Source organism: Helobdella robusta (genome assembly GCF_000326865.2).
Source record: "Helobdella robusta unplaced genomic scaffold HELROscaffold_3, whole genome shotgun sequence".
NCBI lineage: Eukaryota > Metazoa > Annelida > Clitellata > Rhynchobdellida > Glossiphoniidae > Helobdella > Helobdella robusta.
This window is the reverse complement of record NW_008704501.1, coordinates 2323035-2395123: the sequence shown is the minus strand read 5'-3', so window position 1 is coordinate 2395123 and position 72089 is coordinate 2323035. Positions and strand designations below refer to the sequence as shown.

The 72089-nt window shown below is 33.1% G+C and overlaps 5 protein-coding genes across 5 annotated transcripts; 2 read left to right on the top strand and 3 right to left on the bottom strand.

Moving 5' to 3' along the window:
• Window positions 1-2515: 2515 nt before the first annotated feature.
• On the top strand, window positions 2516-3816 carry HELRODRAFT_161211 (hypothetical protein; the record flags this gene model as incomplete). Its single annotated transcript, XM_009021153.1, has 3 exons — window positions 2516-3282; window positions 3354-3435; window positions 3610-3816. The coding sequence occupies 3 exons, from the start codon at window positions 2516-2518 to the stop codon at window positions 3814-3816; spliced, it is 1056 nt and encodes a 351-aa protein (XP_009019401.1).
• Window positions 3817-8437: 4621 nt separating this feature from the next.
• Window positions 8438-13155, bottom strand: HELRODRAFT_94350 (hypothetical protein). The gene is made up of 5 exons (XM_009021152.1): window positions 11002-13155; window positions 10765-10869; window positions 10366-10492; window positions 9963-10200; window positions 8438-9423 (listed from the first exon to the last, which is right to left on the bottom strand). Exons 1-5 carry the CDS (start codon window positions 13078-13080, stop codon window positions 8886-8888), a joined length of 3087 nt encoding a protein of 1028 aa, XP_009019400.1. The 5' UTR covers window positions 13081-13155; the 3' UTR covers window positions 8438-8885.
• A 13977-nt stretch (window positions 13156-27132) lies between these two features.
• HELRODRAFT_65195 (hypothetical protein) lies at window positions 27133-27888 on the top strand (the record flags this gene model as incomplete). Its single annotated transcript, XM_009021151.1, has 1 exon — window positions 27133-27888. The coding sequence occupies one exon, from the start codon at window positions 27133-27135 to the stop codon at window positions 27886-27888; it is 756 nt and encodes a 251-aa protein (XP_009019399.1).
• Window positions 27889-33931: 6043 nt separating this feature from the next.
• On the bottom strand, window positions 33932-34216 carry HELRODRAFT_65462 (hypothetical protein; the record flags this gene model as incomplete). The annotated part of the gene is made up of 1 exon (XM_009021150.1): window positions 33932-34216. One exon carries the CDS (start codon window positions 34214-34216, stop codon window positions 33932-33934), a length of 285 nt encoding a protein of 94 aa, XP_009019398.1.
• A 19416-nt stretch (window positions 34217-53632) lies between these two features.
• On the bottom strand, window positions 53633-54336 carry HELRODRAFT_161207 (hypothetical protein; the record flags this gene model as incomplete). Its single annotated transcript, XM_009021149.1, has 2 exons — window positions 53633-53823; window positions 54153-54336. The coding sequence occupies 2 exons, from the start codon at window positions 54334-54336 to the stop codon at window positions 53633-53635; spliced, it is 375 nt and encodes a 124-aa protein (XP_009019397.1).
• Between the last annotated feature and the right edge of the window lie 17753 nt (window positions 54337-72089).

Below are 72089 nucleotides of genomic sequence, written 5' to 3'. Positions count from 1 at the left end.
CTGGTTAAAAATGGTAACAATGTTAGCATATTAACAGCTCAAAATGACAATCACTTCCAAAATATCGCCTAAAACCAATTATATAGAGTTATATACCCAGGTTTTGAAGCAGAAATAAATTTTGTAACATTGAAAAATTTTCATAAAACAACGCACGTAAGAATTGGATATTAAAATTTGCAGTCACCCAAGTGTAGTTCTATCTATTCATTATATACATGACCTTATTCACCAATCTTCCATAATATATGATCAGATTGCTTATCTAAAGGATTCGATTGGTTATTTGAATTTATCCTAGCAGAGTAATTGTTTCACTTACATGGTTTTTTCAAATAAAAATATCAGAGAATATAGAACATTGTAGGTAGTTTCTTGAGAGTGAAATACAAGAATGTAAAAGTAGCAGCATGAAGATCAACATGTGAGTTACAAATGGGGACGGGTCCGCGTTAATCTTTACATACGACTGCCAGCTAATGAACTTTTCACAGTTCAATGAAACATTTAAAAATGCAAACGTTTGATACTTCTTTTGTAATTAATTCTAACAAAATTTAATTTCATGTGGCCGGCCATAACATCACACAATTTTTTGAAAATTGTTTCGAATGTAAGAAAATGAAAGTAGCGATCGATCAACCCACCAAAGGCAAAACTTTGCAAATCAAACTTTAGACTTTAATTTACTTTTTTTTAGCTTCAAATTAATTACACGCAAAAATAATTTGTATTTATTTTTTATGAATCCATTAAATAGAGGCTAATAAATGAATTTCGTAACGCTTAGTACGATCGTTGGAAGAAGCACGCCAAAGCTTGGCAATTTGCAGCGCGCATATAACAGCAGATTCACTCACTAGCTCTCCATCACAAACATCTGAGAGCTCTCTTTAAAATACGACCGTGCAATGCTGTCTGTTTGCCTGGTGATTAGGACAAAACGCAATGTTGTTTGCTGTCTGCGTTATATTGAAAGTTCCTGTTTATTTTATATACGCACGTGCAGTGTGCGCTAATATCTCAAACGCGTTTGCTGGTATATTCTATGAATTACAATATAATATACCACATGATCCTCTCAGCTCTTTACTGCTTTTTAATTATTTGAAATAAAACAAATTCTAGCGTTGAAATTTGTACAAAAGTTTGATATTCGAATATAAAATGAAAATAATATCAATTTTGAATTAAAACTTGATCAATTTTAATTGTTTACTAATGTAAAATTTTTATAAAAACAGTATATACGCGTATGAGAATCAATAAAGTAGTTAGCTTTTTACTAAAAATTCTGACTTCTTTTTATGTAATCGTACAAATTATTATTTTGGGAGCAGTGAGGTTCACTGAATGTAGATGTTGTAGGTGAGGGTTTCATGACTTATGTGTCATTTGCACGGGCTGAATTTGCGAAATGGAGGAATATGGCGTGGAAAGAAACTGAAAGATGTCATCTCAACATTAGATATTGACCATGAAAACCATCCACGCAAATTCTAATTCCCTGTATTGAAACGAATAAAATATAGAAAATGTTACATTGTTTAAATTTATTTGAAAAAACTCAGGAAAACACAATCAATTTTCACTCAAATTTCAAATTCATTAACTCTTAGTGTTTAACTGTCTTGACAGAAAATAAACATTAACCATTCCTAGCTCGAGTGCTTAGTGGAGTTGTTAAGTTAAGGCGATGACTAAGATGCCTTCATTTGCGGTAAATCTTGTTTTGCATGTTGTAGGAGTCTAATGAGGATCTGCCGAACGTCTTCGTTTTACTGATTTTGTTGCTAATATTAAAAATTATTTTTAAACTGCAATTAGCTACCATAATCAAAGTTAAAATTCATAATTGAAATTATCTTTCTTTAAGTTTACAATTAATTTAAAATTAAATAAATTGTCAAGAGTAATATGTATTAACAATTGCCTCAAACAAAATTTCGCAAAGTTGCATTCAGTTGAGAAATGATTTTAAAAAAAGTATGTTCGCAGGCATAAAAATTTGGTTAGAATAATAAATTTCATATAAAACTTTTAACTTAAATATTGTAAACCAAAAAAGTAATGCAGTGATCAAACAAGGTGTATAATAGTCATTTGTGGTTGAAAATATGACACCACTTGAAGTTATATTTCGTGCCGAAGTATTCAACATTAAAATGAAAATGTATACACAACATGCGGAATAATTTTGAAGTGTTGACAGACGTGCGGCAGCCCAAAAATTTTAAATCAAATAGTGGCAAATAAATAACAAATTTTCAACGCGTTTCAGCATGTGGAAAAAACTTTTTAATTTAATGAATAATTTAGTATCAACGTTTCATGCAATCATAACACGCCATTTATAAAAAAAAAAGATTTTTTTCTCTCATGAAAAGTCACAAATTTGAATAAATATTTTATACATTAAATATTGCAGTTGCATTTGTTCAACCAGCACCAACAGCAGCAAGAACAACCACAGCAGCAGCAACAACAGCAGCTACAACAACCGCAGCCTCGACAAATGATTCACATTTTGCAACACCATCAACATCAACAACTGCCAGAAAAATACTTCCAAAATAATTCCAACCAACACTGTCTGTCAGTTGAACATTCGTCATCTTTTAAAAAAAATGATTCAAATGCGGACATCTCATCAGCTGATCTGGATCTTAACTGTAACTCTCAAACGCAAATACCAGGTAAATACAAATCTATTTTGAAGACAAAGAGTAATTTTAAGATGAAAAATCAAAATATGAACTCTTCCTTCACTGACGCTGGCTCTGATACAATCAATATAAATAACGACCCGGCAAGCCGCAGGAGCGCTCATCTAGGTAACAGTAACGCATTCAACAACGAAGAAAACAGATTCAACAATCAATCAAATTACTCCTCATCAGACAGCAAATCAATGAACGAAATACTTTTCACCCCAAAAATCAACTCGCCAAAAACACTTTCCTCATCACCATCAGCGTGTAACCAACAGGATTATGGAGGCAACACAGCTCATACAAACAAATTCGTCCAATGGTCCGGTCAACGCGCACAACAACTCACACAACACAAGTTTCGGACGCAGCAAATGCAGTTTTTGGATCAACGTAATAATTCGGCAAGACTATTTGCAAATGTTCATTTGTCATCGGAAGGCAATAAGCGGCAGTTAAATGAAGACGATGCTTCTCATCAGAACTACGAGCTACAACAGCACCAGCGACAGACATTTTCATCAGAGGTTTTCAAACAAGAGAATGAAAAACGCTGCAACAATCACATGCAGTCATTTTTTCAAATTCCAAATTCTTCTCTTGTGACTCCTTCATCACCACATGACTCATTTGTATCGGCAGCTGCTGCATCATCTCCATCATCGCTCTCCACAGCAAAAACATTGACGCCGTTGACAACGTCACAAAACTTGGCTCTGTCGAGGTCTTCGCACACACACACAGACATCTGCAACCAAACAGTGAACATCATAAAATTAGAAAGGCTTGAACATCTCGTTTAAGCATTTAAAATTAATATCATTTTCTCTACGAAACATTAAAAATTCACTCAAAACACAAAACGTACATCTCCTTAAATATTCGTGTTCATTTTCAGAAACCTCTCAGAAACCTCTCAGAAACCAGAAAAGTAGCCACTCTGCACGCAAAAACGAAAGCGCAGTCAAATGAAACGACTCTGCAAGTCACATACCTACATAGTCTGAATTACTTTGCGGCAAATAATATTACATCGGATCAAGAAGAAACATTTGTTCTGCTATCTTACGGAGAACACAAACAAGAAATAATGTTAGAGTGTTGATGATTTCAATGCTATTGTAATGTTGACCGGTTAGTTGTGCCTTATTAACGTTGAACCAATGCTCTGAATGATGAAATAACATCGTGAAAATCCTGATTAGTAAATAAACATGTAAAACGTCATTTATTATCATTCGACATTCAAAAACCCAACTTTAATGTTCAATTCAACAATTTTAAATGTTTTCCAAGCTTATTTTTTCAGCAATTATTTTATTTGTTGATGAAAAATAAATTTTGATTTTTATATTCAATCATGTTTAATTATTAACTATTTTTTTAAATATCATGATTACCATTACAGATATATATTTGTGACAAGATAAAAATTTCACAACTTGTTGTTACAGTAGCAAAATTTAGAGCAAAATTCCATAACGTACATCTTGGTCCTTTCATTACTAGTAACTGAAACTTGAAGATTTTGGGGAAAAAATTTTAATTTGGTTGGATGATCAAACTGGATTTTTTTTCTTCTGCGTATGCATGTAATTAAAATAGAATGAATTGATGTTGATTCGTAGAGCGAACGAGATTTATATCTCCGATGTCATTTAACAAAATGTTGTTCTCACCGAGTAGATATACTATGAGACTGATTTAATTTTTGTCATAATTGCTTGTTATATTTTCGTATTTTTCAATTCGTTACGATGTGTTTACAATTTAAATATTGAAATTCTACGTTCACCAAGTTAGCTTGTTAAATAAAAATTATTCGAAATTGTCTTGAATGTGTGCTAAGAAAGTCGTTTATGAATGAAAAAATTAAAATAATAAAGCCAGCTTTTATTATTATTGAAATAAATTAATTGTAATGTAACAATAATGAAAACTTCAAAATATTCACTAAAGTCCAAAAAAAGTCAGCTTATTTTAATGAGTTAGGATGTTGCCCACACTTGGAACAATCAACAGATCCCTGTAACTATATACGATTCGGAAAACCACTGCCCCCAAAATTAGCTTATTATTATGATTGTCAATTAGTTTTTTAGAAAATATAAGAAATAATTTTGTGAAAATTCATTAATTTCTGGTTTGTTTAGTTTAGAGCTCTGTGCACTCAGAAGAACAAATTTTGAAAAATGGGTTTGGTTTAACGATGGTATTTGCTTTGTATTTGATGGTGTTTCAAATAGTTGAGGTGTGCAAACATGTAAAATTAGCTTTTTAGCTTTTCGAAATTGTTAATAGAAATTTAAATTTTAGCTACGTCGTTAATCATTGCTGCTAATAACATTAAAACATGCCAAAATTATTATTATTAAAGTCTTTGACATCTTATCTGAATGTAATTCTATATCAAACTTATGTATTTTTGATATTTATATAACATATTTAAACAACACATCTATGCGTACATGTGTTCATTTTTTTTAATTTTATAAAGAATTTAAATAGAATTTATTTCTGAACTTATTTTCAACGTACATTGTTTATGATCAATATTTTTAAATTTCGTAAAGAGAAATTCTGATGAAATTTTTTTTAGTTAGCCACTGAAACAAAATTAAAATGTTAATGTGGGCGTGAAATTGACAAACGAGTGAAGACTCCATAAATTTAGATAGTGAATTTTTTTTGAAGAAAAAAAACTTCCCGCTCAAATTGGCTCGCAAGAATAAATAGTTGATTGCTTTCCGACAAAACAGTTCGTGTAATTTATTTTGATTCTCTCTTCTTAATTTATCGTTGCTTATTCGCACGCACCGCATCGCACCATTTCTCTGATTAGTTAAAAAAGATAACTCACTGCCCTTCATGTCGTTATTATAATTTTCACTCTAATATTCAATCACTGCCCTTCATCTTGTTATTATAATTTTCACTCTAATATTGTGCTGTATCTATTTTAGATGAATTCAAACCAAAAATCATTCAAAAGTGAATTTGAGTTCATCATATTACATGCATACGAATGAGTATTATTTTAGTTTTAAAATATTTGAAAAACTAGATACCAGATAATATTTTTAGAATAACAAATTGAAAATTCATTTTAATAGAAAGTCTTCATAAACTTGTGACTCCATGCTCCATTTGACGAAGCAACGCACATGCCACCGCGAAACGATGCAGCACAAGATTGATGTGAATGAGATGAATGTTTAAATAGTGGTCTGCACTTCAAACAAGTTAGCCCAGCGTTGCTTATGTGACGAACTGAACAGAATATGACATCTATGATTAAATGACGGTTGAACAATATTTTTTAAACGAGTAACTTTTTTTTATTACATTCAGTTACTTCATCAGCACAATATGCCTACAACTATAAAATTTATAGTTGTTGACATATTGTATTTACTCATATATTCTACAAAATACACAAACAATTTTTTGTTTCGAAATCAAATCTTCACGCTTGCACTTACCATTCATAGCTGGCTGATGATCACTGATGTGCGGCATTAACTTGACTTATATCCGCCCATCATGGCTAATGTACACAAAAATGATGAAAGATTCTCAATGCAATGTACTTTCAAATTTTTAAACGCCTTGTCAATATGTCACACTTTGTACATTTAATTGACATTTTTGAGTGTTTAAAATGTGTGAGAAGTTAAAATTTTATCATAGTCGTATAATCCTCAACGCATAGAACGAAGTCTTTTGAAGCGCACAGAAAATAATATTTTGAGATTAAAATGGCCAATAATGGTTAAACGTTCAAAAAATGCTTCCCCTATAAAATCTATCTTTATGAACAACACGAAGGTATTACAAATTATCTCCAAGTGAACAACATTAAAATTTTTTGATGAGCCTCGTGAATAATTTATTTGTTTTCTGATGTTTGACATTTTTGTTTATCTGTTGTGTGCAGTGTTGGGCTGAAGTTGTTCTGTAACTAAAATATGTTATAAACAGTTAGAAATGCTCTATAACTTTAAAAATTTAAAACATTTGTTAGCTAGTGTTATTCAATAAAACAAATTTCCATAAAAACTGCTTTCAGAACTGAGTCTTACAAAATTATATGCATCATCAGCAGCTTTTGGGTGCTTCCACGTCGAACTTCGTTCAAATTATTTCAATTTTTCTAAAACATTTTAAACAGCTTTTTTATATGAAAAATTAATAAAAAATTGAAAATTTTGAAATGAGAAAAACTAAGGTTGGTCACTTCTGTTGTAAAATAATAAATTTTGTGTTAACTTACCCTATGATAATAATTATATATATTATAATATTGTGAATATAAATATGTGAATAGATGTATGTGTAGACATTTATGTGAATAGAAATGATAATATTGCGATGCAAATGAAGTAAAAACTTGTAAAATTTAGAGTTTCATGCAAAAAAAAACTTGAAAAATGTGTTCACTTCAAACCAGATCAGTTACGATAAATGTCAAAGATTGTACTATTTACAAATATACTAGCGTGTTTGTTTCAACTTTTAAAAAATGATCTGGCATCTTCATGATTATTTCACTCATCTGCATTTGCATACATAAACATCATGACTTTTAATTGTTGTTTGAATCGAATTAATTCAGTTGGTCTGTTTACCAAACTAGGAATAAGTTTTTTTTATAAGTTACAAATTAGAAAAACCCATTTATATTTTTTAGTAAAGTAACAGATTGTAAAAATGCAAACACTTACGAATGATTAACGATGGCAAGTAATGAAATATTGATACTGCACTAATCTATAGCAGTTCAATTAACGTGTCGACAAGTTATTTTAAAAAAATAAAGTTCAAAGAAAAAATACCAAACAAGATTCAAAGTAGAAGCTTAATTTTTGTGTTCACTCATGCATTATTTTGTAGAGATCTAACAGGATTCTTCTTTCAGACGAACACGTTTTTTAGATTTTAAGAATTTTTCTTCCGTAGGCTACTATCGGGCAACATGGTAAGCAATTTTGAGGTCTTTTTTCGTGCCAAAATGATTAAAATTAATAAATAGTCAAAATTCGGTAACAATTAACCATTGGTAAAATATATTGACACTAATTATTTATTTTTTATTTATTTTTTTGTTAAATTCTCAATTATATAATTTAAAATTGCAAAAAAAAACCTGTGATTTTTTGTCTTATTCATAACACCATACTGAATCGCAACAACGACACAACCGCAGCAACCACAACAACCACATCAACAAAACCAACAAGCCACGTCTTCGTATTTCTGTTATTTTGTCAGCCGCTTAGATATCCTATCAGATGGACAACATCAATCAAACTATCTGCCTCTCTCACAACAGCAAACTTCCATGAACGCCAACATCTTTTAAGGCTAATATAAATTCAATAAAACTATTCCAACTTGTATATGCCATCAAAGTCATGAAACGTTGCTCACATCATTACTTTAAATTACCATAATCCTAAACACACCACCACATTCCAGTTGATCACCACCATTACACCATCACCATGATCATCACTACCATCATCACTCTAACGTCAACATCATTATCAGCACACTCCCACCAGGATGTGGCTGATGATCCTTCCTTTCATCACATCCTCTCAAATGGAAACCGTCAAGTTGTTCTTTCAAAGGAAATTATTTGTTGCGTTGGATCTTCTTTGCAATTTTCATTAACAAACATTTTTCCCAACTTGAAAATAAGTTTAAGGAAATAATAAAAGACGCACTGCTTGAGATATTTGATTTTTCGATAAGCTGTTTTTACAAATTTTATAAAAACGGGAAAAATGAATGTTTATATGATTAATTAAGTAGAGTACAATTGGAGAACAGATCAAGACAAGATGACAACAACACAAAACCATCAGTTACAAAAACGCCGTTTGACTCACGACCACAAAACCAATTATAAAATGCTTTGGAATAATAAAATATGTACAGGTCTCACAAATCTTCGATCCAACATTTATTTGAGCAGGCTTTTTAAAAACTTTGGTCAACATAAAAAATGTAGACAATTTTGTATAAAAAATAAAATTGTACTTTAAATAAATATAAATTAATATGTACAGAGAGAAAGAGCAAATAGTTCATATACACTATCACTCTGAAGGTGGCCTGATATAATAATTGTGCAGAAGTGGGTGTTATTAGTTTGGCTTGATGCGGTTGTTAATAGTTTGGCTTGTTCCATTTGTTCGACCGATGTAAGTCTTTAAAGAAGAGCTCATCAATCTCATTGCACAAATCTTCAGCGTCGATGACACTGTTGGTCGCCGGTTGTTTGTTGTTTTTGACTAGCATTTTGTTGTATGAGGCTGGCGAGGTCCTCGGCACATCGTCAGCGTCACGACAGGACTCGTCGCATCCCATGTCCACGTCGTCCACACCCAGGTTGCTCTTTAATATTTTTCGCTGACTTTCTGATGAGTCGCACATGAAATGATTGTTGCTGTCACTGTACAATAAGTTGTTGTTGTTATTATTGCTGATGTTATTGTTGAAGTTGTTGTTAATGTTAAAGTTGTTGTTGTTAAAGTTGCTGTTGGTGTTGTTAAAGTGGTTGTTGTTGTTAAAATTGTTGTTGTTAATGTTGTTATCAATGTTGATGTTCTGATGTTGTAAATCGTGGTAAACGGAACACGTCGGCAGATAACTGTTGGGGTTGATCATTGAATCTGCTTCCAGATTTGCAGGGTAAACATGACACCTAGCAAATGAAATGTTTTCAATGAGATTGTTGCATGAATATATGTTTAATAATAATCAAAGTTTTGAAACATTAAATCAAAACACTTCACTTCCAATAAATTGTTCGAATATTTTAAAATGAATCGCATTGCTAGATGAACAAGTTTCTTAACTTAATTTCTTAAAGTTAATTTGCAAATTTTTCATAATATTTTATAAATCTATTACATGAAAAATTTCATCTGCTATTTTGAGAGTTAATAAATTTTCAAATATAATGATTATTTAATTTATAAATTTTAAACGTATTTCAAATTTTTTAACCAAGAAAAAGAACCACAGTTTTCAATATGTTTGCGTTACATTTACCATTAACTGCCTATTGTAAGTTCACAATTGCTTATATTTTTCCATTAGTTTTTTCCTTAATCTGTCCATTTACAAAATTATTTCTATGTCGAAACATTAATTAAGCACGTCACTTCAAACATTAAAAAAAGTTTGGTGACATAATTTGGTTAGTTCGATAAAAAAAATAAGATAGTTTCAGTTGCTAACCCGTTGGCCGAGTTGTAGTTGTACTGGTTGGAGAGTAGCAGATCAGGTCCATAATCTCTCTGGAAGGTCGACATCTTCGGAAGGTTCGACTGTGTTGAGTAACTGTGCTGGCTGATGCTTTCCTGGGTCTGGATGTTTGGGTTGTTGCTGGCATTAAGCTTCTTACTGTTGTTGATAAGATGTTGTGCGTTACAGTTGGAGTCGTTGATCAGCTGTCGTTTTGAGCTTTTTGATGAATCTAGAATTGGACATTCAATTAATGGCATGAACATTTATTTGCTATTTATTTCTATATTTGTTTTGAATGAAATGTAAATATGTAAAAAAAATTTATTCAATTCATTTAAGTTCGATAGTTTGTCTTAAACGCCAATCTAATGATGAACCGATTTTAAGCACCAACCCACTAAATTTGATTTCAGACCAAACTCGCCTTCTTCGCTGGGTCCGTGACCACTGTCTGTGTTCGATCCATTCCCTGATTTCAAACTCTCTGCATCATCTTTGTTACGATTTGGACGCTGCTTTGTCTGGGCGAAAACATTGTTCAGTGATAGTCAAATATATTCGAGGTTGATCGTTTAAATATTAATGCTAACTGTTAAATTTTAATTTAAAAATTTATATGTGAATTATTTTTAACAACGTTCATCAAAGTAAATTTTCGATACAGTCAAAAATGTCATATTATTTTTATTTTTTACGCCTATATATTTAAGTTGATCAGGGCTTATAACAGAAGAATAATCATAACAATGAAAAATACAGCTATAAATTTTTTAAAATATAGTCAGCCACTTACCTGAGGACTCTTGCAAGTTTTTGATGAATGCTGTTTAACGGGGAAGGTGCTGTAAGCATTAGTTGATGGAGAGAACAGTGGACAAGCCTGGTATACATTGGAGGTCTGAAACGTTTTAAAATGTATTGTGATCAAATCGTTCAAGCGTTTGACATTTGAAAATTATCCAGATTACTTATTTGGCCTTATTTTAAACATGACTTGAAAATTTATTAAAAAGTTTGTAAAGTAACTGACATTTGACAAATTATCCCGATTGTTTTGCTGTTGTAAGTGTTTCAAAGCATCTTCCATCACAAAATTATACTTCCTTATTTCCTGATCGCTGCTGGTAGCTGGTTCAGGACTCTTAGATGTTTGCGCTTGTTGAAGTTTAATAGTTTCTAATCTGCAGTTGTATTTATTTGTAGTTTTCTGTCTGTCCTGTTTACATAAAATGACGATAGCAATTATCAGCGCGGTTACTATGACGCCAGATACCGAAGCAATCAGCATTATGATGGTTAAGTTGGTGTTTGCTGTCGGCTCTGAATACAAATTCTTCCATACAAAGGGTATCGATTTGTTGACGAGGATGTAAAGTTTTGAAAAAACCATTCTCGGTGGTACACCGCCATCTTGTGCCGTAATTTCCAGCACATATGTGGAACCATCTTTATCTTTGATGTCTTCCAAGAGCGTTAGTGTTCCAATTTCCTGCTCTAAAACAAAAGCGTTACTATTGTACGAATCATTTTTCAACACATACATCACTTTTCCATTTTTGCCAGTATCAAGATCTCTTGCTCTAACTCTGCCGATCACGTGTTCTCGGGGAGTTAGGCTTGAAATTTGGAAAGTGTTGTTAGTGGCGGACGGAAAATCGAATACAGGACTGTTGTCGTTTTCATCTGAAACGTGAATGGTAACGCTGGCTGAACTAGAAAGAGGCGGAACTCCTCTGTCACTTGCATATACAATTACATGATACGCTGAGACTTCCTCTCTGTCAAGTACTTTTAACGTAGTGATTCTACCTGACTTGTGGTCAATTTCGAAAATGTCAGACGTTAAATAATATGTTACATCGCCAAAGTGCCCACTGTCTAAATCCTGAGCAGCCACCGTTCCAACTTCTGTACCGACATCCTGGTTTTCTGCAACCGCGAATGAATAACTCGTATACGTGAAAATAGGATATTCGTCATTTAAATCTTGTAAAAAAATAGTTACACCAGCTGAACTAGAACGTGGAGGTGAGCCATTATCTTTGGCAACAACCCAAAATTTTACCGGATCTCTAAATTTTTCTTTGTCTAATGATATGACTGCTTTTAACACGCCTGTATTTTTATCTACTGAAAAAAAATTAGACATAGTCGGAGGTTCGACGAAGTAATTTATTCTTCCATTGTCGTTACTGTCGGCGTCAGTTGCATTGACTGTTAATATTGTAACGCCGACGACATTGTTTTCGTAAATTTCTCCTTTATAAGAATCTCTCAAAAACACTGGATCGTTGTCATTTTCATCGAGTATCTTAACGTTCAGAGATTTGAGGGTTGTTTGTGGCTCATCGCCAAGATCGATACAGTGCACTAACACTTTATAGAATGATTTTGTTTCTCGGTCTAATTTGCCATTTACTAATATCTGATAATCATTTTCAAACGTCAAATTCATTGAAAAAACGTCTTCATTTAGAAAACATTGAAAATTTCCATTCCGTTCAGAATCTTTATCATTGACCGATACTTGTGCCACGAATGTGCCTAATTTGCTGTTTTCCATCACTTCAGCCAAATCTTGCACATTTGATAATGTAGTTATTGCGATCTCTGGAGCATTGTCGTTAACATCAGTGACCGTTATAATGACTGGAACGGAGACGGCGACCGCACCGATACCTTTGTCTCTCGCGATTACTGATAGGTTGTATGTAGATTGTGTCTCATAATCTATGTCGTTTTTCACGATGATGTCTCCGCTGATTTCGTTGACACCAAAGAAGTGTCCGTATTGATTGGCGCTCAATATGGAAAGCGAGTAATCGATTTGTCCGTTGAAACCAGAATCTCCATCGTGAGCTTTCACCTTCCCAATGATTGTGTTGACGTGGATGTTTTCTTCGATTTGTATGTAGTAAGCTTTTTTCTCAAACACTGGTATGTTGTCGTTGACATCAGAAACGATTATCTCAATGTTTAATGATCCGCTTTTGACGGGAGTACCGCCATCTTCAGCTATTAACGTTAGTTGGTATTTATCTTTTGACTCGCGATCTAAGCCAGCGTTCAAAACTAGTTTAGGTTCGACGTACTTGCCATTAATTTTCATTGAATCGTCTAATGAAAATTCGTTGTAATCTGATATTAATCTGTAGTTTTTAACAGAAAAAGCCAAACTGTCCTTGTCCCTGGCCACGGGTAATTCAAACGTCGACCCAACCGTCGATGCTTCAGAAATTTCTAAAACAACATCAGTTTCTGCAAAGTATGGAGCGTTGTCGTTTATATCGATGATTATTATTTTAACTGGTATAATAAAGAAAATATCCTTGGCGCTAAAAGCTACCCTTAGTTTAATTTCACACTGGTCGTTGAGGTTCGATTGACAAACGTCCAGAGATTCTCGATCGATGACCTTCGTTGTGGTCATTATGCCCGTTGCCTGCTCGATGGCGACGATGTCTGACGTGCCGAGTATCCTGAAAGACAACGAAGACGAGTTGTATTCGAACGATTTGGCATGCCGGTAAACATCACCGACGAACGAACCGGCGTCAGTTTCTTCTTGGATCCAAAATTTTATTTCGTTCGTTTGGCAGAAACATGGAATAATTATATTCAGCGCTAGAACCAAATTGAACGGTAGATGGCGTGTGTATTTTTGCTTTTGAGTTTTCATTATGTAACGTAAGTCGATTCAGCGAATTTCATTTGTGGGACGAATAATTTCAAATCTGAAAAAATTAAGTTTAAATTTTTTATTAATACATTTTCAACTATCGTTGTATACTTGAAAAGTTTAAAAACAGAATAGAATTTTTAAAAAAAATTGATCAATATTTATAATTTGCGATTCATCATTGTCAAAGTTAAGATAATAATTTTCTCCTAGTTATAACAAACGACAGGATGAAAGAAAAATTCATTCATTCATTCGGTCATTCATTCAGTTATGGTAATTGTTTCTTATTAAGTCGTAATTAATACCGTATTGATAGTTGTATAAAATCTTAGAACTTTTTTAAAGCGTGAAGTTGATGTCAGTTAACTGGGAAATGACAACTTAAAGAATTACGTTAACGTCCGCTTATCCGTTTGCAAATCAAAATTACTTACAAAATAAAATATTAATAAATCTTTTCAGAAATGTAAATCTTTAACTTCAAGAATAATAAGCAAGAAATATTCGTAATTTTATAAAGTCAAAGTGACAATTCATATTTCATATTCAAAAGAATGATTTAATGTTCATAAATAGTTAATAACCTATACGAATTGCGTTGAAAATTTTGATAGACTCACTTCAATCTGCAAAATTAGCCATTCATTTTTGTTCATTTAATTATTTTATTACAATATGTATATAATAAGCTACTTAATTTTACAGATATTTATCTTGGATTGGACGTACAATAATATTATTTATTTGCTTTAAATATTTAACTTTCAAATTGAATTAAATTTAATTTAAAGCAATCACTGGTCATAAATAATTAAAATAAATAAATAATAGTTCAGTTAAAATTACAAAAGTCGCAATTGCGAACTGCTACGTTAAGCTACTGTAATCCACAAATTTCAAAATAAAATCCTTACATCGAGCCTGTAGTTAATAAATAATACTATCGTGAAATGTTTGAAAAGCCAAAGTGAGACTTATCCAGTGGTAAACATAACAACGAAGTAACAACGGCGAAACATCTGCTCTGCAAATAACTTTCATGCCTGCCTGCCTGTCTGTCTGTACTGTATGCCAGCATTTATATATGCAAAGCTCTTTCATACAATGTATTCATGTAAGAACACAATACATTTATATAAGGACCTACAACATACATTTTGTACTGGAACACACAATATACATACGTAAGAACATATAACACATTTATATATGAACATGAACATATATCTCATTTATATACAAACATACAACATAAACCACACATGAATATACATTACTGAACATATATTATTAATTTATACATCTATATATACGGTAATTTATGAAATCTAGTGTTCAATAGTTTTTTGTTATACTTCCCAATATTTCTAAACAAATTCTTTTCGTCATTATTTATTATATTAAAATTAAAATAATTACAGTTTTCAAATTTATTCTCGATTTTTACAATCAATATTTATTAGCACTTGTGGCGGTTTATATAAAGAATATATATGGCTAATGCCATATCTAGGTGCTAAAGATGATTGCAAAATCAAAATAGGTCCGATGCATTCGAGAATTAATGAAAAACTGTTTATTATTCTCAATTTAATATAATAAATAATGACGATTTGGTTATTTTTGGTTAGAAATATTGAGAAATTTTACAAAAAGCTATCCAACCCTATAAATTCAGTAGATTTCATAAATTGCTATGCACGTATACTTTTATATACACTATAATATTATACATTTATATAGTTTCAAACAACACACAAACAACTAAAACGTATCATATCTACAATTCATTCATACACAACACATATAAACACATTGATTACATTACCTATAATATGCATGCACAGGTTTTCGTATTTCAATATAGGAACAAATGTTTCAATAGTAATAATAGGTCTATGTTTATCTCATTTCTGTATACTACAAACACACATACATACGTGCATACACACAAACATACACATATTTTAACGTTGCTGTATGTGTTTGCGGATGTGTATGCACGTGCGTTTGTCTTACTGGTTGTATGTCCAGCGGAAATTGTACTATGAAAATAAAATGAATACCTGGAAATCTAAATAAAATATATAAATCATCGGATTGATTACATAAAACTTTAATTGAAAAAGTCACGAAATGAGCAAACAACAAAAACAACCTGTTCACACGTGCTATGACTCTTTGATCGTTACGCGATCAGACATGTTAAGAGTTATGTTGTCGTTGTTGTTGTTGTTGTTGCTGTTGCTGTTGTTGTTGTTACGGCTGTCATTGTTGCTAAGATGTTGCTGTTGCTATGTTGTTGTTGTTGTTGATGTTTCTATGGTGTTGTCGTTGCTGTTTCTATACTGTTGTTGGGCTTGATATGATACGAAACGTTTATAACAGCGAAAGTCGTTTTCTCATGTACCCGTAACTTTTCCTGTAGTATTAATCATCACGAGTTTAACATATGACTGTCAAATCAATCCTCTAAGATACAATCGTTGATCAACCAATCAATCCTCCAGCAAAGATGTACGTCTCACGTGAGGCTGACGCAAGCAAAACAATTAATACGACAGTATTTTGTGAACATGATGCTGAAAATTATCATTAGCATTGATGCCTGGTCGGCTTATTTACTTTATATACGGAAAAACCTGACGTGTTTCAAGTTAAAACACATTTAAAATAAATAAATGAACAAATATAAATATGTGTTTGTATATATACAAATGTATGTGTGTGTGTTTTGTGTTTGTTTGTGTGTGTTTTGTGTTTGTTTGTGTGTATGTATGTATGTATGTGTGTGTGTGTGTGGTGTGTGTGTGTGTGTGTGTGTGTGTGTGTGTGTGTGTGTGTGTGTGTGTGTGTGTGTGTGTGTGTGTGTGTGTGTGAGTCAATCCGAAAAAATATTCTATCATACAAAAAATGTACCATCAATTATTGATCTAACTAACTATCTATCCATCTATTTCTCTATCCATCAATTTTTCATTTATTGATCCATCCATTCATCCATCTTGTCAATCTCTTTTTCTATCTATCCATCCATCCATCCATCCATCTTCTCAATCTCTCTCTTTCCATCAATCCATCCATCCATCCATCCATTCATCCATCTTCTCAATCTCTCTCTCTCTTTTTCTCTCACTATATAAATACTTATATAATTAACAATTATTTATACACACAAACACATACATATCTATTTATGCGTAATTGTATATATACATATATATCTATATATTATGTGTGTGTACATATCTCTTACATACATATCTGTATAGATTTATACGTAATTGTATATTTAGATGAATATATATATATATATATATATACATATAGTTATATATAATGTGTGTGTATCGTGTGTATCGTCACATCGCGCATGTAACAATATTCATCTCATACGTAATTGCCGGCTTATCCTATACATTTATGCTGTCTCCCATAATGAATGTCATCTGCCAATCATTCTACTAACTCCGCCCCCGCTCATTGTTTGACGCACAAGATGGAGAATCCATTGTTTGCTTGCAACCATTTTTAAACCATTAGGAAAACATAAACCTGACGTCATCATTAGTATCATCATCATTATCATTATCATCATAATCATTATCAACATCGTCATCATCGCCATTGTTGTCAACTAACAAGCTGAGACGTAATTACTGTTTGACAGCATCAACGTCTCAATAATAACATCAACTCGGTCATTTGTCATCTATAGCATCAACATTATTACACTAACAACACTAACCACATCAATAACATCCAAACCATCAGTAACGATAGACTATAACGGCAAAATTGATATTGAAACCACCAGGTAACATTATTTTCATTTAAAACACTAACATAATCAATAACATTAACGCCAACAATAACATTAACGCCAACAATAACATTAATGCCAACAATAACATTATATAATGACACGGCTACATGCAGTGACTGGCTGTAAACTCAAATAATCAATAACACTAACTCTCATTCAATTGATTTCATATACGTCATCTCTGTAAGCCTATACTCAGTGTATGACTTCCTATATACACACACATCACAACAATACATCAGCGTGTTCATTAAATGAAATTAGCATCTGAACATTCATCAATCATAATTTACACTTAATTACATTTGTGTCTAATTACTTAATTCCGTGATTTAATAAAAAAAATATACTGACCGGCTTAGATCAAAAGATATAATAAGATTCATATAAATGCAGAAATTTTATAAGGTCACACAACAACAATTATTGTTATAAGCTAGGCATAAATAAATATTTCACAGAATCCACCCATTAAAAGACGATAAAAATTTTTTTTGATGTATATCTCTGTTCGTCAAAATAACTCTACATCCTTTTATTTTCTAACTCCAAATACCAAATATTAATAATGAAATAATTATAAAATCCTATTTAATAATATTAATAATAATAACATTAATAAAGTACTAATAATAAGAAGAAGAAGAAAAAATAAAATTAAAAGGTAGATGCGTAAGCATATTATATGGAAAAAATGTTTGCACTTTATATACTGTATAAATGTGACGTCTTAGAATTTTGTACCGAAAAATTATGGATAATTCCAACAATATGTTGGAAAAACACATATAAGTAATAAGACTATATTGGAAAACCCCATACAATGAATAACCATACATCGGAAAACCCCAATTATAAATAAAACAGTAGTTTCGAAACTCTCATATGATGATGATGATTGAATCAACTCATCTTTTAAGAAACATCGTTAAAAGTCACGAGCCATTAATTACATGATGAATGATATTTTACTGTAGGATTTTTTCTTTACGTATGTATGTAACGAGCAATTAATTTATATTGACAAAAAAAAACTTTTTGATCCTGCTTGTCTGTCTGTTTGCATGTATTCGTGTCTTTCTTTTTTTGTTCCAACTTTTATTCCTGTTCTGTGTGTGCGTGTTGTGTGTGTTGTGTGTGTTGTGTGTGTGTGTGTGTGTGTGTGTGGGGAGGGGGGTTTGTGTGTGTGTGGGGAGGGGGGTTTGTGTGCGTGTGTTGGGGAGGTTTTGTGTGTGTGTATGTGTGTGTGGCTTTTGTGTGTGTGTGTTTACTCAAATTTTAATAATATAATAATTACATGACGAACACGTAGCAAGGCATTGTAGTAAACTTCTCAAGTCGTAAGCACAATATTTGTTTATTTATTTATTGGCTATACAACAATATTTGCTAATTAACAAACATAATGTGAGGACATTTTTTAAATGTTACCAATTTCCGGGAAACTTTATACTTCGCGAAAAAATTACTTCTTATATTGAAAAAAGAAACAAAATTTTTGGATTCAAAAAAAAAATTTCATTGAATATCTCATTAGTATTCTATGGAATGAAATAGCTAATTGCCCTTGTGTGATCTCAGTTTGATTGAAACTATCATTTATTAATTATTTAATTGATTGAAGAGACTTCAACGATAAGTGGAGCCTCAATGATATAACAACAAGTCATTACAACAACAAACAAACGATCATACCAACCAACAAACAAACCGATAAAAATTTCATGCAACGAACAACAGACTTGAATATCATCGTATTCTGTTAACATTAAATTTTCCATCCATCGTCATTAATAATAATACAATATAAAACTAAACAAACATGGTTTAGACAACAACAACAAAAACCCCAACAACTCAAACAACAGTCTAAACGACCACATTTCGACATAACTTTAAATGAGAATCAATTCATTAGGAAACATATTAAGCCTCTGGGCACTGCAAATGATGTATGCTTGGATGTTTGGCGATAATGGTTTGAGCAAATTAACATCATCGTGGTCGTCGTCTTTTTGAATTTCTCAGATAAAAAAACGACTGATTGCATTCGTTAAAAAATGAAATGATACAAAATTTATTTTTTTTCTCAAAATTATAAATAATTATTATTCAAAATTATGGCTGTCCCCCATCATCATTATATTTCTCACTCATCATTGCATCCAACACTAATACCTCCATCACAGGTTAAGTTATTTACTCGCAATTGTTTTGTTATCATCATACCCATCATCATATTATTTGATGAAAGAGTATTTATTCCGCCATCAGATCAGCAGATAATCAGCAGACTGTTTCAGCATTGTAACTTTTGTTGCTATCACATAAGCTCTCCATTGCTATTGTCATTATTATTACAATCATTGGCACCTTTAATTTGAATTATCATCATCTTTTATAATCATTTACTTCTTCGTCTTCTTCATCATCATTTTAATAATCATCTACTTCTTCGTCATCAGCGAAACTTGTTAGTACAGCAGACCAACACACATGCAAACACTATCTTAAACATCTACAAGTATGGAAAAAAATTCATGAAGTTAAAATTTTGTCAACGATGAGGATGATAAATGGCAATGATTACGCCTATGGATGAAGGAGTTTGTAATGGTGATGATGTTATTGAAAAAAATGATTAAAAATTATGATGAAGATGGTGATAATGATCATATTGGTGATGGTGATGATGATGATGATAAAGATCAAATTGATGATGATGATGACGATGACGACGATGACGACGATGACGATGATGATGGTGATGATGATGATGATGATGATGATGACAATGATGATGGTGGTGATGATGATGATGATGATGATGACAATGATGATGGTGGTGATGATGATGATGATGATGATGATGGTGGTGATAACGATCAATTTGATGATGATGATGGTCACTGGTAGTTTTTTTAGGTTTCCTTTTATACACGACGAACAGGAAATGAGGGTGAGAGCAGTGATATTGCTGTTTGTATATATATAGTCACATACACACACACACACACATACACATACACATACACGCACACACACATACACACACACATACACGCACACATACACGCACACACGCGCACACTACATATATACAACAATCTATCGCAAACACTACATACACGGAATACATAATGAAACGATTAGGCATTTTTAGAACGTCAGAAAAATGAATTTATTCACGATTTTATAATTTGACACAATTAATATTAATTAAATTCATTTCATGAGACTGGTGAATTATAATTAATTAGACAATTTCATTAACTTGTCAAGAATAAACGTTGCATTCAAATGATTCATACGAGTTTTAAAAGCGAACCTAGGAGCAAATACATTTGCTATGGACGCAACCACAGCCACACAACATCACGTACATTAATTTGTGGATGCCCACATGCAAGCCTTTATTATTACATCGAGATAATCACATGCACACATGCACAACCTCACACAGGCACACATGTTAACCAATGTACACATTATTAAACACACACAAATACACACACACACACACACACACACATAAACAAACACAGTATCAAATAAACACACCGAAACAAACACATAAACTAATCCACAGAAACACAAACGTAAAAACAAACACTAATAAGCACACACACAGACACACAAAAGTATAAAAACACCTACAAACCCTTACACATGAACAAACAAAGACGCATAAACAAATATACAGATGAACAAACACAGACGCATAAACAAACAACCACACGCACACACATCAAACATAACCTGATACTCTGCCAGCCATGCAGAAAGAAGGATCGATTGTAGGAATGAAAATTTCAAATGACTTTTTAATGTTTGTTCAAGTGCCACAGTTCATTGTTCATCACATACTCACATTCTCTCTCTTGTTTGCTTGTTTCTTCCTTCTTTGTTCCTTCCTTCGTTCATTCGACGTTCTTTTTGTTTGTTCATCCGTTCGTTCGTTTGTTAGTTGGTTCGTTTGTTCATAGGTTTGTTAATTTGTTCAACATGATGTTTAGTTTTACTTAAGTAAAAGAATGCAATACAGTGACATGCATGAATGGAACGTGCATGGTTACATTCGTTTCGACAACACTTGTTGCATGTATTTATTTATTTTTTATAACTTTGTTTATAAACACAAGATTTAAATATTAATATTTGATAAATAAAAATATAACATTTAAATAAGTTCAATTCAATTAATTTTAAATATACCTCGACATCAAATTTATTTGTTGTAGAAACTCGCCTGAGCAGATTGTTCAAATTCAAATTAAAGTTCCTATGAATAAATTAATGATGCAAACGTGCAGACGTTAAACACATGCAAACAATGAACGAGTTGTGCAGGTTACCAGTGAGTGTTCTTAGAAATTCAGTCACAAAATTTTCCTCAATATTTGAACCAATTATAAAAATTAACATAGAAGCAATCCCATCACACTATGTTTCCAATCATCATTCATTAATTTCATTTTATAAATTTTCTGTTGAGTTATTTCTTCTAAAATAATTTTTCAACATTCCAACACAGAACAAAATTGCACGAACAAAATTTTTGATATTTCAATTCTTGGCGAAATGGATATTTAAGATGAGCAGTTTTGAATTTTAGCTGCAATTTTAACCCAACACCAGGCAACACAACACAGTGGGGATTTTTCTTTGTTTAATTTCAACAAATATTCATTTAAATCTAAAAAAATGACAAGATGAAATAAACATTTCTGTCCAATAAATGAATATTATCATACAGGCTTAAAATGCTCTGCCAGCAAAGCAGAAACTGATTGCGTAAAAGCGTCTATGATCAGCTCCACATAACATACATTGTTTGTTTTAATTAATGAAGCAAAGAAATACTTGTGACAATGCTACCTGATTCGGTGTGCGCATGAAATTACAAGAGATGATGATTACAACAAGAAAACATGTTTGAGATTGAGTCACCCAATTGAAAATATCACAATCAATGTATCACATTATATATCACATTGTATATCACAATCAATGTATCACATTATATATCATGATCAGATATCACAATGTATATCACAATCAAATATCACATGTTGTGATGCATGTGTCAAAAAATGATAAAGTCAGACGTTGATAAAGTTGACGAAACATGAGACGAATATTTCATTCTGTTCGGAATAAGCTTTCACATATAAAAAAGAAGCTCTATGACATCAGCAACTTTGAAATAGCATGAACTTGATATCACGTGGCTTCATGTTCGTGACGTAACATGCTGATCAAAGATGACGTCATGAAAGCAAACGTGGAACGTCAATGAATTCTTCGCTGGACGTGCTCTATCTCTGCTGCCCAACTATAAATGACGTCATCATATATTACGTTACATTACAATGGAATGCAAAGTTCCTCTGTATACGTATGTGTGTGTGTGTGTACGTGTGTGTGTTTGAGTGTACTACACGCCTTTGTACCTGTGTGTGTACGTGTGTGTGTTCATGTGTGTTTGAGTGTACTACACGCCTTTGTACGTGTGTGTGTGTTGTGTGTATGTGGGAGTCTGTATGACTAGCAAATGTTACGGATGTGTGTTGTTTTTGCGCGGTTAGAACCGACGGCATTTGTTCTCATTTTTTTGTTTTGTTGCTCAAGTACAAAAACTAAAAAGCAGTTTTTATTTCATGAGCCTGTTGTTTTGTGTTGAGCATGATATTTTGCAGCTTCAGTTGTTTTGTCCCAACAATGGATTGTCTGTTAATGCTTTTGTTGTGTTGAAATTGTATCGTTGTGTATTTGTGTTGTTGATTAATATTTATATTTTCATTTCAGTTAAAATTTGCATGCTACTGTAATTAAAGAATTTTGAAATAAGTTCACTTTTTTGTGATTAACTCAGAGAAGGAGTTTTAATTTATATTTTCAAACAGAACGTTTTGTTAATGTCTTATAAGTCTTATTTTTATTAAATAAAGGCTTACCAATCTTTGAATAAACGATTTGAGGAAATAGTTTCAAATTGTCCACAACAGACATTACTAATAAGCACCTCAAATAAAAAGCATAGACAAACTGTGCCAAATGAGCGTTAATATTAAACTGTACATTGTACAACACAGACGCTCCTAATGACTGCCAGCAAATAAATATTATTATTAATTACGCTGGCGGAAGTATATTAAATGGCTTGACCTTTCAGCGACGAGCCATCAACATTTGCATGCAACGCAGTACATCAGAGCACGAACCAAACATGCACGCACGCACGCACGCACGCAAGTAATCTTCCCCCGTAATCCACATACAAACTGACGCACATGCCGAAAACGTTCGCACATGCCGACCGTCTCACATACGTAATCACGTAAATGCATGTTTAAACAAACACACGCACATTCTAGCACGTTGACATACCGTTAACGAAACAACGACACACACACAAAACGACAACACACACACACAGACACAACGACACACATACAACGTCACACACACACACACTCATATTTATATAAAATCAAACACACACAAACAGATATTCCTAACAGTACACATGCAAACACCAGACCAACGTACCAAGTTTGTATAAATAGATTGTTAGCATAACGAAATTGAGTAAACATGTTGAAACCTCTTCATGCCATATTCATTCAGCAGAGCAGTCAGTACAACCGGCTCAACAGAGATCTTCGTCTACATTTAAATCATTCAAAAATACATGACGCCAATCAGAAGCCCAATAAATCCAGTTTTGTTTAAGCAGTTGCGGTAAAGAGTATTATCTTTCAAATGCAAAACTCGCTTTCAATAACCACTTTGAATTTGGAATAACAAAACTGCGAATCAATTTATGTTGTTGAATTTCTTTTGAAACTTTGTTGCTAGAGGTTTTCTTAAATACATTAGATGAGTTTGAACCGTGTTATAAAATTACAGCTTCTCTTCAACAATGTAGATGTTGGGTCGTTGCAAGCAAATATAAATGTTGTGTTGTCGCGATCGGCGCTGTGTTGTGTGTTGCACTGTGGGCAACAACGCCATGCAGTGCCGAAGAGATTAATAACTAATACCAATGAGAAATTAAAATCATAGGAGTTTGCCTTGAGAACTGTTCATAAAGAATATCACGTTTTTTTTTGCGGTTTTTGATTCTCACTCTTTTCCGTCACGAATTTTCAATCCACCCACATAGAATATTCCACAATTTTTGATCCTTCGTTTGAAAGGTAGCGACTTCACTGCTAGCGACTTGAAATGTTTCACGCATATTAATCATGTGACGAATGACAGATGAAAATCGAAGACGTTTAATTGCGTTGAATGCCGACGAGCGCGTTCATAACTTCATGAAAGGAATATTAAAATAAAATAAAGCATCGAAAAATAAAGCATCAAGGAAATATATTTTTTTGCTGATGCGTAATTTTTATTAACTTATTTATCATCAAACTTTCAGCAAAATTTCTACTCAGTAATGATGGAAATGAAAAAAGGCAAAACGGGATGTCACATCAGGTATTTTCCCACCCCACTCTTGTCACACTGTCACAAATTTGTGATCCCTACCTACCTTTTCAAAGAGTGCATCCATCACGAATAGCCTTCTAATTTTATTGTTTTTGAAATGTACAAACAAATTTTAATTGACTGATGATATTCGTTAAACTTTCATATTCTCTGACTGATTAAATTTATTGCTTGTTTAAATCGAACTACTTCAATTTATTTAACTTCTATAATTTAATAAACTTTGGCTAAAATTTAAAGATGTCCATTTTTACATCGAGAATAAAATTTTATTGTATTTTAATCAGCAAAAGTACCATGTTGATTTATGATGGAGGTAATAGTTAAAAATGCCAACTCATTTCAACCAAATCATTTCGAAATTCTCAATAAATTCTGAAAATGAAAAACATTTGAGATAACAAAAACGCATGAACGCTACAAGCAACCTTGCAAACCAAAGCAGAAAGGAGCCTCTGACAAAACAATCCTCGCTATGATACGGACAATGATTTTACAATTGGTAATGAGTGACGGAGAGAAAAATAAGAAGCCATGTAATATGAGTGAAAAGTAGAAGAATGCAGCATGTTGATTGCTCCTTAGAGATGGATGTCTGCTTCTCACCAGAACTAATAACCTGGATCTTCTTTCTACGCTTCACTCGCGACAGACACAACTTTAGCGTCTTGCTCATTCCATTTTTCCTTATTGTGGATATCAATTTTTTGTTTCATATTCTTGCCGAAGAAAACAAGAGCGCGTTTGCAAGAGACGTAAATGTTTCGGTTGATGGTGACGATGTGGTTGCTGTGGACTCATTAGACATTTAACAAACAGCAATATTGGAAAATTAAAAAAGTTATTTTTTTAGTAAAATTTGTAGGATGCGTCAAAATTTTTAACAAGGGTTGAAAGGGGAGTAGGTAAAGCAAAGAAAAAGAACACAATGTTTTATCTTTGTTCATTACATTCGTATATTTTGTTTGTATATAATGTATGCTTGTGCTAAATACATACATCATCATTCTTACTATTTTGCTTCAACTTTGTTTATATAAAAATGTATTGCGTATGTGTGTGTTTGTGTATGAATAAATGTATGTGTGTGTGTGTGTATGTGTGTGGCCCCCAAACGCGATGGTTTGCCGGTAATGATCTGGGGGCTGAACTCCCCAGTTCTACAAAATGCCACCAAAGGCTTGTAGCGTGCGCGCTCCGACCATCGAAATCCTACTCCTTCCTGCACGTGGCGGGGACTGCTACTAACTAACAGGAGAGGGCGAAGGCGAGTTACTGGCGCCTAAACCAGGTTCCGGGCGGATGGCGCTCGTAAGGAAATACCATCTAGGAGAAGGAAAACTCTGATTTCAAACCTCCGCAGCCTTGCGGCTATACCCACGCTTGGGAAAGGCCTGGGAGTGAACCCAATTAAAAATCTAGCCAGGATAGTTGGCTACGAGGATAAAACTGCACCGCAGTTTTATCCATGTAGCATGCCGCACAAACATGCTCCACTTAAACCAACCAGTGTGAAGGTGGTCTTGGTGGTCTGATGCTTGAATGGATGTGCAAACAAAGTCCTGCGGCGATTGGCGACGGGCACAGGTAGAGGGTACTACTGGCAGTGTCTAGTCACAACACAACACACAGGCGGCCTTGGTGTGATGGTCGTTTGTTGCTGATGGCTACAGCAATTTTCGTATCCTGCCAGGGTGACAAAGCAGCCCTATCCAGGGATGCACTGCTTTCTCCAACCGGAGAGGGGACTAAAAAATCTGTTCTAAAAAAAGCTAGCCAATATGTTGCCGACCTTGTCAGCCTACCGCGGCTGACTGGGTATCCTACTATGCGGTCAAAAGAAAAAAAAAATTTTAAATTTGGCTTCATGGAACGTCCGGACAATGTTGGATCTTGGGAGGTGTCATGAACGTCGATCTGCCATTGTTGCGCGTGAACTTGCGCGTTATGACATCGATGTTGCTGCGCTCAGCGAGACAAGAATCTCTGCAGCAGCACAGTTTGAGGAGAGAGGTGCTGGTTACACCTTCTTTTGCCAAGGTCATCCTGCAGGTGAGGTGCGTACTGGTGGAGTGGGCTTTGCCATTCGTAGCACACTCCTGAAATCTGTACATGAGGTACCTTATGGTATTTCACCACGCCTAATGAGGATGCAGCTCAACCTGGAGGGTGGTCACACTGCTACCTTGATCAGCTGCTATGCGCCAACGCTTGGAGCAACTTTTGAGGAGAAGATCTTGTTTTATGAGCAGCTCGGTGACGCTGTTCGTTCAACACCACACAACCATCAGTTGTTTGTCTTGGGTGATTTTAACGCCCGTGTAGGTAAAGACCACATCTTGTGGCCAAAAGTGCTTGGACGAAATGGGTTTGTTAGGGAAAATTCAAATGGAATTATGCTCCTCGAATTTTGTACAGAGCACAATCTTGTGGTGACAAATACAGTTTTCCAACAGGCTGACAGGAAGAAGACTAGCTGGAAACATCCACGTTTAGGACACTGGCATCTCATCAACTACATACTTATCAGACAATGCGATCTTTGTCTCGCTCGTCTAACTAAAGCGGTGCGAGCATCAACAATGTGGTCAGATCATCGCCTCATCAAGATGTCGGTGTTTCTTACTGTTAAACCAGTCAGAAGGCATCACAAAACTGTAAGGAAAGCCAAACTAGATGTGACTCGGATAACAGAACCGTCAGCTAGAAATTTGTTCCGCGAAGCATTGTGTGGTGAGTTTTCAACAAATGAGAGCACAGAATGGTCAGATTTCAAGCAGATTGTGGAGAAAGCTGCGGTTAATGTGCTTGGATATCAGCGTATTAAGCATAGGGACTGGTTCGACAATCAGGATACGAAGGCACGTGGGCTGCTGGACAACATGCACAGCACCCATCTTTCTTAGATAGATGACAGGGGCAACTGCGTCAAGAAAGCATGCTACACGCAAGCACGCAGTTTTTCACAGAGGAGGCTTCGTCAGATGAAGGAATCTTGGTGGTCTGCCAGAGCTGATGAATTGCAAGTAGCGGCCGGCCGCGGGGACATGAAATCATTTTACAGAAATCTGAAAACTGTGTTTGGTCCTCGCAGCTCCAGTAGCGTCCCGGTACTGTCTAAAGATGGTCAAACACTCATCAAGGATGGCCATGGAATCCTGGCTCGTTGGGCTGAACACTTCAACAGTGTGCTAAATCAAGAATCCCGGTTTGATGACTCAGTCCTTGCTGAGTTGCCTGACTGGAGCATTGCAGGTGATCTCGATGATCCCCCTAGCCTGTCTAAAGTAGAAAAAGCAATCACCCAAATGTCGAATGGAAAAGCTCCGGGTTTGGACAGGCTGCCGGCAGAACTCTTCAAATGTGGGATAGGAAATCGGTTTCTCGAGATTTTAAGGATGCCCTTATCATTCACATATTCAAACGGAAAGGGAATCGTTCATGCTGTGATGATCACAGAGGCATTTCTCTGCTATCGATTCCTGGAAAAATATTGGCCCGCGTGATCGTCAACCGCCTAACCAAGTACGTCAATGATGTTGGTATCCTTCCAGAGGGTCAGTGTGGCTTTCGGGCTGGTCGTGGTACTATGGATATGATTTTTACTGCCAGACAACTTCAAAAAAAATGTCGTGAGCAACAACGCGAACTTTTCTTCGTCTTCATAGATTTAAAGGCGTTCGATTCCGTCAACCGTTCAGCGTTATGGAAATGTATCAAAAAGACCGGTTGTCCTCCGATTTTAGTGTCGATTATTCGCTCCTTCCATGAAGGCATGAGGGCAACCGTAGTTGAAAATGGTGATCAATCCCCGGACTTTGAGGTGACGAATGGTACCATGCAGGGGTGTGTCATGGCTCCATTGCTGTTCAACATTTACTTCTCCCTAATGCTTCGAGTCGCCTTTCCACATTGTGTAGAGGGCATTCCAATCTGCTATCGCATGGATGGAGACGTTTTCAACATCAGACGCCTACAAGCAAAGTCAAAAACACAAACCACAATAGTCCGCGACCTGATCTTTGCGGATGACTGCGCTTTGGTTGCACATACACAAAGTGAAGTTCAGGCTCTGTTCAACTGTTTCCACACTACTGCAGAAAGGTTTGAACTTACGGTGAGCAGGAAGAAAACAGAGGTTCTGCACCAAAGCTATCCTATTTCGTCGGATTCTAAAGCCATCGTAACTATTGGTGGCTCGCAGTTGAACGCTGTGGATCGATTTTGCTACCTTGGTAGCTACCTCTCCTACATTACTGCAATCGATGATGAAATTACGGTTAGGATTGCCAAGGCTGGTGCTGCTTTTGGTGGTTTGAGTGGACGACTCTGGAAGGAACGGGGTATGTCGCTGGCTACTAAAATATCTGTCTATAAGGCAGTTGTGTTAACCACAATGTTGTATGGATGTGAGACATGGATTACTTATAGGCGCCATATACGTATTGGAAATGTGTGGTATCTTGGGTATCGAGGCATTTTTGTTACAGGCACAGTTTCGTTGGGCGGGACACGTTATCCGCATGCCGGACACAAGAATTCCCAAACAGGTGTTTTTCGGACAGCTGGCTTTTGGAGTTCGCCTTGCAAGCAGTCCAGTTCGCAGATTTTAAGATAATCTGAAGGAAAACCTAAAAAAAGTCGGACTGGATTCTAAAACCTTGGGTGTCGTTGCGCTCGAGCGTTCACAGTGGAAGACACGCTCACAAGCGGCAGTTTCCGCCTTTGAGGAGGCGCGCATTGCAGCTCTAGTTGGAAAAATAGGACGGCGTAAGCAGGTGGCCCGGAATGGTAACAGCACAGGGGTGTGGGTTTGCGGATCCTGTGGTCGTCGATGTTCATCAAGAATAGGCTTGTTCTCGCATCAAAGGACTCATCAATGACACAATTCGTCGAACGCGACGATGTATTCCATGTATGTGTGTGAGGGTGTGGTGTGTGTATTTAATTGGTACTACTGACTGAGTCAATCTTTATGTATTTTTTATGTTTTTACGCCGACCAATTATTTTTATTGTATTCAAACTATTCTTCTATAAACTTCAGATGTTCCTTTATATTACTGTCGGCTTCATTCTGTATACTTTGGTTTGTTTTGTTGTCATGTTCTAACTGTTTGTTCATGTTCGTTTGTTTATGTTTGTTTGTTCATGTTTGTTTGTTCATGTTTGTTTGTTCATGTTTGTTTTTTCATGTTTGTTTGTTCATGTTTGTTTGTTCATGTTTGTTTGTTCGTGTTTGTTTGTTCATGTTTGTTTGTTCATGTTTGTTTGTTTGTGTTTGTTTGTTCTTTAATTTATTCTTTCAATCATTAGATATCTCTGTTCATACTACTAATTCTTTTGTTTCAATCGGCAATGAAAACAAGATCTCTTTATTTATCGCTGTATAAATTCGTTCTCTTGGAACAAAAACACAACTGCATGTTAACAGCCTTTGTGTTCATTTGTTTCCCAATGATGTGCATGTATGTGTGTACTCTATACTGTGTGTGTATATATATGTGGTGTAAGTATTTAGTTTGTTTGTGTGTGTGTGTGTATGCATGTATTAATTGTGTGTTTAAGTATGTAGTTTGTATGTGTGAGTAGTATATATGTGTGTGTAAGTATTTTGTTTGTTTGTGTGTGTGTGTGTGTGAGTGTGTTGATTATGTAATGTTTGTTATATTGTATCAATATAATGTAAATATATATATTTAGGTCGGGTGGATATTTGGGCGTATTATCAAACATTTAGACATAATGTAATGTAATGTAATGTATTGTAATGTAATGTAATGTAAGTAAGTATGTAAGTACGCAATGTAAGTAGTTTCTTGCGTTCATGTATACACACATTCAAGCATGTTTATAACATGAAAAGGGAATGTTTGAAATGTTAATAGGCACGCGCACCGTGAAGACTTTGTAAAAAAAACTTGTGAATGATGAAGAAGGACACGTGTGTTAAGCATGTTTCTCATTTGAAACTCTGATACGAAGCCTTGTGATGTTACATGAAAAAAAAAAACAGATCAGCGGTTGAAAATGTTTCTGACATGATGTTTCAGAAATTAAATTTATAATCCTGCTGAAGAGAAGTTTGCGCATTTTCAAATGGACGTGTCTCTGTGAGGGTGTGTGTTTTTACAGTTTATTCAAAATATTCAAGCTGACAATTTTCCGTGTTCAACTACATTAAGAAATTGTAATTAATTAAAATGTCGTTAAGTTTTAATGAGAAGTTCTTGCGAAAAGTAAACAAATGAAATGTTACGAAGGCGATGTTGATCTGTGATTGGTCATCTCTATAAACAAACCAATGAATATGTAATTGGTCATGATCATCTAAAGAAATAATACAAAATGAAACGGCTGCTATGAGTTTAAAAACTTGGAAAACATTAGAGCGTCACAGAACATCGGCACAACATCGATTCGTTATCTGGCCGTCAGCACCACAAGTAGCCATCAAGACCCTCCCAACATTAAACAGCTGGGTAGGAATTGATGTCATGACTTAATGCCTATCAACTCCACACGACACTGATTAAATGGCGGGTATGACTCAGCTGCAAAACAATGCATCGTAATTCAGCAGTGTTTGATGTTTGATTTCCAAATCAGTAAACAATTCTGTGATAAACTTTTTTGTGAAAATGTTTTCTTCGGTAACCATAACTATTGAAACCCTGGTATGTAGAACAACTTATAAAAAGACAAAATGTAAAAATAAGTTAATTATTGATTTCGTTTATTAAAATAAATAAGTCGATTTCAGGTAACATTATGTTATTCATTTTTATAAAATTTCATAGACCAATTATAGAATAATTTAATCTAACGTAGCTCTAACTACTAAAAATTTTGTAATCAGCGACACATTCAGCTGACATTGGGCCTACGGTACAGTCGTATTTAAATGAAGTATGTTTTGTTAAATTTCATTAAAACGTTCATTTGTCAAACTTTTTTTGGTACATTTTTTTGGTACGCAATAATAAAAACGCCATTTGAAGGCATTTCAGATGAAACAAAAGCAAGTGTTGCATCATTTTGTTGCCAATTTCAGCTGGAAATTTTTAAAGATGGCAAGATGTTTATAAACTCCAGCAAAATTTATAAAATCTAATCTCTAAACTTATATTTAGTTTTATATTATAGCATGGGTTATGTCAAAACAGCACATCACTTATAGACAAACCAACAACACGCACAAACACACATAAACACATACACACACACACACAAAGAAGAAAACCAACGATTGAAAAATAGAAAAGACAGTAGATCAGGAGAGAGATATATATATATATATATAGAGAGAGAGAGATATAGAGAGGAAAAGGAACGAAGGCATGGACTGATGAAAAGAGCAATTGAGTTGGATTATCTGGGATGAATTTAATTTCATCAGCTGGTTCATCCTGAATGCCATTCGCATGCATGCACATCTCTACAACATCACCACACAACCATGATGGGACCGCTACTACTTATTATGTACTTCTTACTTAACGACTGTCACTCTAATACTTCTTTACTGAGTCATTCAAAGGCATTCAAACTCTTTTTTCTTATTTTATTTGATTGCCGACCGTAGAAAATATAACAATTTTTTCCTGAGTTCTCAATAGAAAAAAAATTATTTAAAAAAATGCTGCACTATATTGCATCTGAAATAGTACATCATCAAATAGTTTCACTGTTTTAAATCTGCAAAATTGACCAGCACGATTCTACAAAAGTTTCAGTAACCAGCGGTTATCAGCGTCAACAATCACAAACAACTTGCCTGAGAGAGTAAAACATGCTTTTGACAACAACAGACCAGGCTTCAAAAACAAGAATTGCTATCATAAGATTTGACACTACTCATCAATATCTGGCCATTGAGTGGCCCAAAAGATCTCACGTGACTCCAATACAGAAGTGCCATTGGTGGATTAGCACGTGTCCTGCAGTTGAATTAATTTTATTTTTTAGCAAATGTCTTGAATAATTGGACGATTAATAACTGGTAGGAGGCTTGGTGGGTATGCTCTGAAATTGTTGTTGGTGATTTGTTTAGGAGTTGATGTTTTGTTTTTGAATTGGTGTGATGTTTAGTTTATACGGTTTATGTTTTGCTCAAAAGGTTGTTTGTTCACAAAAATGAGTTTAGTTTATAAAATTCATGTGAATGTTCAAAAAGTTGATTATTTTGTTTCATTGAAATTAAAAATTTGAAAAGTGTTGTTCTGTATGATTTTATAAGCCATTACATCAAGTTACAACAAATTTTTTAGTGTGAATGTGAGATGTTGGGCTTAGTAATTTTGTTTGTTGTGAACAAACAGTACGTGAAACAACACATGGAAGCAGTTGATAATAATGGGTTGTAATTGGGTTGGGAGGGCTTCGGCGGTCAGTGGCTGATCAAACTAAAGTCGTCGTTGCGAGAAGTCTGGAGTAATGTTATGGAGGAACATGACGTCATGTTGTGTGTTTGTCGATGCCAGTTGGATGTCGCGTTCACCATTTCATGTTTATGTTTATTTCGACAATTGCTCATCCAATGTTGGATATTAAACTGAGACGAATTGCTGACGATCTCGCCTGATGATGATTGTTTTCATCAAGTTGGCGTGTAAATTAGTATGGTACAGTTGTATGCTAGAATTTGTCATCATTTTTAGATTTAGAATTAGATTTATATTTTACGTTTTTAGCTGATTATGTTAAAGGTTGATCAGTGGCGGACTAAGCCTAAAGTGGGCCCTAGGCAACATTGGAATTCCGGGCCTATCTTTCAGTAATGACAAATACTTTACGTTCGATAGTTTGGTTTTAATGAATATGGTATGTAAATCAGTTACCAAAATTTTAAAAAAATGTACACAAATTAAAGAAACATCATTTATTAAAAAAAACAAACATAAACGTAATTTATTAAAACAGTAATATAAATACACCAAGACTGATATATCTATATAATTGCCATTTTTCTCACCTTCAGTTCTGCAAACTCGTCAAATAGTTTGTCATAGTTAATAGAATTATTCAACGACTCTTTTTCTATATAAAGTAATGATAAGCTATTTAATTTTTGCTGGCCCAACGTGGATCTTAAAAAATTTTTTATTCTAACCATTACTGAAAATGATCTTTCACCACTTGCATTGCTTACCTGAAGGGTTAAATAAATTCTCAGAATTACATTTAAATTAGGAAATGTTGCAATAATATTATTTTCCTGAATAAATGACCACATGGATACAGGCGAAGGCGAAATAATATTTTCTTTACTTATAAAATTCTTAAATTGAACTACTTCGTTTTTCAGTTCTTCTAGGTTTAAATCTTGTTCATAACATTTTAATTCCTGTAATGAAGAGTCATTGATATCACTGTCATAGAAAATTGTTTTAAATTTATTATTAATAGTTTTGTATGCTTCACATCTTTTCTTAATGTTGCTAATTAAAGAATCGCATACAACAAAAAAAAATATTCACTTTAAAAAGTTCTTTGCCACTGAGTCTTTTTTCAAGTTCTGGAGTTTCATCATGAAATAATTTTCGTATTTTCTGTCGCTTTTTATCATTAATATATGCAATATCTTTAACTTTTTCTGCTTCTTTTTCTAAATGATCAAAATCGCATCTTTTCTTAATGTTGCTAATTAAAGAATCGCATACAACAAAAAAAAATATTCACTTTAAAAAGTTCTTTGCCACTGAGTCTTTTTTCAAGTTCTGGAGTTTCATCATGAAATAATTTTCGTATTTTCTGTCGCTTTTTATCATTAATATATGCAATATCTTTAACTTTTTCTGCTTCTTTTTCTAAATGATCAAAATCGTCTCTAACAGTTTGTATGAAATCTATTAGCGAATCATAAATTAGAACTGCTGTATTTAAGGATTCGTCTTTTTGCTGAAGAGTCTTGTTTGAAGCATCTATTCTTTCTAAAAATTTTTCCCATATAGTAAGTAGTCAAATGTATCAAGTTTTTTGTATAAATCGGCAGCTTCTGATCTTGTTAATGGTTTCTCATCATTGTTTGAGGAAAAATGGCGTAAACAATGTTTAATTTCGTCATAATTTTCCTTCAAGGCTTTTACAGCATCGGAACGAGCTGACCATCTGGTGTCACAAACAGGTTTAATATTCAAGTGCTTGCTCTTACAAAATTTTTTTAATTCATTCCACCTATGTGTAGAACTTGAAAAAAATACGTACAATTCTTGAACGATATTGAAAAAAGTGGTTATTTCCATGCAACTTTCGGCAGCAGCATTTCCAATTAAATTTAATGAATGATTTGAGCATGGTATGAAATGAGTAGAAAAAATATGTTATTTTATTCTGGATTGGAGTCCCTTATATTTACCTGACATATTAAATGCGTTATCATAACTTTGTCCTCGACAGTTAGTGATGTCTAAATCAATGCTATTTAAAAATTCTAAAATAACTTTTTCCAAGTTATCACCAGTATGAGAAAATATAGGTAGAAATCCCAAAAATCTTTCTTTTATACAACTTGGAAGAACGTACCGAATAATAACTGTAAGCTGATCTACATGAGATACATCAGGGGTTGAATCAATAATTAGAGAATAAAATTTAGCTTCCTTTATTTCGTTCAGTATCGTGAGTTGCAAATCTTTCGATATAATCAAAATAAATTCATCACATATGGTAGATGACAAATAACTTATAGTTCCGGTGCCGCAATTTGCATATCTTTTCATGTGTTCACGCAAAAATGGATCAAACTCGGATAAATATTTTAAAGCACCTATATAATTACCATTATTTTCACTAAAAAGAACTTCATTTTTACCACGAAATGCTAAAGAGTATGAAAAAATAAATTTGATTGTTGCTACCACACGTTTAAGTACCTCCCTCCAGTATTTTTTTTCATTCATAATTTGTTTTTCCAATTCAGTATCAATACGCCCAGTAATTTTAGATCTTTTTATATAAATTAAAATTGAGTTAATGTGGTCGCTGGAGTTTTCATGCTCTGACAATTTTTTATGGATATTTTTCCAATCATTCGTTCCTTTTGCCATTAGTGTTGTTTGCTTGGAAAATAATTTACAGACGTAACAGTACAATAAGTTGTTGGTTTGAGTATAAGCCAGCCAATCTCTTTTAACTTTTTCTTCACTATTAATTGTTCTGAAGAAGGAAGCGATAGTTAATTTTCTTGTGAATTGTTTTGACCCTTCGTTGCATCGAATGGAAGATGATTCTGAAGATCCATTTATCGATTTTGGTGGATTTTTGACATAATACTCTAGCATGGCGTCTGTTAGGTTTTCTGGCCATAAAGCAATGTCGTTTACAAAACTCTCAGTTTCATCATTACTTTCAGATGATTTAATATATATATCTTCTTTTGCTTCATCTTCACAATCGGAATTACTCAGTTTTTCCCGCTGATATTTCTGCTGAATAGATTCAAATTTGTGTGATGCTTCTGGAGTTTGAGCAGATAAAATTTGTGAAAATGATGATGATTGTTGTGATTTTTCGTCCTTCACAATTTAAAATTTGTTTAACGATCCTTTCATTTGTTCTGCAACTTTATCTCGATCTGCTTTTTGTTTTCTTTTTTCACTTCCACTTAAATGCTTATAGGAACTTATTATAAATTAAAGACCACGAACTAAAAATAAAAAAATCAATTAACATTATTTTTACTCAATTATAATAAAATCACAATTTGTAGTATTACTGATTTATAAAGCCCTTCTTGTCAGTAATCTTCAGATATCAGTATCAATTGAATAATAAAAACTCACATTTTAAATTAACGAATTCCAGAAATTATTAACTATCAATCCAAAACTAAGCAACTCAAAATCTATTGACAAAGCAATTTTATAAATGACCGATATTCAACTTTGACGATTTTTCAAAATGGCAGAAAACGGGCTTTTTTCAAATTTATAACACGAGATTAATTCAATGTTCATTATTTTTTCCAGCAACATGAACCAATGAGCATTTAATTATAAAAATTGAAAAGTGAACAATTTAATACTTTTATAAAAACTCCCATTTTTTTGTAGGAATTCCAGAAAATGAATCCAAAAAATATTTTGCAAAGCAATTTTAAAAATATTCGATATTCATTTTTGCCGATTTTTCAAAATGGTTTCATTGCGCTTTCTTGTTAAATTTAGAATTTGAGATTTGTTCAATGTTAATGTTTAGCATTTCTATTGAAACCAAAAAAAACATAAAAATATAATTATAAAAATTAAAAAAAAGTTAAAATCAAATTTCCGGGCCCCAAAAAATTACGGGCCCTGGCAATTGCCTTGTCAGCCTAGGCCTTAGTTATCAGGCATATAGTCATATAGTCAGCCTAGGCCTTAGTCGCCCCTGAGGTTGATGGAGTTGATGGAGTTGATGATGTGTGTGTTTTTAACGCGCCCATGTCGATTGGTTCTCTACACGCGGAATGTTTCATGATTGAATTTTTTTTTTTTTTCTTTGATAATTTTAACGGCACTGCAGCTTTCAAGATGGTGCTATAATGTGCCAGTAATTTTAATATTTTTTCTTAATTTTTATTTTATTTTTTTTTCATTATTATGTAGTTATTATTATTACATCTTGATTAAAATTAATGACATATTGGCGGCCGGATTGTCCTTCAGGCTGTAAACGATTTTTTAAAAATAAATGAAAATTGTTTGCAATAATATTAACACTAGAATTACTAATCACTATACACTTTAAAAACAAAATTTATGAAATTAAACAAAAATAATTTCATAAAGTAAATACTTTAAAAAATTTAATGTATAAATTGAATTGAATTGAATTGAATTGAATTAATTTTCTATAAAACAACAAATTCTAAGCAAGAATAGAAAAATTTTATAATAAAGAATAGAAATACGCGATTTAAAAAATAATTTTAAACCGAAATAAAACTAAAATGAAAAGCTGCAGCCGAAGAAGAAAATGCTGTAACTGTTCATTATAGTGATGAATGTGCTCGTAGAACGTGCGCTCCTTCATTTGGCGATCATGAAACGATCGTACATTGTTATTTATTCATCCGGTAAGAGCAGACCGCTAATGCATGCATGTAGGGCGGATTTAGCTTTTCATACGTTATGAAGTGCTATCGAGATGGAAAGCTCGCAAATCAATTTTCGTTTCAATTTGCAGATTTTTGAATTCACCAACACTTCTAATTTTTAGTAGAAATGATCTTCTGCAATTTATTTAAAATGTAAAAGTTCGTAGGCTTATTTGTAATGACAAAATTACAACCTACTGCAAAACGTCTGAGAACAAATTCAAACGAAATTATCTCCAATTCTTCAACAATTAAAGCGTGTGTAAGCCATTGAAGGAAGACAAATAGCTTTTGCCATCAAAAAACGCTGCAATAAAGGAGCGTTATTGTTTATCCGATAATGATGCATTATTCTACCGTTCGACAATAAAGTAATGTCCATAAGTCATTAACTCTACAATTACGCACCCATCAATGCTATCTACATTTTTTTTATTGCCGCAATTATCGTACAATGATGACTAATTATCCTTTGAAAGAATTTGCCACAGATGGCTTACGTAGCTTTTATTATATTGAATACAATTTTCGAAGTTGGTTTTTCTATTTTTTAAAAGTTCATTTATTTTACGGGTAAATAAACTTGTTTCTAAAGTTTCTGAATGCTCTGAATTTTTTAAAAGGATTGCCATGTTTAAGATGGGCAACGTGAAATGTAGCCAGTATAAATTTTACCTGTACTTTCAAGTACTTCATGTAGAACGGACGAATGTTCATATTGTTCATTTTGTTTGTTAACAATAGTCGCAATAATAACAAACAATTTCATTGTTAATTTGACAACAGCTGAAAAGATTTTACAATATGTTTTGTAATGTTGTTTTAAAAAATTAAGATAAATTGCTACAGACGATGAAAAAATATTTGTTGTTTCTGTTTGTTGTAAATATCCATAAAAATAATGGAAAATTATAAAAAGAAGTAGGTTAATAAAAACATTTTGTGTATTTCATTTTGTTTCGAGATGCAATTTCAATGATGACATTTTAATAAATATGACGTTAGTTGTTGAGCAGCTCGTTCAAAGACCAGCAGACGAACATGACAAATTCTTGAAAAGCTACTCAGCAAAGTGGGGTGGGTACGTTTGATAAAATGCCGCCTCTGCACTCCAGTTGGAAGTTCACTAACTACTTCTTATTCAACTACTTATCAGAGTATTAAGATTTGCAAATGACGGCAGGCGTTATTGTTCGTTCAGAATTTACGAGGTATTTGTTTGTTTCCGACTGATTGAGTTCAATATTTTTGTTATTTCTTGTTCAAATTTTTAACTACCTAATTTTTATTATAAAGTTTAGAAGGTTTTCATGCTGGTAAATTTTTCAAAAATCTTTTGCTTGTTGGCAAAAATCTTTGTTCATCATATTTTTCACATTCGAAGATAATGTGGGATAAACGTAATTTTGTTTGTTGGACTGCATGAAGAAGATTGTTCTTTAAGAATTATTTCGTTACATGTTGAATAGCATAGTGAAGTAAAGGCATTGGTGGAAGGAAGTTGTTATCGTCAGTAATTGTTTTAACAGATCTTTGATTAGATTTATTATTTCGCAAATGTTTACGATGAAACGCTTTTAAAAATGTTCAAACAATAAACAAAAGTATTTTTATTTTTATATTGCAAAATATTTTTTTCAGTTTATTAAAAATATTTTCACAGATCTTATTATACCGCAAATATAATTATATTTAGAAAAATAATAATTCAATAGATTTTTTAATTTATTTTTTACGTTATTTTCTTCGTTGTTTCAATCACAATAAAAACATCAAGCGATGCTAATTAAATATGACTAACACGAGCCTGGCCCTTGCGTCGAAATGTTTAGTGAGCGATGGATTGGACATCAAGTTAATTGGAATGCTTCCTGGTTTGATCTACCTCCCTATAAAATCTCCCATAAAATGGCAATCATAACAATCGTTATTTCTCTTATCATTTAGTTTTCTGCATCGTACGGAGCAAGTAGAGATCTTTGCAAATTTTTTGAAGAGCTGAAAGGTTTCAAATGTTTGACAAGAGATTTTTTTCTTTTGTCCAGTATTTTATTCAGTCATCAGTTAAAAGTAATGTCTTATTTTAAATTTCTATTTTTATAGTCAAATAACTTAATGAAACATTGATTCTGGAATGATGATTACAGGGTCCGTTTTCAGTTATCAGGCATATTCATCTTCAAACTTTCAATTAGAAACATCTCAAGTGCAGTTCGCAGCTTAAGGTTAATGGGCACTGAACGACATTCTTATCGAAGTTTCTTAAGTAATTGAAATAATAAATAAACGTGGTAAACTCTTCATTATTTTCAACCCCAGTAAATACACCAACTAGCGTTGTCTTTGTTATCATCATCGTCGTCGTCGTCATCATCATCATCATCTCTGTCATCGTCATAATTATTGTCATTATAACACCATAATCATGACTTATTTTTCATGATATGATATCACGTAATCATTATTTTTATAAAATATTGCTATAATATTTTTTTCAAGTCAAAAAATAATATGAAACATGAACCGGCTTGCAGTGAAACGCCGCTGTTTGAATTTGCTATAAACTTCACAATCAGGGACTGGTTTTAAGAGTAGAATTGGTGAAAATTGAAAAATTGTTTGGTTACTAAAAAAGTCAAAAAAAAATTTTTTTTGCAAAATTATAGCTCCTCCCACTGCACGCTATGTTACACATCCACCTGCATTCAATCACATTAGCACAAATGAATAAGATGACCTGATGAATTGCATGCCTTATATGTTTTCAGAGCACTTCTTTTTTGAGATTGGTTAAAAATGTAAAGATGAAAAGAAAAGTGGGAGGTTGTCTTAAAAAAACGCATGAAGTGTGGAAATTTTTTTATTAATATGAGAGACTTTATAGCTGTAACTGAAGTCCGGCCTGGATTTACGTATGGGCTAAATGGGCTATAGCCCAGCACGGCAGATTAGAGGAGGCGGCAAATTTTGGGAATAAGTTAAAAAATATTCTGAAACAAAATTAAAAAAATGAACAAAATTATATAATTACTAGGAAAATGGGCTTAGCCGGGGGAAGGTTGGGCCAAATCCTCCTACTATTAGCAACTTTAATATTTGGTTACAAAAATGAGACATATTCATGAATGAAATTAATGAGCTTTGGCGTGATTGACGTTCCTGACAGCAATGATAACAGTAACATCTGGCTTACTGACGGCCAAAAATTAACACTAATAAAAAAAACTACACAATGGTAATTTTCAAGCTAATAAAATTTTGGAAAGCTAATTCTGCTTCAAAAAATCATCTTCTCAATTTGCTTTAGAGTCCACCCAGATTTGTGTTATAAAAATTTTAAACCAAATATATACACTCCACTTCAAATTTTAGACAACTCTACCAGAGTCAAAATGTATTTTTTATTTTTTATTATAGGCCTATATAAAGTCTATCATTAATTTTTATTTTCCAATAGCATTTCAGAACGGTAGCAATATTATTACTTACATTAAACTGGAATTGTTTGTTTATCATTAGACACGAGTTAAAAGACGAGAAATTAGACTACATTTCTTGAAGCATGATTGGTTGCGTGAAAAGGGCACGAGGCCCGAGGCCTACAGCGAGACCCACACGAGACAGAGGGCAAAGGAAACCTCTTGTAAACAGCAGCAAACTAATTCGTCAGTTTGAAATAAAGGGAAGGTGTAAGAGGACAGCTTTGAAGATGAACCTTGACATAAATGAAACGTTATGCAAGCGTTAAAACCAAATTTTAAAAAATCTCTATGAACATTTGCATCAATTTGAACAAGAAATAATTTCAACTGCTTCCACAGCAATACAACTTTGCTCATTTTTGCAACGTAATTGACAAAATGATGCTACAAGTAAATCAATTTTTTTCAAAATTAAATCCCCCCCTACAAAAACTTCTGGCTGTTCTACTGGCAAAAATATTTAGAAAATTTTCAGAGATATTTTAAATAAAAATATTACGTCGATTTTATAAATGAGTAAAATTATTATATACAACTTATTTGCTGTGATTTTGCTTCAATTGCTGTTAATGAAATTTAAAATTGTTATTTGAAATTTGAAAAATATAAATAAGAGAAGTTTGTTTGTTGACTTAACGACAATTCAGCTCAATTTTGCCTGTATCTACTAGAATTTTGCTGTTCTATCTTTTTCAATCAGATTATTTTGAACAAATCAGTTTCTTTTCAGTATTTTAATAAATTTAATAAATAAAAGAAGTAGCGTAACAATTAAAAATGTTTATATTGCGTAGAAACTCGCTCGTGTATCAAAAGAAACGTGAGAGGAAAGATTGAATTGTTTACGTTATGCTGTGCTGTGCTGTGCTGTGCTGTGTATAAAGCCACATTTCATTTTGTAGATCTTTCTCCAGAACATTGGTCTGCTCAGCTTTGTTCAACCCTTTGTAGATTTGTTTTCATTCTGATCGTGATTTAATTTTTTAAATTGATTATGTTTTATAAATGTGATTTTCTATATGTTAAATGTTTGAATGAACTTCAAAAAAATGACCCACTGAGCCACTAAGTTCCAAACAACGAAAAAGCCATCGTCTGAGCATCTTCTGGAAATAAACACAGAATTGATTCAAAGCAAATTTAAACCAATTTATAGATAAAATTAAAATAAAATATTGACTTATATTATTTTTATGTGATTCAAGTGTTTTTATATGAAATGTTGAACAATGCATTTTAATTTTGAACCTTTTAATCAAGTTTAACAATTAAGTTATTGCCATGCCATGTAAGTTATATATTGAAAATTTGGTCCGTTTCAATTTTTGCACAGCTTAACATGTTTCACATTTAATTGCTCTTACATGTTCAAATGTATTGTAACTGAACAATCAGAGGGTGTAACATTTTCACGTTTGATACAGCAGAAATGAGCATGAGTCGAAAACATGAGAAGATAAATTGGCATATGAAAAGACCCGCATATGTGCAAACGCTTATTAAGTAAATTGTGCACATGGGCCCACATCTCATATGAACATTCATTCATTCATTTGTCTACGCGCACAGAGGTATTCGAATTTATCACTCTAATTATATTTATGTAAGTTATTCTTTTTCAAATTTATAGCTATAAAATCAATTGATTTGAGCCAATTTTTATTAAATTCTATAAAACATGTTACAATTGGTCAAACGTTTGAATTCCTAAGGTTATAATGTTAGCATGTTCGTTCAGCAGCCTAAACATGGTTCAGATTTTAAGAAACGGTGGTTTATGCGTTCTCCAAGTTGAACTTTTGCAATGGAGTCAGCCTATGAATAATGCAGGCAGACAAAAATATGAACGATCGGGCAGCTGCGTGCGTGTTTTGTCGGGTGTCTGTGAGTTTTATGTGTTTTTGGTGTGTGTGTGCGTGCGTGCGTATGTGTGTGTGCATGTATGTGTGTGTGCGTGTATGGTGTGTGGGATAATGTTTAATTGTAAAATAACGTGTGCTGAATAAAAAGATACGCTAAATAAAGGATGAATGAAAAGAGAATTTTTTCAAGTTAGTTGAATTTTCATAAAAGTATCAACAGCAGTTCGAAACAAAGATTGTTGTATATGGTATGCATGTTTTAGATTAGAAGTTTATTGGTGGAGTTGAAAGACCTGCATCACATCAAATGGTGGTAACGAACAACCATTAGCATACAATTTTACACCAAAAAACTCACGTAAACTGATAACAACTAGCAACAACAATAAAACAACAACATCGATATATGATAATATAAAACAACAGACAAAATCACAACATCTGCAACGACAAACATTTAAAATGATACAAAACATAGTAAGCAGCGTGCAACAACAAAGCTAACGTTGGAGTACGTACAACAAAACATACACAACTGCGTGTTTACAGCCATCAAATGAAATGTGAAAATACACACTCATCCGCTTTGGATCATAATTGGATTATCAAAACATACCACTTAAACTAATTATAAGAACGTTCACATTAAATATAGATAATAGAAAATAGAAGAGAGAAAGAGAGAGAGAGAGAGAGAGAGAGAGAGAGAGAGAGAGAGAGAGAGAGGGAGAGAGCAGTTGTTTGATGTGACAGCATTGTGTGGCAAGCGACGACGACGATGAAAGTTGAATTAGCTTATTAGTAGGCCTGCAAGACTGATTATTACGCTCGTTACGAACACGTGACAAAACGGATTAGCAGATTGAAGATTCGGATTATCAATTTGGTAACTTATCAAACACAAGAACACACGCGCGCTGCTGAGAATTAATGCACTCAATGGACAAGCTTCATGACATGTTGTTGTTGTTGAAGCTGCTGCTGCTGATGCTGCTACTACTACTACTTACCACTACTACTACTACTACTACTACTACTACTACTACTACTACTACTACTACTACTACTACTACTACTACTGATATTATTATCGCTACTTCTACCACCAATAGCTGCACTAGTGCAGCTGTTACAACTAATGCTATCAATACCATTGATTCAAATTGGTTTTGGAAATTGAATTAATAGCAGAAAGCAACATTACAGCAACAATAAACATCTAATTAATTACTGCTTCTCTGTGCAGTTTCCATATTCGCTAGCAACGTTTTGCAATTTTTGACATTACAGTTTGATGATCGAGACTACGTTTTAAATGTTTTTATTTTTTTGTCTAGATTGAGTTTTTCAGTAGGAATTGATAGCATCATCGACAGCAGTAGCAGTTGCAGCAACAACATTTCAACCGTTGCTTGAGACACAACAGACCGCAGAGACCAGCAGACATGATAAAGCATGGAACATGGAACATGGAAGAGCAGTTACATAGCGCACGATCAACAACAGCAGATGTCACCGCGTTATTAATCTTTTGTGATCAATTAAATTGATTGATGGATGGAAACCTGGCGGGATGGATGGATGAGTTAATGAAACACGTGACTCGAAATGTGAAGTAACGAGTGACTGAACACTTGGAGCATAAATATATAAAGATATTTCATTAACACAATTAAACTGCAAAAGTTAATTTGCCCCAGCAAATAATTATTTCTGTTATCATAACTTTTCAATGCCGGTTATTCCGAAAGCGTTAAGTGAGAGTGAAAAATGTAAAAATTTATGGGCTGTCTTCCTATGCAATTTAAGATACCAAGAAATGCGTCAATCAGTTATATCTATATTACTCGAAGATTGGATCTCCTGTCCATCCGTGATATTCTTGTTGTTTGTTGTTAGTGTTGATTTATATTTATATTGTTTATTTATACGGAGGCTCCTTTCTCTTATCATACAAATGGTTTCAATTTTTCATTTTCAGCGTGTTTGCATGTGATTTACAATAAGTGAAATTATTTTATATTTTTCATGCAATTTTGAACACGTTTTTAAAACTTTCAAACCTGTCAACAAAAAATTAAGCCGTTCTTATCATATTTCATTTAGAAATAATCAAAACTTTACTTAGTTGTTGCTGTTAATTTTATCATGCCAGATCAAATATTTCCTTCTCACAACAAATGACCAAAGTCTCAAAATTAAAAAATTAATCTTTTGACCTTCTATGCGTTCACCGGTACGAACAAACATATAACATACGAGCAAACGAGCAAACATGCACGCAAACGAGCAAACCTTCACGCAAACAAGCAAACATTTTGTGTGTACAGCTGTTGGACGTCTGAGATATTCAAGTTGACTTTAAACTGATTTCAATCATTGTTCGTATTTTCAAAAATTAAAGTGAGATACGCTTAAATACGCATATAATAGGGATTTTTATTCAAGGCCTGTAAACGTCTCAGGTGAAACAGAATGTAAACAAGAAAATGCACGAAATCCATTAAACAAAACAAACATTAAATGATACGACGGACATGACAAAACAAAAAAGACGAATGTCACGTGTCATGTAAGCAACAATCGCCACAACTGGCAATACAATCTCAAATGAAAACCAAATAAAGGATAATATAGATAGGAAATTAGTATGGAATGGACAAGTTCACGTCCAAGTTGCAAGTGTTTGATACGCATGTGCGTGCAATCGTCCGGAAGAATTCTCTCCACCTCCACTTTTTTGTTCGTCTGGTCTGGTAGTTTAAACTGCTTGAACACGAAATAATGATCATCACTGTATTGCCACGATGCTTATCTGCTTGTTACCTATTCATTAGCTCCTCTTCTCTGTATGTTTTACAAAAATAACGTATCGTTTTACAACTTAGGCATTAAAATTTCAACAATTTCAATTTGTAAAACTCATAAAAAAATGTTTTGCTTGTTAAACTAGAATGCTTTTTTTGAAATTTTGTAACACCTGAATATTCTATTTTGATATCGACAGAATATTGTTGTACAAATGTGACTCAAACATTCAACAATCAAATTAAAATATTTTAATTGACGATTTTATAAAAATGGTTAAACATTGTTCAACAGAATTGCGAAAAAATTTGCCTTATAAACAGTGAAGTTAAAAACAAGAACTAGGAGGAACTTGGAAGTGGAGATTCAAATAATGGTAGCCGGCGGTCCTGATTCTAATTAATTGAAATAGATTCAAATCGAAATCTTACCGGTGACCCGGATTTTGTCCAAATTGAATTTTGATTCGAAACCGATACATTTTATTTAATTTAAAACTTATTTTTAAAATTATTTTTGAAAAACATACATAACTTTTTCTAGTGAAGTAAATTTTAATTTTTTTATTTTCATTAATTATTAACCCCTCCGCCTTCAAATAAAGACCTACCGTTCAGCTTGTATTCAATAATGCTGAAACTGCTTCCATAGTTCATATACCATCTGATGATGTGTAACTTCGTTGGCGGCGGGTTGGATGCTTCAAAAAGCTGACTCACGTGCGTAAAAATGTCTCACACGCAGAAAATGTTCGTTCAAGAATTTAAAAAAATGATATGAACAAAACGTGAACATGTGTATATGTATGTGTGTGATGTGTGTCTGTGAAACGTTTCAAGTAGAAATTTATCAATCTGCAACATTTGTAACATAACTAAAAACAGAAATATATAGCGCTTATGAGCCTTATACATGGCAAAGATGAACCAAACAGTGAATAATATGGGGATCTGTTGTTTCACCTTCTTTATAACACATGCATGACAACACCACCTAACGTCTGATCATCCTTTAAAACGGTATATCATATGAATTATAACAATTAGCCAACTATAGAAACAATCATTGTCGTCATCGTCACCATCATTCATCATTCCCATCATCATCACCACCACCATCATCACCATCATCGCCATCATCATTCCCATCCTCAATCGTTATCACCATTACTATCATCATCACCCCCACCACCACTATCATCACTATCATCCCCACCATCATCATCATCACCATCATCATTCATTGTTTGACAGACGGCACTCACCATCACCATCACCCACAACCATTCAATTAACATCATCCAACAAACGTTTAGCCACATTTCGCTTGTTACCGTATTCGGAACGACATAGATGGGGGCTGGTAAGCATGAAATGGTGTGCGACGTGGAAATGATGTCAGATGGAGCATTTGTGTTCGTTCATTCAATCGTCCTACCAACCCTAACTTCCAGCTATAATATTTTTTTTTGTTTAGGTTGAAACGTCAATAAAAAAAAGTTATGGTTATGACATTATTAAGTTGCAATTAAAAGTCTTATTATATACGCAGAAAAAAACATTCATTAAAATAAAATAATTTATTTTTAACAAAGAGCTAACGTAGGTGAGGCAGTTGCACGTCTGCCTATGCAGAATAATTTCATTTGTACATTTTTGTTATAAAATAAAATAAAATGAAATAGAAATAATGTATTTATTTGCCTAAGCGGAAATTAGAATTTTTTAAACATCGGAAGCCAACAAAATCCGCACTGATGAACTTGACCAACGCACCGAAGCCCATTCACACAAACCGCATGCTCCTAGTTCGAATAATAGCATTAAATGTTATTTTTAGAATGTTAATAGAATTATTATTTCATTTACTTCTATAACTTAAAACATTTAAAAGTGAGTTAAATAACATTTTCAGTGTTTGAATGCAAAAAATAATCAGTTTTTTCTTTAAAAAAACAAATAGATTTGCGTGCGAACACTTGCGAACCAACCTAAAGTATGAGATTTGAAGTTGCTCTCTTGTTTTCAAACCCGTTCAGTTCACCGCAAGAAAGACAATCTTTACTAACTCATCTATTTAAAAAATTTGTTGTAATTAATGTGTTGAAAACATTTCAACAAAACTCGACTGGTAACATCGGCTTGAAAATAATTTAAAATATGTCTCAACACAAAATATCAATGATAAACTGTTCGTTCTGAACGCTTGTCGAAACCATATTCCACAAAAACGAATTTTTTAAAATCTTCTGGGAACATATTTCAAAATTAATTCACACCTGCCCATTCAATTTCTTAATTCGATTTTTTTTGCCATTTTTGCTGACAAATCCCGTCAACTCGTGTCAATCTTTCCTCTAATCATCTTCGTACATTTTAAAAATGTTTTCATGAGGCAATTCATTCAGCCAAACATTCAAATGGAATCAAAAAATATTTTTTACCAGTTTATAAATGTAAATAAGAAATCAACCAAACGCAACACGACACAGTACAACTGCCACCACCATGCCACAGCGTCAGAATCGCCATCGTCGTCGTTGTCGTAGCGTCACTTTAATGGTCCATGTTTTAATATTCGAAGCATGCAGTGATGAGTGAGTGATGTAATTAAAAACACACGCACCGCTGAACCTCACCTAACTTACCTGACGCTAATTCAACACCTGACATCTTTCCTACACTTCTATTTCTACGTCCGTTTCAGTTGGCGTGTCTCTGAAAATTTGTAGATGTATGTATGTATTTGTTTAATTATTTATATACATGTGCGTCTATAAAGCTTAAACGCCTGCATGTGTGTGTGTGTGTGTGTGTGTGCGCGTGTGTGTGTGTGTGTGTGTGTGCGCGTGTGTGTGTGTATTGGTATAAGCGAGGTAAATTAATATATCTGTATGCCTCTCTTTCTCTAGCTTGGGTGTGCGTCTGATGTTGGTTTGTTTGTTTTGCTTGCTGGAGTGCAAATGGTGAAATTTGTGGTGTGCTAACCTGAATAAATTTACATGTTATTTCTATGTTAAAATGTTAACCGAGTTTGGAATTCAATTTAAGGAAAATTTAAATTTGCGAATTTGTCGTTTCAATTGTTGTTTGCTTACCTGACACATTGTTTATCTTAAGTATAAAAATGTACTTTGGAAATGTCTGAAAGTTCAGAAGGAACCCTGTCTGTAAAGTACATAATGTAGGTATTAATGTTAATACAGATTATTTTTGTTCTGCTAATGTGTGCAAGCATTTCAGTCTGTTTGCCGAAATGAAGGTGTCAACGGTGTTTTTATTCTCCACAACACGTGCATGAAAATTTGTTGAAACAACAAGTTTTTTTATTTCAATAATAAATGGGATGCAAACAAAATATTTGATTAGTTGTCATATAGACGCCATGTATACAATACATATAATATATATATATATATATATATATAATACACATAATATATATATATATATATATAATATATGCAGTACCTCTATCTATCTATGAAAAATTCTTATATATCTAATCAACATTCATCCATCTACGCAACACGCATCCTACCTAGCAACATTCATGCACCATGCAACATCCAATTTATCTATCAGATATTTGATTCTAATTAAGCTCATCATGTCAATTGTAAATGTAACATTCATTGTCAAGAGATTCTATTTTCATTGCAATTCTCTCCATCGTGTTTTCTCCATTTTCTACGTTCATTGTATCCTGGAGCTTATTTATTAGTTCTTAGTATCAAAAAAAACTTATTAATATTTTTCAATAGGGATCTTCTGAATGGATTTCACTTTTAATTAACCATAGTGAAAGGATGACAGCACGGGTGAACAACAGACGTAAAATGTGAACGATGCAAGATGTACAACGTTCCATACATTTATTTATTTCTATATAACAAAACATAAAAATAAAATCTATTTGTTGTTTGTGACCAGACTGTGTTGGATAATACGCACGTGTTATTCATTTGAACGAATCAAATGGATGTGATATATGCTACATTACATGTGATACACACAGTCACACACAACCAAAATCATCCGCATATCACATGCATGGTTGTCATTGTAATATTGGTTTTTGATAAAAAAATAAACTAAGTCAAAACGTGTTTATTATTTTATGCATATGATCAGTAGGTTCTTTTTTAATTCAACAAGATTTAATGTTAGGCTAAATGGTAAACGCATAGATAGGAATGCACGCGTTGCAAGAATGTTCTTCACATTCGGATGGTTGGACACGCGTGTATTGTACATGTACATTTTTAAGTATTGCACATCTCCATATTTTTTGTGTGCACTTCGGATTTTGTGGCACATTGTTCTCTGAATGCAAACAAACACATTAACATAAACGTCAGGAGCGTTCTGAGCTTTCAAGCAAATGTTTGAACGCAAGATGCATGCCGACCATCTGACACACTGTCTTGTCTCCTACAGCTGTTTAAAAATATCCGCTAAAAACATTTCATAAACATTTTCATATTTCATATAAACTTTTTTCACAAAAAACTTTTCAAGTTATTTAAAAAACACGCATTCACGCTTCAATCTTTAGAAGCATTTTTTCATTTCCTTGCGACAACCTCCTGATAAAATCACGTTTTAGGTGAGGAGAAAACGACGAAAGCACATCCGCACACGTGCACAAGTTGCTGCTTCCAGAGATTTCGTACAGGTGATTGCAACATGGAGGCGAAGGTGTAAGCATTTTAATGATCATATTCTACCCTAGGCTATCCGTTTAAGGATGCACGTGTGTATTTCTGCCTATAAGAATGCGTGTGTGTACGTGCGTGTGTGTGTGTGTATTAAAGTGTGTATGTAGTTGTGTGTTTGTTGTGTTTATATTTCACGTGAGGCAACAAATTAATAAGTATGAGAAAGTGGATGGGTGAATAAATGAATATCAAGTTCGATTCGATCATCAATGCGTGATAGGTATGCTACGTATTATATACCCATCCTGTTGATGAAGGTGCTTCAAAATTAAACTTTAAAAATTTCTCAAACACTCCCCAGTTGTGTCTACTTCAAAAAATGAAGTTACGACAAGCCACTATAAGCCACAACGAGCCACCACGAGTAGCCACAGACCTCCAGCTACCAACCACAAACAGATGTTTAAGCACGATTAAAATTTTATTTGTTAAGTTTCAAAACTAAGTTACAAAGCAGACAAGACTTAAATTTTTTTATACCTGGAATAGTTTTAATTGATAAAATATTATTATAACGCTGGCAAAATGCAGTGAAAATGATAACTGTAAAATTGTATCCACTCCAAGCATTACTTGATTGCGCTTCAAGAAATGTTATCACAATGTTGGCAAATTTAAAATTTTTATGTAATACAAAATTATTTTACCAATAATTCAATAAACGCACCACACACACACACACACACCACCACACACACACACACATGCAGGGGGCGAACAACCTATCTGAGGCGATTGAATATGAAGATGTTGGTGGCCGACATATTGTCCTGGGACCATTTGAAGGACTATCGAGATGGTACTTTTGTTTTTACGCACATATGTTACTTGCCCTCGTGTCATCATTTCTATACAACAACATAGAAATAACATTAAAAACATCGTAACATTTGATTTGATTTTTAAATTAGTGACAGACAGTATGCTGTACTGAGAATTTTTTCGTACTTTAAGAAAAATTATTAAAAATATCACTTGGTGTGAATTCTTTTAACATAACATTTTTTGAAATAGTTGTTTACATTTGCAGTTTGACTTAAATTGAAGTTTTTTATATCTTTGCATTCATGTCCGTATTCACTGGCTATCATCAGTATACATTCTTATCAAATAACACTCGTATCATACTATCTTTTTAATTGTGGTTTCCGTTCATGCGTTCGTTCAAGTAATTGAATGCTTGTCGTTGAAACATCATTCATCCATCCATTCATTCATTCATTTATTCGTCTGCCGATCTCTCCATCTGGCCGCACAGCCATCTTGCAGTCTATTTGCTTACTCGTTGAGCCATGCACTCAAATTCCTCCCAACTGCCTCCATCATTCATCCACAACATTCAATTCAACACCTACGTTCAATTCGTCAGCAGAAACTCCACTTCTGTGAATTAAAGCACAGTGAACATGTTCTGAAAATAAAACTTATCAAGCTCAGATTCAGACATGCCTACTTAGGCGCAGCAAACAAACACAAGCATGCCGATGCAAAACAATTCATTGACACACACATATATATAAATGTTAGCAGTCTCACAAAAATGCAAATACGTTGTATTAATATCCTCACTAGACCAACATAATACAAACCATCATTGCGCCTATAAATTGCGCAACACGTTCCAGAGCACCTTGCAGTCTCATAAAACAAACATCAAATGCATTTTTAAGCTTGTCCTTCTTCGAATAAACTGTTCACTCGTTCATTCATTTTAATGTTCGTTCAAACTTCAACGTTCGTATTAGAATCAGGTTTTAAATTTAAAACCATTCAAACTGAATCTCAATCAAACAACTATTGAGACCATCGTAGCTCTAACAAACAAACCTCTCAAACAGAGACCACCAAAGATCCAACAACAACTAACCTAGCAACGACATCAACACATCTACCATCGCCACCCACAACAACCAATAAAAAGCTAGGAACACGACACGATACGACACAGCGTTCAATTGCTACACAGCAGACGGACCGCAAGAAGTTGGATGGCATAAATTAAACATCGTGTATATTTTATGGCCACGCTGCTGTAAATTTTCATTCATATCGTTGCATGCACGCAGATTGTCGCGGCTGCATTACACATGCACCCTCGTGAATTTGAATCAGGCCTTGTACCCACCATCTTCAACGTTAAATAGCCATATATGAATAAATAAGTTGTCACATATAACGCCATACACACGTAGTGTTGTGAATTTGTTCTTCTTCCCAGATTTAAATATATTTTCAATTCGATCAAGAACATTTTCATTCAACTGACGTTTAATAACATGATTAGTGGAAGGTAATGTTCTATTTACTGCTGTATCTGCTACACTGTATTAATTTAAGTTCACATGTTCATGCTAAAAACAACAACCGATACAACTGAACAGAAAAATCATGCTGATACCTCCAGGTACAAACGTTGAAACAACATCAGCCCAATTAAATGGCGCAATGCATGCACATTGCACACTGTCACTTCAGACGTTTGATCGAGAAATGCAAATATTTATCGTATATAGTATAATTTATAATATATAGTTGTATTACCGTAAATAACACACAAACTCATGAAAGCAAACAAAGACGCATTCATACAAGCATTTATGGGGTCTCGTGGCCGAGTGGTTAGCGTGTCTGTCTACCACTTCCACGACCCGGGTTCGAATTCTGCAGTTTCTACAAGTTCATCCGGGTAGCCGACTCCCGGTCAACCCAGTCGTCCATCCTTTCGGGGTTGGTTAATGGGTAGACGACGTAAGTTGTCGCATGCTGGCCGGCGAGATGGCTCAGTGGTTCGAATGCGCAGTGAGTCAAACATCTCAATGGCTATCATATACTCAGCGTATATGATGCACATAAATCCATGTGTACGTCGTGTGAACAGGATAAACAAACAGCCTTTGTGGCAAAAAATGGCTGCTTCATATCATTGGTTGAAGATATGAAGAACATAATAAAGATATATAGATGATATATCAGTAACATTGTAAGTGGTTTTGCGTATGTCAGAGCTGCAATAATAAAGACTAATAAAAAAAAAAAAAAAAAATTAAATGTGCACACAAAAGTTTAGTCTTGCCTGTTAAACACATCACCGCGAAGTAAAAAAGCCAGCGCTCTGGCACACAAATCAACATTACATACTTACCCGCGCACGATGTATCGAACAAATTGGTTTAACGGCGCGGACGCTGACGCAGAAGGCAGATACATGGCTGACCCTTGACCTCGCTCGACCACCATCACCTCCGTTTCAATTTCTGACGACGTGAATGAGATTCTAGCGAGACAATTGCTTTGATCGTCTTGTGCCATCGACGCTGCTTGTTTCCGAATGTTCCTATACTCTCCAGATGTATATTTCAAAAAATTTTGCATTTCTGTCAGTTTTGTATTGCACAATTTGGACATTTTGTATTAATTTCATAAAAATAGTTTTAGTCGAGTTAAAAAAAATGACCAAATTGATTTAAAATTAGCAAATTTGAAAAACCTCTAACCAAAAAAAAAACATTGATTCATTGAACTAACAAATTTAAATTTAAAAATAAAAATTGTCTCAACAAACACTATAAAGAGTAAACACACACATATTTATATCACAACAAATTTTGTGGTATGCTTGAAATATTAATTTTTTCCTCATTTTAAATTAAACTTCTTACTGAAACACTTTTTTAGAAAAAAGTGATTTGAGAAATATAATTGCCTGTTAGGTCCAGGTGCAGGCATATCAATCAGACGGAGACAAAAGTTCAATGGCAAGAGCAAAATCTTATCCTTCAATTCTTTCGAAAAGATTTCACAACAATTTTTTCCGATGCCATTTTTTTCCTCGTTGTTATTGTCATCATCATCTCATCAACATTGTCAACACACACACATACACGCACTCACACACACACACGCAAACACCCACACACACTTGTATATAAATATATATATATATAAATGTAACTTCTAAGCCTTATCGGATATCTCATGATAATTATTGGTAAGAATTTTATGAGTAACATTGTCTGCTAACATTCATCGAGTACCAAACATGCACATTTTATTGGATTAAATGCGTTGTAACCGAAGCCACTTGTACAATTTAAAAACTTCGTCCATCTCACCATTTTTCAGTTTGTTTTAAAATTAGAACAAAAAGATATTTCTTGGATATATCACAATCACTGAATTACCGATGCAGTATCAATAGTTATCTAACTTCTATCCGATATCCAATATTAATACGTACTGCCTCTGTGTTTATCAATATAAAATTTAGGAATTCTTTTAATTTTTAAAATTCTCAACTTTATCGGTTACGTTGAAGAAGTTATGGCAGGTAGTTAATTATAAATTTCAAATAAATCATCCTGACAAGCCTTCAGGAAAACATTTTTCAAAATAATCTTGCAAGGCTGTTCATTAAATTTTTTTTTCTAAGGTTATTTAAACTTGTTGAATGATGTTCAAAATTTGATATTTAATGACAAACTTGTGGAACCTGACCACCACTTCCAACCAACACATCCATTGGACAGCATCAAATAATCCGAGGTGATGTTAGCGCATTGTTGTAGAAGTTCAAAATGAACATCTGCCATGAAATCTCTTTCATGAAATCTTTAACAAATGTTTCAATTTGTTCGTTTTGTGATGGATATTCATCATAATTTGTTCTAATTTTGATTAAATGTTGAAAAGTATTTTCAGGCATTGGTTAATACACCTACATACATACATACAGATAAGTAACACACGTGCATACCTTTGTTACATGTGTACGTATAAAAATGTATATTCACATACACTTAATTATATGTTTACTAACAACACATGTGCACATAAACGCAATCACACTATATAACTCCATGATATTCATGTAAAACTTTACAATATATAAAAATGCGTACATCGTGTGCTGTACAATGATGATTATAATTAGCAAGGATTTGACGATAATTGTTATTGCACACACACAAATACACACACATATACACACACATGCACACGCACACATACACACGCACACGCACACACACGAAGCTAGTACGAGCAATTGAAAACGAAGACGATAGTTTAACGAGATGAAGCGCACAATTCATGGAATTAATTATTTCACGAGTCGTTCAAGTAAGGAATTGTGCACGGGGTCGCTGGCTGGTTGGTTGGTTGGTAGAGGTGGCATTGTTGTGGTTCAACAATATCCATCTTTCTTTAATTGCCTTCTTTTGAATTTTATACTCGGAAAATTTCTTAACAATTAGGCATTCAGTAGTTTAATAGTTTGCGCTCCGAACGTTAATTGAGTTTCATTCAATTGTGAATTGAATGGCATGAATACGACGACATAGAAATGTCTCAATTATTCATTTCACTTCAATGAATAAAAATTACTTGAAAAAAATTATGAAGAACTGCAACTTATTTTGCTCATCTTATTATCAATTTTTCATAATTATAAAATTAATTAATGGCATGAACTTCTTTATCCTAACTCTTTTTCACTGATGCTGAAATTATTTATAACAAAATATCTGGATCGCTTTTTATAGCTGTTGAAAAATTAAACTCAACATAATTGCAGCAAAATGGTAGTAATAAAGTAGTCGCATTCTAAATCTTTTTTTTGAAATGAAATAAATTCTTCCAAATTTTCTATTGCAATGAAAAAATGAAAAAGTTATAAATTTTGAAAAAAAAACATTGATAATTATTAAAATCAACACAATTTATATAAACACATCAATCCAAAACTATTACAGCTTACCACATTGACAGTTTCAAATATATAAAAGGAGCTTTCCATATAAAATCAAACTGAAGTTGTTGTGGTTGTAACTTAGGACCCCTATCGCTGAGCAACTCGCTTGAAACAAAAGAAACAAAATTAAAATTCTTAATTTAATGGTTGAAATGCACTTCATATTTTGGTGTAGCTTATTAGTTTAAGCGAACATTTGAAGATCTGTGATTAACTTGTGAAGGAAAGAAAGAAAAAATAGAACAGAAAAAAAAACCGTCAAAAATGAATAACGCCCCCGATCGAGCGTATGCCAGCAACATTGATCACGTGACTAATTCAATTGAATCAGGTGTTAAGATATTGGCTGCATTTGTGGGTGGTGGGTGCTGATTGACGGAATGATTGATTGGCGGGTTGGTCGGTTAGTTAGTTGGCTGGCTGGTTGGCTGGTTGGATGATTGGTTAGATGTTTAGCTGGTTGGTTGGTTAGTTGGCTGGCTGGTTGGCTGGTTGGATGGTTGGTTAGATGTTTGGTTGGTTGGTTGGCTGGTTGGCTGGTTGGTTGGTTGGATGGTTGGTCGGTCGGTCAATCGGTCAGCAGGCCGAACTATTCAGCTTATGTTCCATCAGTTGTTAATTTATAATTCAATTCACTCATTCGTTCATTATTTATCTAATTTATTTCGTAATTAATCTCTTCAACTATTCATTTATACGTTCATATATTGTTCATATATTTATACATTCACCATTCATATAATGTTGAGCTGAAAAAAGTTTCAACTGAAATGATGAAATCTATTTAATCAATTTTTTAATAATTAATTAGTTTGTTAATTTTCAAAAACCTAGCACATATGATAATTTTAAATCAGTCAAAAAACTTCTATAAAAATTAATTCTGAAAAGAAATTTTTCCAAAAAAAAAATTAATTGCAGAATAAAGCCAACTCCGTTATCTCTTTCCTAAAATTTCCATGTACGTACCTACGTTTATGTGTTATGTCTGCGTGAGCATAATTTTTTATGAAAACCTAGTAAGAACATCAGGTCCAAATGTACATACACACATACAAACGATGTATATAAAATTAGTAGTTAGTCTCTATGCCACAACCTGTCTTTGTTTACAAAACAAATCATCATTCGATATACTTGAGACATGTTACGCGAAGATGTTATAATGAGTGCTGCTCCAGTTTGAATGTTTGTAAGCAAATACTTCATGTCATGTTATGCTATTCCGATGGTGGGGTGTTGCTAACCTAATTGTCAGGTGTGCAAATATTCCTTCGGTTATTCCAGTGGTTTTTTTTAAATGTTGTTTAGAATTTTTTTTGAGTTAACAATTTTAAAATATTTTTATGTTTATTAACGATAATTTAATTTCGTATGTTTTATTTCCAAAAAAGTTTTATGATTCTTATTGTTATGCAGGAGTTATCTGAATTATATTCAATATTTGTTTTGACATTGCATAATTTAACCTTGCGTGTCATCAATCCATTCATACATCAATCCATCCATCAATCCATTCATATATCAATCCATCAATCCATCCATCCATCCGTTGAATTATTCATTTTTTACAATTTCAAGAATAACGATCCATTCGATCTCTCGATCCACACATTCATCACGTCTACATTCTTCCAGTTTCATTCATCTTTCCATTCATCGATCAATTCAACTCGACATCCATCAATCCGTGCATCTGTCATTCATTCATTCATTCATTCATTCATTCATATGTTCGTTCGTTCGTTTGTTCGTTCGTTCGTTCGTTCGTTCATTCATTCATACACTCTTTTTTCATCCATTTATTTTTCAATCCATCGACTTGTCATTTCTCTACTCACTCACGTTCGCCATTCATCCAACCTAAGATGTTCGTAAACAATAATTGTCCTTCCTCAGTGATCTAATCCATCACCAAGTTCTTGCTTGATAGTCTACTCAGTGAATGATTGCTGTTAGGTTATTTCACCACTGGTTCACTATCTACTGTCGTTTTCATTGTTACCATTTTCTACTTTTAAGTGTATTTTTAACACTTTTCTTAAATAACAATTGAACTGTTTTTTAATATTGATACAATTTGCCAAAATCAACTCACATGTTTGGTAGTATACGTGTGTGTATGTGTGTGTGTTTGAGTGGATGTGCGTACATGCATTTATAAGTAAAAATGTTTCTGCGTGTGCGCGTGTGTGTGTGCGTATATGTGTAAACCTCTATAAAGTAGATGTTCAGGAGAAAGAGCCCAGACTCATAAATCATGCAGAAATGTTTAAGCAATTCTGCATAAGAAGCGAGCAGGTCATGGAGTAACTAACTGATGGTGAAACAATTGCATCGTGTATTACTCCAACACCAACTGAGATAATTAATCAACAAAACTACATATGGAGCACATTAGTATGTGTTTTTGTGTGTGTTTGTGAGTGTGTGTCTGTGTGTACGTAAGTATGTAAAAATATTTGTATGTTATTTTATATCTGCCTGAGCATGTATGCATATGTGTATTGTGTATGTATGTATACAAGTATGAATTCATTTGTTTATTTCTATAGGCATGTATTATGTAAGTATGTATGTACGTGTATATGAATAATTGTATGTTATTTTGTATTTTTCTGAGTGTGTATGAATGTAGGCATGCATGTATGCGTGCATTTACGTAGTTGTGGGTGTGTTACGGGGTACATTACATTCTAAGAACGTTGGTTGGAGTACACTTCCGTACCTGCGTGTGTTATCAATTTAGGGCAGTCAGTAGAAGTTTAGTGGTGGTGCTACACTTGAAGATGTTTTAAAAACGCAGTCAAAAATTTAAGCTTTACCCCAGAAGCAGTTAGTTTTATAATGCAAGTATGTTTTTTTTATTCAAACTATGAATCAAGCTTGGTAAATTTCTCGAGGTTGGCAGCCTCTCTTGAATCTGCAAGCAAAAACCATCAGCAAATTTTTATCAACGAAGATGGTCCCATTTTTTAACTAACATTATCATTGGCTTCAATTTAAGCTGTAGAACAATTATTTCTAACAGTAGAACTACACAAGTTTGTACACTTATAAACGATAGTATCGAAATAATTAATTATTAGAAATTTTAATAGGAATAAAATTATTGAATAGGAGTTCGACGTTCGATACTGTGAATCATTAAATCCTGTTGAGCAGACTGAAATATTGTTATGATTTAAATAAGATGGCGTTAATGTGGTTAGAATCACTTTTTGCTGGTCGAACTCAGCAGATTTCTTACTCCGGTGGTCTCTCGGAACCAATGAAACTTTCGTCAGGGGTGCCTCAGGGATTTGTTCTTGGACCGATTCTCTTCAATTTGTACATTGCATAGATACTGGATTTACTGAATAAAGGTTGTTATTATTGCCATGGGTACACAAATGACATGCATATTTGTGTTTCATGTTTTCCAGATGAGATGCCTATCTTATTAGAAAAACTGACAAAAACTATATCTGATGTCGGCTCGTGGCTGAGTCAAAGTAGGCTAAAGTTGAATCTGACGAAGACTCAGTTCATATTGGCTAATACATGGACACAAACTCAGCGGTTTAACCTTCGGTAATTAACATCAGTATGACTGATATAAGATTTTGTAAAACGGTCACCAATTTGAGAATTTTGATGGACTCTATGTCAATGAGTCCACAAGTCAATCTATTGGTTAAAAAATGTATGAATAGTTTGGCTTCTAAATATTTAGAAAATAAATTGATTAGAATTTCATCTACGTCATCACATAAGCGTCTGAGGTCTGCTAATTCATACATACATACATACATACATACATACATACATACATACATACATACATACATACATACATACATACATACATACATACATACATACATACATACATACATACATACATACATACATACATACATACATACATACATACATACATACATACATACATACATACATAAATACATACGTACATACATACGTACATACATACATACGTGTGTGCGTGTGTGTGTGTGTTTGTGTGTGAGCGGGAGTGTTTGCGTGAGAGTGTGTGTGGGTAAGTGTGCGTGAGTTTGTTTGGGTGAGTGTGCGTGTTTATGTGTGTGTGAGTGTGTCTATGTGTGTGAGTGTGTGCATGTGTATGTGTAGATATGTGTATATATGTATATAAATATTGTATTCTAGGAGCGTTAACCAGGGTACAGCGGGGGTGTATGTGGAGGGGCACATATCTATGTGTAAGATGTCCATTCACTAGGCTGTTCCCTAAGACATGTGGCCACGCCCTATATGTGTATGGTGTGTGGCCATATTTATTTATGTGTCTATTTATTTGAGTGTGTAAGTGAGCGTATGTTTGGTTTCCAGATCATTTCATTTCATCGATTCTGTTTCTTCAGTTCTGTATAACAGTATTGTGATATGAATTGTAGTATGGTGCGTGTTTGTAAGTATGTGTGAGCGTGAGTTTATGTGTATGTATTTCATGACATTTCTGTTACATCTATAGTTAGAAATTTTAGTTAAGGGTGGCCTATCCACAAGTTTATCTTTTTTGGTCATCCTTCAAATCAAATAAATAAAAAAAAATAAATAAATAAATAAATACATACATACATATAATTGAAATTATGTTACAGAAAGAACCAGTGTAAACTTTAAAATTACGAATGGAGACTAGCCACATTATACTTGATTGATTAATGTCCAAACAAATATGTTTGACTTTATTATTTTGCTGTATTAAAACAAATAAAAACATTTTAAATTGTAATTAAACTGATTTCTTTGTTCAGTTAACGTTTATTCGTTCATTTATTATTTACCAGTTTGAAATAAATATATGCAAAAGTCATATATACTTCAAATCTGTTTTCAATTAATATGTCGTTCAAGCAACCACGTAAATGCATTTAATTATATCATGAACATGTAATAAATCACTGCTCATGTTCTGAATAAATCTTGAGTAAAAATGTCTAATTTCAAATGGCAACTTATTTCATTTAGTTGAAAAACTGCAAATTTATTGACTAAACCTTCGTCCATTGCAAGCATCACTAATTTAGAAAACACACAAACATTAGAAAATAAACCTAAGAAATATATTTTAACAAAAAAATTTGCATTTTCAAAATTTTTAAATTGAAAATACTTAAAATTTCAATTTTGATTGTACATACAATAAAATTGCGTTTAATACTCCCGTCTCTGTTAAACCATCAATAACATAACGCCTTATCAAATAGACGAAATTTATATTAAATTTGTCAATCGCTTCATAAAATCTTCATAATATCAATGAAGGAAAAATCTATCTGTATATTTTGATATTTGTTGTATTTGTTGTATTTGTTTTTACATAAACTTTATGATGACAACTACCTACTTCTTCAAAAAGTGCTCGTAAAATTTGTTTGAGTGTTTTTTTTTTCAATTCATATTATTCAATTTTCAATAAAATTCATATTTTTTGCTGTTTAAGTTGCATTTTTATTTTTGTAAACCGTAATTTTTTGTCGCGAAAACGGTGTTTATTTTGCTTTTGTTGATGATGCTATGAATTTTTACTTATGAATATTTATGGATAGGAAGAAGAATTTTATTTTTAAACGTGAATGTTGTACGTATGTACGTACGTAGGACTATACACTGGTGTGTTGTGTTGGTTGGTAGCAATGCAAGATGAATCACTGATAAGTTGCCTCCATACATAAACTTCTCAGCCTTTTTTTGCCCGTGTTTGTATAGGAATGGTTTTGTTATTTGTGAATATGTATGCACTATTTTAATACAAAATATATATATATATATATATATATATATATATATGTGTGTGTGTGTGTGTGTGTGTGTGTGTGTGTGTGTGTGTGTGTGTGTGTGTGTGTGTGTGTGTGTGTGTGTGTGTGTGTGTGTGTGTGTGTGTGTGTGTGTGTGTGTGTGTGTGAAATGTCTTTTTTTATTTATTTCATTTTTATTTAAAATTTATTTCATACTTTTATTTGCATTTACGTTTTTAAATTACATGTAAATATAATTTGTTAGATTTTGCTAAATTTTAAAAATTACATTTAAATATAATTTGTTAGATTTTGCTAGATTTTGTTGAGTTTAATTTCCTTGCTTAGGTTTTCTTGGCAGAGTTCATTCGTTTTCAAGCTAAAATCTGATTTTAAAAATTATTAAATAGAAAATATTTTTGTTTTGATGCTTTGGTTGAAAATGTTTGAGCAATTAAATTTTCAACGCCTCAACGATCATAAACATCTCCAGATTTGTTACTCTTATTGCTGGCTATTCATTACTTTATGTCATTGTGTATCATCTTATTTACCACATCATTGCATCAGATCTGTATTTTTACACAAGATTTTCTTAACAATAATTTTCATTTGTGTGAACAATAATATTTTTTCAAAATTATGTCTAAATGAAATTATTATCTAAGAAACTATTTGTATATAACACACAAATAAACTTACAACAAAAAATAAACAAACTTTAAAAAATTGCAACAGCAACTAATTAATAAACAAACAATTGTACAGACCAACAAAACCAACGTGAACAGTTACGCAAACCAGAAGAACAAGAAGACGAACAGGTAGACGAACGGAATAAATTGATGGATGAACGAAATTAATGGAAAGCAAAACATTCAACACGATTAGATAACATTAAATTTAGCTCTTCTGTTGAACAAACTAACAATCATAATCAAAACAAAAATCTTCATTTTCTGGTTCTAGAGTTAAGAACAACATTAATATTGTTTACACGATAATCATGTATTGTTATATCTCATTTGCTAAAAAGAACTTCATCATTAAACTGTCATCATCTCTTTATTCACGGCCATCTTACAAATCTATATCATTATTCTCATCCTCCTCATCATTCTCATCATCCTCATCATCATTTTAGTTGTGTTAGTTTAGTAATAGTTGCAGGAGAACATTCGTTTGATGTTCTACATAAGACAAAAAGCGAAGTTTTAAGACGATAAAACACAATAGACACAACAGGTGATGCAGCTTATTTAACTACGCTTCATCGCCAACATCACCATCTTCATTATCTTCTTCTTCTTCCTCCTCTTCTTCTTTGTATGATCATCATCGTCGTCGTCGTCATTGTCGTTTAATTCTCATCATCATTTTTATCATCATCCAATATTCATCACCATCCAATCATCATCATCATTAACAACAATTGCTCAAAGGAAATTGATCGAAGGCTAGTTGAAATTTTTTATATAGAAGAGTGACAATGCAAGAAAGTTAAAATAATAAAGAAAAACTTTGCCTTTTCAGATTGTTTCATACACGCGTAGCATAAACACTTATAGAATATATTAGAGGCATTAAATTTAAAGTATGCTACCAAAAGTTGTTATAAATCAACAGGAGACAGAATCCAAATTGCGAAATTGAGAAGGCTTTTCAGAAAGTTGAAACAAAGAAATTTATTTACTGGCTGCCGGGTGACAGATTAATTGAAATTTAAAATTTTATCGTTCGGAAAAGAAAACTGGAAAAAAAATAGAAATACCTGCCCAAATTACGTGGATGGCATAACCTACCAAAATATGATTGGGTCGTTAAACTCTAAAAAATTGCAGGTTATTAAAATAATTTTATGAAACATTAAGGATTAACGCCATTAGATTAGTCAAATTCTTAAAACTATTAGTTCTATCTTAGCCAGCGCATACAGAACGCACGCGAATAAGTTGGAATTGGAAACCACGTTTTAAACATAGGATACGGAGAGACCTCTTCATTTGAATCAGGTAACTACAACGGCCATACACAAATACAACGCTTCAACCTTTGCACTAATTTTTAAATCAGTTCAATGAGTGATTAATTAAAGAGGATTGTTTAACATGTGGCTGAACTTTGTGACCCTGATAAGCATTCATTATAAATGCTGACACCTTTAATTTCTACTCTATTCTCTGTTTCGACTTTTTACGATTTCGCAATTTTTCCGAGTTGGTGTCCAACGCTGGTTTGAAATTGAATCCAAAATGTTCATGGCTTCCAATGTCTTTTAAACAATCATCACAAGTCTCATCACTACTTGCATCATCAACACTATAATCATTGTTAATAAGTAGTATTGCCATCTTCATTGCCAATATCAATATTTTAATCTTCATCATCATCATCTTCTTCTTCATCCTCGTCACCATCTTCATTGTACATAATGCAAGGCTCCATGTTGTGTTTGTTGTTTGGAAGGCCTGATGTTCGATGTTTAGAGGTCCGAGCGGCAATGTGTCATGTGAGAATTCAATAGACGACGTTCGTGTTTATCTATGCATGTGCATGAGTGTGTATATGTGTAGGTGTGTATGTGTTTGCCACTGTGCGTTCGTGCATCTACATATTGTGTATGTCTGTCTACGTGTGAAAATGCTTGTGTGTTCATATGTATTTGTTTTCTTTGTTTGCAGCTTCTTTTTTGGGTGTGTTGCTCTTTGTTTATTTTTTTAGTTTATGATTGTGTAGAAATATCTTTGTAGTGTAGCTAGCTGGGAAACAAAGAAACAAGTACATAAGATGAACTCTGGCTGCTGCAAATGGAAAGGATCTTATGGTAGTCAGCAGAACAAATAGTCGGTTCGATAAATGTTTAAGTATAAGACAAGTAGATTTCATATTAAACTTTTGAATTAATACGCTAAAAATGGGCAAAACTAGTGGGTGAAAAGAAAAAAATTAAAAAAGCAAAATTTTTACACCATGAAATTGTGTGTACAACTTTTATAAAAAAAAATCAATTTATGAAGCTCTTTAAATTGTAAAACAGAAAATATGTCATGTTCAAACAAGCATGTCAGATGTAAAATCAAAATATGAGAACCTGTTTTGGAGAAAAAATTGTGAAAAAAAATGCTTTGATTTACATGAAAAAATGAAAAAGAAAAAATACAAAAACACCGGGCTTTTATAGAATTCCAGCTAAGCTATTAAAAAATAGAACAAACAAAGCTAAGGAAAGGCTGTATGAAATATGAGTGGCGGTATAAAAAAAAAGGTGAACGGACAGAAGATTGGTAACATTCCACTTTTGATCCTCTATATGAAAGAGTTGTGTGGCAACTGTGGCATTATTCATACAGTATTAACTGCCTTGTTCTAAACAACATTTGAATGAATATTCTACATAGAATAATTTAATTTGTGAGTAAAAATTTGAATGTATTACCGTTTGTGAGAAAAGAACGGCTTACCAATGTGTGGAATTAAAAATGGTTTGACAGCGCAATTCCTAATTGACGAGTGTAAAGTGCAAAGCCGCTCACACAACTGAAGGTTTGTTTGGTAAACAAAACCATTGGCAAAAATCTAAACAGAAATTACGATTCAAAAAATATAAAAAGAAAAATGATCTTCAGGCCAAACAAATATTAAATAAAACTAGTATAAGTATTAAAAATACATTTATCATCAAAGTTATTCTTCATATACATTTCGTTAATAGACAGATCAACAACGTAACTAAGCTAATCTAATCATCCATTATATTTAAATGTGTGTATTTGTGTGTGTTTATCTGTCTGAGTGTTTGTGTGTGTGTGTGTGTGTAAAATATATAATAGAATGTAAGAGTTTGTTTTTAATACTTAATCAACCAAAAAAATCGAAAAATAGCTATATTAGAAATAATCATAAGAAAAAAGTGTGAATGTAATGAATAGATATCTAAAATTGTACCTGCTTACATGCCTAAGCAACACTTTACTACTTAGAAGTTAATATTAGCAAATGAAAACGTCACTTCATTAGTGGCAAACTGCTTGAGACACGTCATGCTTTCAAATTAATATGATTTATCGCTCTATTATACGAGACCTAGGTCTAATGATAAACGCGAAGCTGCATAATGATTGTTTGCTTAGTAATTCGGGAAAAGGCGAGTGTGCGTGTGTTGGTCGTTTGGAAATTTGTGTCTGTGAATTCGGAGAAAATTTCAAAAGTAACAATTTGATTCAAAGACGTGTAATCGGATAACTTAACTACTGAACGTGAATTACAAAGGAAAAACAAAATTCCATTTCACGAGTTAAGATATGCTTTACACGTCCTGCAATTCAAAAGACAAACAATTAAGTACAATAAAAGTGACATTAACATTAATTAAATATGAAATTGATATGATAGGAGATAGATAATATTCGTAAATAAGACACAACATGTACATAATTTCACAATCAAAAATGTATTATTCAGCATTATTAACAGTAAAATGCTCACGGAAGTGTGATTAAAATAAAAATTGCAACTCAACATTCACAATTATTTAAAAACACATCACATACACAAGTAGCACAAAACACACACACACACAAACAAACAAACACACACATTCATAGTCACTCACTCACGCACACATACACACAGTCACATTCACGCACGCATACATTACACAAACACATTTACATATTCACGCATGCTCTAACACACATATAAATGTACATACAATCAAATTCCCACACGCACAACTACGCACGGACACATCACGCACATTAAGACCAGTGTGTCGGAGTCCGGATGAAAAAGATCCCACACCGACAACAAGAGAACGTGTACACACACACACACACACACACACACACCACACACACACATACATACACACATACATACATATACAACGCACAAACACACATAAACACATACACACACACGCACTCACATATATGGCAAAGCAACGTATGACTTGTGATGGAACCTTTTAATAATTAGTGAATTAGTGTTCTGTAAATTATTGAAAAAGTTTAGCGAGGCGTGCCTCCACTGATGATCACTCGAGCGGACATACACCCACCTACCACGTGAACAAATATCTAACTTATTACCACACGCTCACATAACTGAAAATATATGATTAGAATATTTTCCATACAAAATTCATTCAACTAAGATTGTTATTTTTATAATAAATGAAATTAAATGTTGCAAACAATAATTTAAAAGAATCACTTAGATGAATTTCGACTGTAGCCAATTTCGTTCTTTGCAGCTGACACCAATATTTTTCCTCTTAACATCTAGTCCAGCCAACAAAACTCAACCAGCAAGCAGCGGCATAAAACAAAAGTTCGTTTCGCTTCTAGGAGTTTGAATAGATATAAGTGCACATGATCTTTCTCTGCTCGAACAGTTTGCAATATACACGGAAGTATCTGAAAAATTTCTTTTCTAACAAGAAACAGCGGAAAAAACTTCAAAAATCTTTTACTTTTACTTAAAGATTCTAAATTTCCATTGCTTATAACAATTCAAAATAAAAATGATTTAATATCACAAGCGTTCGACGCATAGTCTAATGTTGCTAAAATGCAGCTGTCCGGTTTATTCCAAGTTACCAACCTAATGAATGTAATGATGATGACAAACTTGTCACAATGATGTTCTTTTCAAGTGGCCCAGTTTATAATATTGTACCGCTAACTCAAATTTAAATATATCGAAACCATCATGTTTTAAGAGACACATCATTACTACCAAAACTTTATTAATAATTAATTTACATTATATATGAACAAGTAAATATAAAGACATAAAGATTACAAAACTGAATAAAATAATATTTTTTATCTTATGTTAGTTTTTTTTCAATGGTGTCCGTAAGATTGTTTCGCATGCACGCGTAGGTATATAATGGTATCGCATATATAATGGTATTGTTTATAAGGGTTTTTGAGTGATTTCATCATATGATTGGAAATTTGTCCGAAACCTCAATCTTAGGATACGAAATTTTGCTGTAATTTTTGTTGTTGTTGTTGTTGTTGTGCAAGTCAGTGTGTGTGTGTCCGTGCGTGTGTGTGTCCGTGTGTGTGGGCGCGCATTTTCAAGCATGTGCGTGTGTGTTTTATTGAAATGTGTGTATATTTTTGAGTGTGCGCTATTTTGCTTTCATCTCATAGAAGTTTCTATGTATCACAGAATTGATTATACCGGAATATTCATGATTGTTTAAAAATTTGAAGTTTGAGGCAAGTACACTAACAATTTTAATAAGATGAATATTCATGACTAAACTAATGATTATTATGCAAATGAGATTCAAACAAACGTGCCCTGCTCTGCTTACTCAGGCCTCCATCATTATCATACATTCCTCAATCGACACGCTTGCATGCATGCATGCACACATGCATTCTCATTCTAGTACAGGCTTGCATATAAATTAAGATATAAATAGGTAGTTTACCATAATTATTTATATATTTGTGAGGGAGAAAATTAGATAGAATGAGAAAAGAGTAAAAAAAGTGTGTGTGTGTGTTTGTGTGTGTGTGTGTGTGTGTGTGTGTGTGTGTGTGTGTGTGTGTGTGTGTGTGTGTGAAAAAGAGAGAAAGATAGAAAGAAAGTCTGAAAATGTGTTGTATGTGTGTTGTGCGTGTTTATGCGAGTGCTTGTATATCTTTTATCTTTTGTTTCTATATTATCAGTAGTATGAGCTAGTTACTAATTTATATATTCAAATTTCACTTGCAATCACATATGCGTATCACCTTTAAGAAAGATTACTACTCTCAAAGAAGTTTTTATAGATAACGAGTTAATCTTGCAAAAGTCAAACATTTCAAATAATATCAAACACCATCACGTTTTTATTACATCTTTTATTAACACTTCAGTATATTTGGGATAGCCTAACACATGAGATAACATAAAATATGGGATAACATAAAATATGGGATAATATTAATCTGGGATTTCACTACATAAAATATCATACGCATATCAGTTACTCTATATCATGACTCACAATATCACTTTATACACTTCACAATCAAACCGTATGCAAATAACCTATCCCCATCACTTGCACACATTAAGACATCTCACAAATTGAAATTACATCAACTAACATTGCACTTATTGTCAGCCAGCCGAGAGCTGACATTACATCGCATCACAGCACAATACATCACATGAGATCACATTACACAGCTTACATCCCATCAGACGTCACAGTAACAGCAAAACCATCAATCAAATTTTTCATCCTCATCGGAAATTCGTAAAAACTGTTAATGCATTTGCTAGCAGGTGCTTCTATTCAGAACTCCAAACTTGATTTAAATTTGGTTTAATGGACTTGTTGCAATATTAGAGAATAATTGCTGAAACGATGCAACCCTCAACTGATTATTTTACTATTTTTAATTTAATCTTATTTATTCTGAAATTTGAAAGTTTTGACTTGAGGCGAGCAGCGTTTCACGTTTTGCATCGCTCAAACGTCTATCACTTCCATCATTTGGTTCGTTTGAATCAATTCAAGTGTGTAGTTTTATCAGAAGAAATATTAAGAAATAAAATATTTCCATTTAAACATGTTTTTTTAGAGTTAACAAACTGGATTAACATCGCTTATTAAGACTATTCCTGTTTAGTTAATTTTAAGTTAGGAATGTTGATGATAGCTACTTTTTTTGTTTTAAACCTGTCTTGTTAAGTCTGTGTACTCGTTGCATTTCTTCGAATTCAATGTCCTTTTATATTAGTTTATATTAAACATTTAGCTCTTAAGATGTCTCGCATAAACAAAGCAACAAAACTCCGAGAAGCAAAACTGCATACCCATATTAACAATCATAATACGTGTTCACTCATTCACTCACATAATGTTTCGACTCCTCCATTTCCAGCACATGGCATATAACATGATGTATTAATGCATAGGTAGGTGTAGAATGATGATCTATTGAAAATGCAAAATAGTTTTTGTGATCTATTGTGAAGGAAGCCAGATAAAGAAACATACACAGGTCCGCATTGTGTTGCTAATTAATTTCAAAGTCATCACGTGCGCACACCTGCATTTGAATATTCTTTAATCATCGGAACGTCTCCACACCTACCTCTCTCTACTCCAGTCACTCCAACACATCCAGGTTGTACTTGTTGTTGTTGAAAATGAAATAATTATAACAGTCATTATCCCTTCATATTTGTAGACATCCACCATTATCTTTTTATATTTATGAGTTTTATGTTTATGTTAAAATACTGGAACTGCCTATGTCTTCTTACGTATGTAACTTTCAGATTTCATCATATTGGCTCGTGTACGCTCTATAAAAATTTTTTGTTTTATATTTTGTGTTGTTGGAAGGAACGGAATTACTATCCTGATGAATTTTATGTTTACGTTGCTATTGGTTTTTAAAGTTGTGGTTGTAAATATAGATTGTTGTTGTTGTTGTTGTTGATGTTGTTGTTGTTTGTGTATTATAATTATTATTCTATCTCCTTCTTAGCAGGACCTTAATGGATCGAAAGATTTTCAATAAAAGCCAGCAGACAATGCGTGTAAATTTTTCATCGGACAATGAGCGCGCTGGGAAGGGCAAACATGGCAATTAATTTCATAGAAATTACTTTCTCCTGTTTGTCAGAAGATTTCTTATATTTTTTATTCTTATATTTTTTATTTCTAGTCTATTATCTTTTCAAATCTAATCACACTTTTATTATTTTATTTTTATTTGTATTTTTTATCTTTATATATAATCGAGATATTTATTTTCGCTATTTATTTTTCATATATTTAAATATGTGAATATGACTCTGTTGAAGTCATTTTTAAATCCATACTTTTGATTTCTCATCGCAATAAATAATACATTTTCAATTTTTATTATTTGATTTATGCATTCGTTTAAATTAACTTGCTTATGCGTTATTATGTTTTTCTTCTTTAAGTTTTGAAAGTAACGACATTAAGTTATTATTGCTATATTTATTGTTATTGTAACTGGAGTATTTTTTAAGCGTCTGTCTTAATCTGTTACCTAAAACCTTTTATAATAATTTTTATTTTAAAATTTTCACTTCACTTTCACATTAAATTTATTCTGCAGATATTTTTATTGCTTTTGTTAGTTTACGTCATTCCAAATTATTCCCAAAAATAGAAAGTTGCATAGGAAGATGCAGAGAGATGGAGGAAGATGGAGGAAGATCCCGTGGGAGAAGTTGCGGAAGCAGATTGGAGACGATAAAAATATAAATTATCATAGGAAAGTCCAGTGTTTTAAAATACATATTATTTTATTATTATTAGCAATATTATATATTTTATATTTTAATGGAATATATTATTTGTATAAATTTATTATTTTCTATTTATAAACACACCATTCTTACTCTCTCTCTCTTTCTCTCTCTCTTTCTTTCTTCTTCTCTGCCTCTCTCTTTTTTCTCTCTTTTTCTCTCTTTTTCTCTCTTCCTCTTTTTTTCTCTTTCTCTTTCTCTCTCTCTCTCTCTCTCTCTCTCTCTCTCTCTCTCTCTCTCTCTCTCTTTAGACACACATTCTAATAAGTTCAAAAGACAGATTTTATGTTAATAAAAAAATCATTTCATTTTACGAAATCACTACAATATAATTTTCG

Excerpts from the sequence above, each read along its gene's own strand:
- HELRODRAFT_94350 (XM_009021152.1), bottom strand. The coding sequence starts at position 13,080 with ATGAAAATTAATGGCAAGTACGTCGAACCTAAACTAGTTTTGAACGCT. Across the intron at positions 10,870-11,001 it reads ATCGGGATAATTTGTCAAAT|ACCTCCAATGTATACCAGGC; the intron begins GTCAGTTACTTT and ends AAAACGTTTCAG. Across the intron at positions 10,201-10,365 it reads TCTGAAATCAAATTTAGTGG|ATTCATCAAAAAGCTCAAAA; the intron begins GTTGGTGCTTAA and ends GTCCAATTCTAG.